This window comes from Anarrhichthys ocellatus, unplaced genomic scaffold (genome assembly GCF_004355925.1).
Source record: "Anarrhichthys ocellatus isolate YVR2014 unplaced genomic scaffold, GSC_Weel_1.0 scaffold45, whole genome shotgun sequence".
Classification (NCBI taxonomy): domain Eukaryota; kingdom Metazoa; phylum Chordata; class Actinopteri; order Perciformes; family Anarhichadidae; genus Anarrhichthys; species Anarrhichthys ocellatus.
Window position 1 is genome coordinate 1,736,080 of NW_022280075.1, and position 71,888 is coordinate 1,807,967.

Consider the following 71,888-nt stretch of genomic DNA (forward strand, 5'->3'; position numbering starts at 1 on the left):
AATTCTTCAGCAGGGTCATTGCAATGCCCTGTGAACACTAGAGGCTCTGTATTCACCATACACTGTGTACAAGAAGTGTCACCAGGACGTCACCCATTGGTTCATGGACTACGGTTCTGAAGCCTTGAGTTCTGCATTTTGGCCGTCGCCATCTTCTTTTTTTTTTTGCAACCAGAAGTGACACGATAGGGTGGAGCTAAGTACAACCAAAACGCAGAACAAGACATTTTTAGGCGACCAAAATGTTACAATTAGGTAGCCCCGCCCTTAAGCATACCCTGCTTTATGGTCTACTTTACTCAAAATGGATCATAATTAACAAAATGAACATCACGCTGTATTGAAGAAGACTTGAAACTAGCAATTGAGACCATAAACTCATGTTTACAATGTTTACTGAGAGTCATTTTCTCATAGACTTCTATACAATCCAACTTCTTTTTGCAACCAGAGGAGTCGCCCCCTGCTGGCCATTAGACGGAATGCAAGTTTAAGGCACGTCCTCATTGGCTTCACTTTTCAGCGAGTGCAATAAAGGTGTCGCTTTTCTGAAGAGATGACGCATCAATAAGAAAATAGGATCTATTGCGTCCGTCTGTGTTTGGCCTCTTAACTGAGGAAATAAGAAGTCTTTGTCGTACTTACTCCTGTTTCTTAAAAGTCGACGTTGTGGAAATCTGATCGTGGCTCATTTGGGATGCTGATGAGATGCCAAAGTGCTGATTGCTTGTTTTTTCAAGTCTGTTTCCTGTTTCCTGCCCTCAGCAGGGAAACCTGACTGCTCGGTATGGTGGAGGAAAGAAGCATTTTAAGGTCACGAGTCTCCGTCAAGTTCTCTTCTCAACTCTCAAACAAAAGCTTGATTCTTCTCCGTCGTCACAGCTTTTGGTGAAAGAATAAGTGGGCATATCAAAGTTTAAAAAAGCCCTTTACTGAAGTCTTGAGAAGGATTTGCTTTTGAATCACTTACAGGTTTCACATGTCGACAAACAATACCCAAACATGAAAGAGTGCTTGATAAAGATATCACACCTCTCTTAAACAACATCTGATTATTATAACCTCCATGAAGGCAGGATTTGTTGCAGGGCTGTTGTATTTGACGAAATTAGCTATTATTACTCCTTTCAACCTTGACGAAAGGCACAGTACCAGACCCACGACTTCTGTTCTTAGTTTCACAATAAAAGCCCTAGATATAGGGCTGTACATGTATAGCAGAGCAAGTTCAAGTTTCATGTTTTTTTTTGTCTCACCTTTACTATGAAGGTTTAGTCATTGTAATATCCCTTTTATTACCAATAAAATGAGTTCATTAAATCTCAACTGACTGTCAATTAGCAACAGTGTCCTTACGGTGTATTGAAGAGTGATGAAAAGTCTGTTTTTTAAGAATCCCCTGGAGATGATTACATTAATGCAGCCCGTTTCTCATGGGTAGTCACGACCAACAGGCTTTTCTCGCTTCCCATGAGGCTTTGCTGCAACTGCTGGGGGGGGGGGGGGGGCGGTGGGTCATTAGTGCTGGCACCAGGGGAGCATATGTATTGAACAAATACATCACTTAAAAACACACAAACATACTCGTCTCATCACAATTCTATATTTAGTATTTTGGCTTTAATGGATGTTTGGAGAAGTGACTGAACAAAAATTTGTCACATTTTGGCATCGAAAATTGAGCACTAGGGTTGTTTTACTATTTATTTCCTTTTTATTGTCTTTTAAATCTAATGATAAAAGAGGCAACCAAATGAAGGCCCTGTTCAGAAAACAGCAGTGCATCAAAAAACGCAGGCCTCTCATTATTTTCAACGTATGGAGTTCGGTAGGTGTCATTGAGAGAAGGAAATACAACTACACCTCTGGGCTCCGTATCTGGTAAAATCCCTTTTCGGACTGAAATCCCCAAAGGCACATTCGTGATGACTATTTCGCCTGTGTTTGTATGGCATGTAACAGAGTTGTTTATCTATTAGACTAAAAACTTCTGTTGATCATGAAAAGTCAGAGTTTTGGCATCCAAACAACACAAATGTTCAATCCCCCAACAAACACAGAATGGTAGTTCCCCCTCCAACTGAGATGATGAACGATGTAGTAACAGTTTATTTTTAGATTGACTGAGGATCTAAAAATGGAGCCGGTACTGAGCCGTTTGTGGATCCCAGTGGGTGGAAACTCCTCTAAATGTGGTTTACAGCTGATGCGGTTGCCACTGTTGGAGTCCACCCACGCTGAGTGTGAGTGTGAGCGAGAGCAAGTTGTGGGTTATGTGTGATGATCTGAGATGGCGAGAATCAAATTACAAACTGCCTGACTCACTTTCCGACCAACCAGAGGAGCTTCAAAAGCCACGCTAGCAGCATGTCGGTCAGTCGGTCCATCACTTTGGTCCGTACTGAAATATCTCAACGAGGATTGGATGGATTGACATCAATTTTCTTCAGACATTAATATCCGAAGACAGATGAATCCTACTGACTTTGGTGATCCCCTGACTTTTTCTGGTACATTTCCTTTCATCTTATCTGCTGGTGTCATGTGTGTTTGCCTGCATGTGGGTCCCATTTGTTGCTCTCTCAGCCAACATGACAAGTTTTGCTGGGGGGAAATCTCAGGGGATCACCAAAGTCATTAGAATACATCATCTCGGAAACGTGAATTTGGTGCCAATCTGTCTGTGGTTGAAAACTTTGTACATCATATCTGGATAATGAACGTGTGTACAAAATATCACTGCAATCAATAAAATAGATATTGAGAGATTTCAGTCCGGGCCAAAGCGGTGGACCACACCAACACTAGAGTTGTGTTAAATAAAAAGGGGCCTTTATAGAGAGGAGAACTGTTAAAGTCATACAAAGCTGAAATTGACCCCAAAGTGATGAGCCAAAATGTGAACTGGTCGACTCATCCAATCAGATGTGAGTGACTCAGTGAAACAAGAACCAAATAACAGAACAATGATACAACGATCAGCCAGAGTTGGAGCTGAGCGTGGGATATGGCATAGAGGAAGAGCTGGTGTGACGGAGAGAGAGGTCAATGAGCTGAAAAGAGGATCAAACAAAAACGATGGTCTGAGTGGGATCAGGGGGACGTCACAGCTCCAAGTCAGCGTCTGCGAGAGTGTGTTTGTGTTTAATTTGACACAGAATGGTGACAAATGTGTGTGTGTGTGGGCGAGCACTGTGTGAGAGAAAGAAAAGTGTGACTGCATGACGTCTGATCCAGAAGTGACACAGCGCCACACACACACACACACACACACACACAGTACACACAGTGGAGTTCTTTGTGCTGGGATGTCCGTTCAAAACTGTAGACATTGACTCTCTTTTATTTGTTCTTGTCATTCAAATTTGCTTTATTGGCATGTACACAACAAAGTACAGAATTGCAAAAGTAGATTGTACGAGTTTTATGATGTGTATATATATATTTCAGAAAATAAAGGAAACACTTTATACACTATACAACTACATTCATGTACTACATGGTATACGAAAAAGGTGTCGACCGACTACGCGACTGAGCACATCATGATGAGGGGTGGCTTTCTTCTTGCAAATTTTCATTGTTTAAAATGTACACATGTAAATAGTTTCAGAATGACATCAGGGATTTGTCAATTATCACTTAATTTAATCTAGTAACATCTAATTTGAGAATTCGTGCAGGCTTTAGCTTCTTTCCATTAAAAATAATTGTGAACACTTTATTAGCTTAGATATGAGATCTGCCAGCGACAGGTGAAATAAAGTAACAATTGTTCAAAAAATGTATGAATTTAACAATGTTGTGTCTTTTGTTTTGTGATGAGCCAAAAGGACCAGGGACATATAAAATAAATGGATATTGTTTTTTGAATTCACAAAATGATGGAGTCACTAGTGTTAAAAGCCTTTTAATAATTTTGGCACAGGCGGTCACAGTGAAATGAATCATGACATTTTTTTGTTTGGAAAGGATGAAAAAAAAAAGGTGTGAAGTAGAGGAAAGTGCTCTGTTCAATGGGTGGATCGGAGAGGTAGAGAATAAAAAAATAGCCTAATTACAGAAAGGAGAAGAGCAAAGAATTATTAGAGATTAAATACTAGAAAGCCTACGAAAGCAACAGAATATTGGACCGACACAAAAGCACAGACGAGCTCAAATAAAGCACTGAAATAAAATTGACTCCTTTGCTCCCTTTCTTTTAGAATGTTTTCATTCCCACTCTGGCACATCGACACACATTAAGTGCAGAGGGCTTGTTCTCCATACAATCAGTTTATTACAGTTAATTCTATTCACCTGGTGTGAGTCTGCCCTTAATTAAATGGTGAAATGAAAACCAAGCAAGACTTCTTGTCCCAAATAGAAATCTACGGCTGCACACCTAAAATGATTCACAGTCATTATTCCCAAAAAGAACAAGATGTTTGTCTTTGAATTGGTCGTCCTGTTTGGCAGAGATCAGCGTGTTTTGTAGAGCAGCATGGACGTCACAGAGGCTAGATAACAAGTATGAATCACGAGGTTAGGTGGCTGCTGATTAATGCTGCCTGATTTCTGACACCTGGGTCTGAATTTATCAAGCGTCACAGAGTAGAAAATCAGGCCAACCTAACCAGAGATTCTCAGAGTGATGCTTTTTGTGTGTGCTCATTTTAGGAAGTAAAATAATTTTATCAACTTCCTTTTCTTAGGAGACGCCTCCTCTCTCTGCTGATACTTAGGGGAGCTTCAGAGGCGTGAGAAACCCAACTAGACATCTAAATTGAAAGACAACATGCATTGTTTGTCCATGAACTCCAGAAAAACACTTTGTCTGTGCCTCCCCACACTTTCAAACTTTCGGATTTTACACTTCTATGTTTGAGGCATGGTTGGGTTAAGGCACAAAACAACCCTGTAGACAACCGAGTTAGGGAAAGATTATAGTTTGGGAAAGAGGAAATATCAACTGTCCAACGCTCTGTTGATCCATCCAACCTGGATGTGTGATGAAAGGTCCTCATCACCTCACATGTTTCTGCAACAGGGAAGATGTAGTTTTGTGTCAGTCATGATTTGGGTCCATCACACTCGACAGTTTTGTCAATAATAAATACAACTTTTTGTTGCTCCTAACAGCACCTCGGACAATGCACAGATTCATTAACTTTCCCAATACTCAGCATGAAAGTTCCAAGTGTGGACGCCACCCGCATGAAGCGGTGCATTTCCCAAGGTGACATTACCAAAATGAATCCTTCCACTTTGCAAATATCTTATATGTTTATTGTATATTTGCCAATGAAATTTTCAATTCAGACCCAACCAAGGGCATATCTAATCTTACCTTGCATGACAGCCGGATGCCAGTGACCAGACCAATCAGCATTTTGTGAGGAGCTTCGGGCGTGGTTTAGGTGTGTGAGGCGACTGTTGGTTCTAAACAACAATGGCAGCTCCTAAAGGAGTTTGTGTAGATGCTGCAACAGCATCAGCTATATCGCAACTGGAGAGTATTTCTTCAAACAACGACACTGACGCCTTTTCTCAATGAAAAATATGTTTTTTTTTCTCTTCTCACGACTTGCTTCGGTAAGAGTATGATTGACAGATGGTTCATCCAATCACCTGCCAAGTAATTTTTGAAAGTGCCCGCCCTTTTTCAAACAATTTCCAATGAGGGCTTCTCACCTGGTGCGTCAGGTTATATCTCATCTTCCTAAGAAGCATAGTAAACAGGACATATTGGAGGCGAACAAAGCAGTGTTTTGACATATCCTCTTCCAACTTGAGCTATATAAACATGTGAGAATTGTACCACTGAACTAAAATTGAAGGCTGTCTGAAAAAAATATGCAACAGCTGAGGATACAAGTTATATCACATCTGATGTTACTGTCAATCAACTCTTTTTTTCAGTCTGGTCTCAGCTGCGTGCTCGAGTATCATCAAAGTGGCATTTAGTTTGAGCCTGAATACATACAAGATTAGAAAGGTGCACTCAGTGGAGTGCACATCTCCGCCAGGTGTAGCAGCAGGCTGGGGGTCAGCGATGCACTCAGCTGTATGGATGTATGAAACATGAACAACGTCTCTGTGACGTCACTTTCTAAAGAGCCGTGCTGGAGCTCAAAGTGGAAGAGCAGTGGGTGCTGTGATGGGAAAATATATTATTGTATCATGCTTACTTTTAAAGAATGTACTACTCGTAGTCAGGCGATGTTTTTTAATTAGTTTTGTATCCAGGTGTCTTGTTATCTCTTCCCATGAAGGATGAGAAGTTAAGAGACACTGTGTCTTTGTCTTAGGAGAAAGACACAGAGAGACCTTGACTCCAGAAACTGAATTTCAGAAACAGACATCCTGTCTGAAATACTTTTACTCCCCTTTTGACACATTATCTGAATTTGTAAAGGCGTGAACCTTTTGTATGCATAAATGATTGAATGTTGCACCTTTTGGAAGCCTTCTCACAGTACACTGAGATAAGTGTCTTTGGGACTGCTCTCTCTTTATTGCAATAAAGACCAACAACTTTGATTCTTTCGAGACTGTTTATTGATCCAGATTGAAAACTTCCACCCTTCTCCCGATTAATCATAGAAATCTTCCATCACAGTGCGGAGTCAGCAGGCAGTCAATGGCATCATAAAACAGGCAATAAAAGGTGTTTTGAGAAAGTGTGATTCACCGCAACCACGAGAGGTCCTTGAGTATGCAGCCATAACTGGTCACCCAAAAATATTATGATGCAGTTTTCTGCGGCAGAATGTGAGATTAGCCGTGGACTCATGGATCATGGATCAACTAACATGGACACAGTGTCCAAATTCAGTCTGATTATCAGGCTACAACGAGGTTATCTTATCATGACCAGCCATAAGCAGCCCTTTGACCAAATGAGGACCAGACAAAATATCCTAAATGTCCAAATATGTCCTCACTGTGTTTCTTCATTTTAGACCAGAATGAACTCGGTGAATTTAATGTTAATATACAGATAAGAAGGATGAGACCCAACAAACAAGAATGAGACCCAAGTTGTAATGAAGTGGAATTATCCTTTAAGGCAGATTACAGTGCATCCTCAAGACAAAGGACAGAGACTATCTGACAGCAGAGAGACACACAGCACAGCAGTTGAGCCCTGATTCAAACGTCCATGGAGGCATGTTAGCGAGCTCTTCCGACTCTCTCAAAGTTCCTCTTTGACCTCTGTCTTTTGTTGAATCTCATCAGAGACTCCAGAGTTTGGAGAGTCGGGGCCAGCAGCAGTCTTTCAGTGCAGGGACTCTTTCAGGCGCATCGTCCTCGATCTCACAAAGAGACTTTGCGTCCAGGGTGGCAGGTTCTCAGACAAACACACGAGGTACCACAGACAGGAAGTGGACTGACGCTGACGCAGCAGCAAGTTTGCACGAGCGCATGGAGAGACATACAGAATGTATAAAAAGAGGAAACTACGGGCTTCAGAAAAGGCATGTTGGATGGGGAGGACTTTCATCTTTGATCTTCTCTGCATAACTGGTTTGGTTTCAATAAAAAACAATGAATCAGAGCTCTATGTCCGAAACAAAAAAGCAGATATCAGGAGGCAAATTTTGACAGGTTTAAAGACTAATTTATACAAAGAGACTTGAACAATGAATCCATTTCTGCATCTAAAGACCATTTTTGACATCAGAATTAATAAAAAAAACAGCTGATTATCTTTAAAAACAAACCTAAAAAGGTAAGTTATATTATCTAAAGAGCTGCAACGACTTGTTCATTAATCAATTAATCGTGTTAACATCTTTTTTTAAAGCAAACTTTTGCTTTTTTCATCCTTAAAACTTAAGAATTTCCTGCTTTTCTTTTTCTTTGTCACACATTTAGGGTTTTGAACCGTTGGTCAAACAAAACAAGACATTTGAGGATGACACAACAATTAGTTGATTGAGAAATAATAATTCTGTTAATGAAAATAATCATCAGTTGTAGCCAGGCTTTATTAAAGGATAAGCTCATTTACGTTACAACAAAACATACTTTTCTCATTTAACTGTACCGGCATCTGGTCATGTAGACAGTTTTGGTTTCATTTGGTCATTTTGGTTGATACAAAATGCATGCTGGGATACTTCTTTACCTCAAGTTTACACATAAGCCAGCTCCAGGGTGAATAGACAGACAATCGTCACACTCGTCTATATTTCAAAAACTGAGCAAATAAAATAAATCTGCAAATATGTAGTTTTCTTGTAAAGTGGTTGAACTCACCCTTTAAAATGTTGCTTGCCATCATTTATGATACAAAACTCGACCTCACTGGTACATGTAGCTGAAACTCGACTATTTGGTTTAATTTGGAGAGCAGAGAGAAGTTGACATTCAGGAATTCATGGTTGTGGTTCATATTCGAAAGCAAGAAAAAAAACAAAAAAACAAGATGTCTGGTTTATGTCGTCCATCTTCTCAAATATCAGAAATAACATAACAGCCGTTTCTACATTCAGAGGTATTTCATTTTTATAGCTTAAAATCAGAGGCCATCGACTGCAACAACAGTACCAGCTGAGGCATCTCACTGCAGTGACGAACAGACCGGCTTCAGTTACTCTCGTCTTGTTGTTCAGTGTGACTTTGATCACGTGATCAGCTCAGGATGTAGCCTGCGACACATCAGGACGTATCAAACCTTTGACTTTTTCTCTGGCATTGTTTTACGACCTCACATGAAGTTGTCCACCTTGCAGGGCGAACGCACGTAAACCTGCACGGCCCGGAAATCATCCGACCACCATCCGCTCATGAAGCAAAGCAAAAAGAGAGGAAGAGGTGATGAAATGCTGAAAAAGTAATAAATTCTATAGAAACCCTGAGAGACAAGTTTACAAAAACAAACCTGTGTGATTCACTTACAGACTTTATCAAATTGGGTTTAATAAGTAAGCGTAAATAAATGCAAGTTGCTACTGAATACTCTAATATTCTTAGTCTTGTTAACTTCATTTGTAACTTAAACATTGAGTTAAATAGGTTGTGCAGGTTGTCAGACCATGCAAAGACGTAACATTTTACAGACAAGCCTACAGTTTGATATGAAGGACAAATAAAGTCTCTAACAATAAGGAAACTATTAATTGACGTCTCCGAGGGTTTAAATGGAGCAGTTCTTTTAATAAAAGTCATCTGAAATTCAACAACTGTTTATCAACTGAACAAAACTAACTACACTCAAGAAACTGTCTTAGAATAGAACTCTATTTTCTCAATAATTAGTACCAGATACATTTCTTTTGTCGAAAAAAAGGCCCCTGTAAAACTAATTGTGACCATAATGTTTGCTGAATTTTATTCTGGTTCAAGCTCTGCAGTGTTAACATAATGTGTGAGTCGTTTATTTTGGATCAAAACTGGTAAAGCTTCAAAGAAAATGTGGTGAAATGGTGTTTCATCAAAAATAAGAGGATCTTTACAGAACTGACGAGAGTAACTGGAGCCGCACCGACACAACGAGTCGATTGTCTCAAGAAATCCATAATTGAAAAATAAAAATATCTTCAGATGTAGACAACTTCACGACTCTAGCATCAACGTTTCGAACCCATAATGTCCAAGCAAAAATTAAAAAAAAAAAAAAATCACACTTTTAAAAGAATTAAATAGAAGAAAAATAAGAGGTCAGAAGAGCAGTGTCGGCAGAATGAAGGGCGGAAGAAGAAAAGTGGTCACAGTTCACGAGCTGAAAGTCACTGGTTTGATTCCCTGGACAAAGTGGGGAAAAAAGTAAAGAGGTTCGAGGAATGCTCAGTCCTCCCTTAGTAATCACTGTCACAGTGCCCTCCAGCAAGGCACTTTTACAGCAGGCAATTGTTCCAGTGGAGCTGCTCAGCGTTCAGCAGCAGATCAGTTACATGGACATGTGTTGAGTGGATGAATGAATGAGAAAGCAAAGCCTTCCCTGGACAAATTTTTTGTTGTTGTTTTTATACAAAGTTCCCGTCTCCTCGTTTGGAACGCGGCGACAGCCAATATTTCACAACTTTTTAAATAACATTAAACGTTATGGCTATGCTGAAAATATACATTCTGACATTTAGAGAGAGTACTATGTTAAAAATACAAATGTGCAAAAGTTGTAAACAAATGAGATCGTGTGTGTGTGTGTGTGTGTGTGAGTGTGTGTGTGTCACAGCCTTGTGGGCTCCTCGTCACTGTCACTGCAGTTACCACAGCAGTCCTGCAGAGGGAAGCAGAGAGCAGACGGTCACCTTAAGATGTAATTAAACTGACATGTTTTAGGCCAAATATGATATATGAAATATAAATTGACCGGGATTCAACTTTCTACATCACAGAAGTTGCATACCGGACACTGATTGTCTCCAAATAAGTTGTGATGTCATGGAGGGGGACTTTTAAGTGTTTTTGGAATTTAAAAAGTGAAGAGATTAGATGAGGTGAGGGAGTCTACTAACTGACCTGTCTGCCGAACAGCCGCTGCATGAGTCCCTGTTTGGGCGGAGGAGACGGCTGTCCTCTCCAGTCCAGGTCAGGCGGGACAGTCCCGTCCTGGTGGAAAACATTCAGCTCTGTGAAACACTCCGTCTCGATCATCTGCAGGAGAGAAGACCAAACTTCATTCTTTGTATCACAAGCACAGAGAGACATATACTGTGTATACACATTTATAGACATATTTGTCTCTCTACTCTTTTGTCCCATTTTAGGTGTCATTAAAATGTTTATGGAAAGATAAAAATTAAGTGAAACTAAACCAAATAAATTAACCAGTGCCGAAAAACAGATTACAGAGCAGGATTTGACATATGTGTTGTTTTATGAAGGCACGTCTCTCACCTCATCCTGCCAGGGAATGGAGACGCAGCCTGTGGACACTTTGCTGTAGAAAGACTCGTCTTTTGGCTCCAGCTCCACTCCTTTCACTGTGGAGAACTGCTCGATGTCCAGCACGTCCTTACAGTAGATCGCCTGCGGCTGCAAACACACAAACCACTAACTTTTACACATTTTCATCTCAGCTGCTGGGCTACCAATCAGCGAGGACTGAAGAAGAGAAGAACCATAAGAAGCACAACTGATGACTTCCCCAAGTCTTTGTTAGAGATTGAGATTTGAACTCCCTCAGTTCTTACGTTACATGAAACCTGCTGCAAATCAACAGCGTGCTCTCTGTAGGGAATCCTTCCTGTTACAGACACTGTGCAGGTTAATTATGCCTCAGTGATCTTCTTATTAATTAGATTCATTAATTACACTTCCTCTGATGTAAATTGTGGATTGTATTTCCAGCTCTCTATACTAAATGAGAAAATGTAGACATGGTTTCATGAATGTTATTTACACCTACGCTGTTATTTATGTTATTAGTCACACATATATTACCATTCATATAACTAGTTACAACTATACCTACCTAAATTTATATCATAATATATATTTTCTGTACTATATTCCAAAAATTGTGGAGTCAACGCTCAGTAACATTCCAGTTTTTGGAGCACAAACCCTCCTGATGTTCAGAGAACTTGATGTCTGGTATGATATACTGTGGACTTACATCAGGAATGAAGGGCGCCGGCAGCATGCCGGCCTCCAGGCGTTTGAAGTTGATGGAGCGGAAGATGGTATGGGCTTTGACCTCAGAGGCTCCACCTCCCTCGCAGCCCATCCTCTCTGTGGGATCTTTGGCCAGAAGCTAGAGGATTTAAAAAAAAAAAACTGTTACAAACAACAAGAAAAGACAGAAAAGCAGCAAAAAACACAGAGGGTCAGAGGATAATGTTGGTGTTCAGACCAAAAATGGAACTGCATTTAAATTACAGCAGGCGCTGCTGTAAATGAATGAGACTGCGAATGACAAAATTCACCAAAATGTAACTTGAGGAGGGAGCTCTGCTATGTTATTATACATGATTTGGCTGAAAACCACTGATTCTGAAGCAGACAGACAGAGACATGGACAGACTAGGCAGAGATATGTGTTACAGTTTTGTAAACAAGCACTTCTTCTCAGGAAGTCTTTTGAAACAGCGAGGTAAACCACTAGAATATAGTAAAATATGGAGCTTGAGCAGATGGGAGCTGCAGAACGGAGCGAATAAGAGACGCTCGAACATCCACCCACCATTGTACAGAGGGACTTGGCGTCCTCGGAGAACTTGCTGGAATATTCCTCCTCCACGTCCCTCACCAGCCGCTCCACTTCCTCCCTCTTGATCTTCTTCTTCCTCTGCTGGAAGGGAGACTGGCCCTCGATCATCTCGTACAGCAAGCAGCCCAACGCCCACCAGTCGGGGCTGAAGGTGTAGCGCTCGTTTTTCACCACCTCCGGAGCTTGGAGGAGAGAAGAGACACAGCAGAGTGAGCATTTGTTTGAGCTGAACTTGGTTCAAAAACACGGACTACATTGCAAATGTCTCCATTAGTGGAGCTTGTTAAAGGTCAGAGGTTACTTACCCATGTATCCCACCGTTCCCACCCGTCCCTTGATGGTCTGTCCCTCTGGTACATGAACTGCTAAACCAAGGTCTGATATCCTGATGTGGCCTGGGGACATACACACAAACACATACATACAAACGTCTATAAGATGTGTGAAAAGGCATGGAATAGATATTGTTTTTTGAGCCTGAGCATACAATAAATAATGCAATAAAATGCAATAAAACTGGATTTTATTCCAACCAAACTCAAATGGCTATATTACTGTTTGTTATCACATCAGTCATTGAAGTCTTGCATCTTTTTGGGAGATTTTTAATTTATATATCTATATATCTATATATATCTATATCTATATCTATATCTATATCTATATATCTATATCTATATCTATATATATATATATATAATTAGGTCTAAATTACTTAGATTCAAATCTTCGGAGACGTTCTGCTGGAGTCAGAGCGCCCTCTGGTGATTCTTAGCAGAAAATGATCTCAAAAACTGCTGTCATACAAACACCAACTCTTAAAGCTTTACAGGATTAACAATACAGTTTGCCGTTCTGCATAAAACACAGAAGTGTTTTTGGATTATTTATATTGTGAACACAATGCTTTTCAAAAAGATAATGCATGAAATGTACAATATCATCAGAATAGGAAGGAAATGAGGACCAGACAAAATATCTAACCACAATGGAGGTCAGAAATAAATAAAAAGTGCAAGTCACACTAAATCTAAAAACTGTATCATGTCTGTGTATTCACATTTGACTGAGTTATGACTTCCAGAAGGAGGGTACTTTTTATGTTTTAAAGTACCTTTGCTGTTGTGTTAATAAGCAGGAAAAACAACAATAACTAACAAAAATAAACCAGCATGCACCTGTCCTTTTATTAAAATGAGCCAACAACCCACAGAGAGGTAACAGAAGTTATAATTGGTTGAATTTTGACCCATTTATTTATTTTCCTTGAACGCTGCTACTCACCGTGGTCGTCCAGCAGGATGTTCTCTGGCTTTAGGTCTCTGTGGGACGGAGAACGGGAGAGCAGATTGAGAACAAAGACGAGAGACAATGAGACCGGGGGGGAGAGAGGAAGGACAATGAGTCAAACGTCTCTGAGGTTGGAAGATGCTGACCTGTAGACGATGCGTTCTCGGTGCAGGTCCTCCAGCCCACAGCAGATCTCCGCAGAGTAGAAGATGGCTCTCTTCTCGTCGAAACCCGCCTCGCCCATGTGATAGATGTGAAACTTCAGGTCTCCTCCGTTCATGAGGGTCAACACGAGGCACAGAGCGTCCTTCGTCTCGTAGGCGTACGCTAAGCTCACCTGGAGACAGAGGAGTGTCGCGTGTTAATGATGCTGCATGCACAACTAATTGTTTGGATAAATCCAGCAAAAATAAACATTGCCTAGTTCCAGCTTCACAGTAAACTGAATATCTTTGTCAGTCGGACAAAATAAGACATTTACAGACGTCTGTATTGTGTTGTGAGAAATAGTGATGAATGTTTTTTATTGTTTGTTGTTTTTATAGATTTTATAGAACGATAAATGTATTCATTGTAAAACAAATCTACAGAATAATTTATCATAAATATAGTCCTCAATTGCAGCTCAAGTTTTCAGCTAAATATAGTGCAGTCCCAAGTCTAATTTGAGTTTAATTTAAACTTTATTTATAGATTTGGGGTACATTTTTCCTTTAATGTGAGATATTCAGGAAGCTGACAACGCTGTTGACTGCACGTCCCCCACAACTGCAAACACAACCTGCTGCCAAACTTCTTTAATTAAGTTGTTTGCGTGTTTTCACATTGAAGCCGTGTTGAACCCCGAGGGACTCCTCAGCCCTGGGAGACCGGAGCAGCCAACTGACTGGAGTCCAAATCAAATAAGCTGAACGGAGGTCGTCTGGCAGAGAATCAAACCAAACCAGAGACAAAACAAACCTCCTCATGTTGTCTTTTAATTACTGCAGTTGTTAATGTTGCAGAGATCTCGTGCGATCGACGCACACAGAGAGCAAACGTGCACAGTTTCGCTCTATAAATGTATTATTTTAGAAGAGAGAAATGTCTACCGATGGTTACTGTGAGACGTTAATGTTAAAGAATAAGTCTGGAGATATTCTTGCAGATAAGATGAGATGCTTACAACAAATCTGCTGTTGACTTTCTCCAGGATCTGTTTCTCATTGAGCGCCATGGACTCTCCTTTCCTCTTCTTTATCCTCTTCTTCTCCAGTTTTTTACAGGCGTACATTTTCCCTGTGGCCCGTACCTGACACGCACACACCTGCAGGGTAAAGGAAGAGGAGATGGACGGGGGGCAAGACAGAAGACAAGATAATTGTATTCCCATTTATACATGTTGCAACAAATAAAGATACAGTTCACTCTTAATAAAACAGAGAAGACTTCATTGCCGTCCATCATGTGACTTCACACATGAGCACCAGAACACCACACAAGACCGTGATTGTAAATAAAGTAATCATAAGGTAACACAGGATGGCAGCTTAGGACATAAAAAGAAGCGTACACACGGAGGGCTGTGTTCGTAGGAAAACTCCTTTTGTGGAGGATGTGGTGAAAATGAAATTCTACTGCTGCATTCGGGTGTAAGCACGTAGCTGTACATATGAAGGTGATACGTGAGGCTATAAACGAAAGAAGGAACTCAAAACAACACTCAACACAGATTGAATTGATGTCGATCTGAAATGAATTCATGTTTTTGTCACTGAAACTATTTTTACAAACTACCACATTTCCCCAAAATGTTAATGCTTGAAGCCAAGTTAAAGTGTTCGAGTTTGATGTCCACTGTTTGTTACAAAGAGCAGATATTGTATTGATTAATAATAGTTTTTTTTGCTTCTTATGAATCTATATTTCATGCACATTTACTGTCATCAACACAACCTTCCTTATGTGGTTCTGGTAACTCACAAATAGCGAGTTAAAACAAATAGAGAGAAGCTGTGTACCAGGTCTCCCGATTTAATAAAATATACCTTAACCTTTTGTTTTATCAACTTCATCCTTTATTAATAAACACTTCTCTCTAGCTTCTCTGTCAGCCTCTGATTTCTCTGTCCAGTGTGAGGTGCTATAAACCCAGCTGAACATGGAAACAATATCAGACTGTCCTCCATCCTTAAAGGTCAGGATTGTGACTCTAAATGGCCATAATGAATCTAATCATGCAACTTGTTACTGACTGGACCGGAGGGAGCATGCATCATTAACTGAGGATGAAATGTTCATGTGTGCTGCTTCTACACTTCCTATGAATCGTGTATTCAACTGGCCTGCCAAAGACTAGTAGGAGAACGTGTGTAAAAAATAGCATCTGAACTACAGAATACTGAACATTGAGAGAGTAAAATAAGTTATTATATCAAAGATTTCCTAAAACATGAATCCCCTGAAACAATTTGGATAAAAAGGAAAAAAGGGCAACTGGTTATTTTGTCCAGATGATAATTTTAATTATCCGTGAAGGATGTCGCTTTTAAGAGCAGTGGGCATCATTCACCAATATCTTCTTTTTCTCGTTAAATTTGTTCTTGAGAAAATTCCTCAACCGCAGAATTGTTCGTACCTTTGTTCCTATAACGAATCCCATTGTTCTCGTAAATTGCAGGCGTGTGACAGTTGATCCTAATCAGCAAAGGAAAACGCCCTGCCAACCCCCGTTCTTCCATTTATTTAATTATTTATTTCAACTTGCCAATAAGATTGTTTCTTCTGAGTTTGTGAGTTGTGTTTGACTATGTTGAGTAATTTAAAATGGAGTTTAAAAGAAACAAACTAACTGAATGTACTCACCTCTCCAAAGCCTCCTTTCCCTAAAACTCTGTACTGTCGAAATGTGTTTTTCGTCACCAGTTGCCTGTTGGACACAAAGAGAAATGCGTTTATAACTCAGACTGCAACACATATAAAGGTAAAATAACATGACATTCGTAACACTATCTGGCTGTCCTGGAGAATGATGAAAAAAAACACATATATACACACAGGTTAGTTAGAAGAGTGCAGTGATCTTAAAACCTGTTTTTGAGTCAGTCATCAGTGGATGGATTTATGACGAGCACAAACAGAGCCGCTATAATGATCGAAAGCACCAATTAACTGTTCCCTCTTGGTATCAGCCCTTATCTCCCTGTGGACAGTCTGACCATTCAAGCAGGTCAATTTAATAGACTCATTAAAACCGGGATGAGTCATTTGCTGCTTAATTAACCCGGTGACGGTGCCTCTCATGTTTGTTTGTTTTTTACCAATACTTGTTATTGGTTTTGTGTATTCTTGAATTTAGGCCCATATTGATCCTCTGACATCAGACTAAACTCATGCTGTGATGTTTAACGTGAGCAGTGGAGATTAAATGTCAGGGCTAAAGCTACGATAGCAGCTTTTAAGGCCTCAATGCAAAAAAACTAAACTGTTGGATCGGATGAAGAAAGAAAATGTAATCTTTGGGCTCATATTCTAATAAGTTAACTGCTGACCAGTACTTTTTGCAGACTTTTGGTCGGTAACACAAAAGTATTTGATACTGGTTTGATAATGAGCTGACGTTTTTAGAGAAATCTAAACTAAGCACCCTGGAATCACAGAGAGTATACAAGCTTTTGTTTTGTGTGTGTGCGTCAGATTCAACTTCTTTTTGCAGCACACTGATGGCATTACAGAGCAAACAGCTACCAACAGCATAGTAGAAAGTGAAATTGCCAAGTTCAGACCCACACTGATTCAAAACATTCACAATAAGTGATTGAGATCACATGAGAGAGCCTTGTTTGTGCCTGTCGGACGCACACAGTTGAACTGATTGAGACTAAATCAACAAAACAATGACGTTGGACAGGAAGCTAACACGATGAAAAAAAGTCTTGTTTAAGTCCTGGCTCATCTGTGAATGAGCCTTTCAACACTGGCCTCCAGAGGTCCCGAACTCTGGCGGCACTCCTGCATGTGCAGTGCAGCTGCCCCTCATGAGCCATTACTCAGCCCTCTTCAATCAGCCCATTAGTCTGTGGGTATATAAATCCCTTCTGTTGGTCAGTCGATGCTTTAGTGTAGAGACTATACTAGTGCTGAGCGGCCAGCCTTAATGTGTTTTGTTCCTGTCTGGCAGACGCTTTCAGTGACGCGCTGAAGTGTTAGTCCTGTCTGGTTATTGTAGATGGCTCTTCATTCTCTACGCACTCTAAATTTAAATAAAAGGGTTTGTTTTTGAGTTACATTTGTCAGTTAGGCTTTGTATTGTATCCTCCGTCTCTCTACGTTACAATATCTATTATTAGCCAAAGTGCAGCTACGTTTTACTCATAACTGTATTCAAAATAATGACCTGGCATTTTGGAGAACACAGTTGTTTGCCGTGAAGCTCAGTGTGTCAAAAGAACCCGCTGCTTCTCTGCAAAACCACCAGTTGGCCCGAGCCCAGGGTCAGGACAGGACAGAGTTCTCCTTTTTAGGTGTCATGTTTCATGATGTTGTGCTCTCACCAAAGGCAGTAAGACAATGTCTTGTACCCAGGTAAAATCCAGATGGGAGTTAATACACTTTCTTTTAAACTAGCCACATATATATGCGTCTCTTGTGACAATTTGTCTTGGGTTTTCCTACTCCAGTTCAGAGGGTGGTGGTAATGCACCTGAAGCTGTTTGGTAAAAACGCCATAAGAATAATTTGTGAACTTGAATTTTAGCTACATCATGAACAGCTGGTGATAACGGCTAGCTAGCACAACACAAACACATGAATTATATGTATGCAGTAAAGAGCATTGCAAAAGTTGTATTGCCTGCAAAGTCATCAATGTTTAGTGTTTTTTGCACTTTGATTAGATCTTTTTTTTTTACCTTTGGACCAACTGCCCTGTCATGCTAAGCTAAGCTAACCGCCTGGCTGTATATTCTCCGAGTTACAAATTATTCCTTTTAATGGGGTTGAACAGTGATAGGAAAGAGAATATTTCCCTTATTAATTTGTTGTTTTATTTGTTTTAATTGCGATAACATAAGCAGCTCACGGCTCTACTCTGCAGTTGTTTCCTCCTCTTCCTGACATGTCTTGCAACATCTCTTGACTGAACACCACTGCTTCAGGAAAACATTTTCACTCCAACTATGGTGGTGTTTTCTTTTTGTTTTCACTGCGGTTGAAGGATTAGAAATTCTCCTCGGTGGAGGGAATTCAATGACCCTGTGGTGTTTGAAAACTTCTCAAAGCCCCACTGGAAGAACAGAAGGATTCAAGGCTGTCAACCTTACACAGTTCCTGGAAAGCCTACATGAAGGACATACAGTTTTTTTAATTATCCAATAAGCAGCTTGTGGGGCTGGAATAAACAGTCCTCATTCTGTCTCCCCCTTCTCTTTGTTTTTGTTTTGTCTCCATCATTGTCTTGATCTTCTCCATGTCTTCCTCTCTGCTCTCGTCACCTTGTGGGTTCAGGCCTAATCTTTTGTATTCATACGTCACTACAACGAGGATGGCTGGGGATGGATTGGCCTCCGATGTGGGCTGTTTCACCTGATCCTTAAAGAACACCAGGTTTAACCATTGAACCTAAACACTCAGTCCACTGTGGGATAGCCGGCGTGTTTACAGCGTCACTGAAGTTTTCAAAGTAGAGTCTGGGAACCATCAGTACTCAGTGATGGGACACGGACCCAGACACACTTTCTCTGTCTGCAAACAAACCTGATGAAACTCATAATAACCATCATTGTGATGACAGATTCATTGTTCCAGCAACAAATTAACACTTATGTGTGAATTACGTCAGACAATACCAGAGAATGGAGAGCTCAGTATTTCCCATGTGCCAGTGATGTAAATGGATCAACTTTTCGGCTGCTGCAGCAACTGTAGCGTCGCTCACGTACGCTGTTCATAGTCTGTGATCACTGTGATCAATATCTATTCATTACGTTATCCCGTTAAATGGAAATGTAATGCGAGTGTGTCTTTAAACCATATTTATGCGTGATGCATGGGGTGACTGGGATTCATTGATATCACCCCCGCAAAACTAGACTCATGTGTTGTACATTTCATTATATTATTTCCCCACATTAACTGTGTTTACATTGTTTTCATTTGGTTATTTGAGCTGGGCTACGCCACATACTTTTCAGAGCTACAGTTACATCCAGGTACCCTTTTACACTGTTTTGCTTTATCTCATCTTTGAGAAGGAGACTAGCTGATGTGCAGTAGTCGTGTTTACGTTAACTCACGCATAGAGTGCAGTGAGCGGAAGGTTTGCAGGGGACATGGTCTTATATATGATCTTTAATAGTAACCACCAGGCTGAATGGCTCTTCTCTGTTCCTCGATGTTAAATAAGTTACAAATACCCTCTCTGTAAATTTATTCACCATATATGTGTGAACAGCATTGCTTTTAGTTGCCAACACTCATTGTTATTGAAAGTTAGCAAAGTCTGCACTAAACCAGGTAAAGGAGCTTTTATATACTGTATGCTGCTCCCTCAGCCTGGAACCTTCTGCTACTACAGCTCAAATTTCTATCTTAATGAGGGTTTCAAGGTAAAACTAAATCAATTAACATATATTAGAGGAAAAAGTAAGTAAGTTTCTATCTTAATAAATTATCTATATTGTGATTATTAGACCTGTATAGACACCAGAATTACCTGCTGTACCTCCCGCACCACTCTTCCCATAATTACAATAAACAAAACCTTCTCAAGTATTATCGGTAACGGTACAATCAGGTGCATCTAGCCTTTACAACAACAGCCTGCTCCAAGTCTATTCACTGCCAAAACTGAACTGTGAAACTTTGCAGTTGAGCAATTTCAAACTCCCGTCTTGAAATATGTACGGGTGATATCACTCTGATATTGCATTTGTTCTTACCCCAGTAACCCAAGAGAGGAAGGAATGAGGCAACTCGCTAAGCATGTTGTTACTGGTACTGTGGTGGAGCTTAAGGCCAATGTAGCCTCTAAATGAGCCCGAGTGAGCTCCTAAGTGGTACGTGTGTAATGAAAGTATGCATTATGTGTCCTCATGTACATAATAGGGAGAAACGGCAGTAGAAAGACGGACAAAGACGAAGAAGGACAGTTCGAGAAAGAAACAGAGATGAGAAAGGGAGGTTGATTTCACTCTGTCAACAAACTTTACCTCTCCAGCCACTTCCACTGGAGGAACCTGTTGTAGTACATGCTGTCGAGGTAGTCCGCGAAGGGCGCCACGCTCAGGTAATCGTGGATCAATCTGGGTAGAAAACACAACTCTCGATTAATAAATAATAAAAATGTTGCAGCCTGAGAAGAGTTGCTTTATACTGTCAATAGTGTTGCAAATAGCAGGTCTTTGCCATGTTTACATTTTTGGATCTATGACACGATGAAACGTAGTGCAACAGCAGCACAAGTAGGGTTAGCAAAGTTATTTGGAAGTGTGCTAACAGTAGCTAACATTAGTCACCATAAGCTACAGGTCATTCCAGGCCAAGTGAGACTGAATTGGTTGAAATCAAGCAAGGATGCATTTCTTTTTGCTTATGAATTCATTTGGGGACAAATGTGTTATTTTCTTCTTTCAAAAGCAAACATTTGGATTAATTTCAGATTTAACAACCTTCTGAGAAAGGAGCTTAACTCAGGCAATATGTTGCCTTTAGGAGCTACTGCAATGAGCTAACACAGGAAGGATTATGGTTTTAGTCAAATGAAAGAGTCACGCTCTAGGTCACTGTCTGAAACACTGACAAAAAAAAACTGAATGCCCCTCCCAGAGAAATATGGTGCCCGAAAAACAACAATTCCTAGTTTCAGAGGACTATACACAATAATGAAATCTTTTTTTATGAATGTTATATTCTATTTCTGCCTATAAATCCCCCTTTATCCTACACTCTGGTCCTTTAAGATAACTGCTTATACTAGAAATATGTTACTGGCAGAATCTTGCCACAATGTGAACAACCCAGAGAAGAATAGTTATATTTCTTTATATAAAATAAAAATACTTTTTCTTTGGCATCATTATTAAGTCAAAACTTATTTTGAAACAAATCGTGGCCCTGCTTTGAGTCATATTTTTGATTTCACAAAGTTAGTCCAAAGGGCAAAGAGGTAGTGCTTAAACGGGTTCATTCTTATTGGGACTCTTGGATTCCAACTCTAAGAGTTGTGACAGATTTCATAGTAAGGTGTTGAAAATACGGTAAGTGTAGAATATCACCAGACTTCTCCTTTTACCTTCCTACCAGACGAGTAAAGAGTGCAGAGTGTGTAGTGTTCACATTGTGTACAGCACCGTAGCTAATTACTCATGTCTTGTTCTTGATGTGGCTTGAAAAACCAACTGGCCTCTGCGCCGCCTCACGCCTACGCAACAAGCATGAACAGAGCCGTTAGAGGATGTTACACAATGTGTGAGTGTTTATGAAATGAACGATTAACTCGTCCTCATCACAAAATACGTTTGTATTGTAAGGTTTTCCTTTCCATGTATCTCTATTTAGTCTTTATATTGTTTAAGGTATTATGATTTCTTATTCCGTGTTCTTCTGAGTCGTGACTGCATCATGAATCATTTCATTTTCTTCTTCTTTTTCTCTGCATCACAGCTACATTTTCCAACCTTGATAAACAGCCAACATGCTCAGTAATCTCAACCGTTATGAACCCAACTTCCTCATTTGGGAAACACTGGAGTTACAAAAGCAAGACCTGAAGTTACAGACCGGAAGCTGCTCAGTCATGAGCTTTGAATTCTGTATTTGTGTGTTTTGTGCGACTTGTTTTTTCCGCTCTGAGTCGTGTCTGCAGGCCCAGCAGTCCTCGCACACAACCCCAACAGCCTTCACCAATAAGATAAGACAGCATGTATCTATCCTGAAAGGCAAAACCCAGGGTATCCAACTCTTTGTGTTCAGCTTGTTAAGGGGGACATGTTGGTAAAATGCATGCTGGGATACTTGTCTACTCCAAGTCAGCTCTCAAAGCATCCTCATTAAAATCTATGGAGGAAGAACATTTCTTTCTTCTTTAAACACGTTGCCTCCTCTCAACCTAATGCAGTCCTCCTCTGGACCAATCACATCCCAACACACATGGAGACTTGAGTCATGCCAAAATGGACTTAAATCAGACTCTTTTAACTCGTCGTCAAACAACAAGACAACGGCAGCGTCTCAGTCGACTTTAACACCACAGTGACTTGAGCCTTGTGACTTGAAAGACTTGAGACTTTGCCAGAAACCCGAAGCAGGAGACAGAGCCGACATTCAGGACAGTGTTCAGGCTGTCAGCTGTCTGCAGGGCCAACAGTACTTGTTTTGATGTGCTTTTGCATGATTGTAGCTGCACCGCAGGATTTCTTTTTCAATGCCTAGAGAACAGAAACCTCACAGAGAGAGAGCGAGGTGAGGGTGAGGTTGTTTTGGGATGGGCTAACACTGATCAACTTCACCCTTTGTGTGAGGGGATGTTTTATTTAATGCAAAATAGATTCAATCTGGCATGTTTTGAAAAGGTTTAATTCATTAAAACTTGCTTTGGTTTTCCCCCAAATTGTACTGTATCATGTATTTTCCAAAATATGCAACATAGTATATTCATACCACAGTCGAGCATTTTATCAGGTTAGTCCAATGCACAATATCTGTTCATTTGCAGCTAACTCTTTATCTGTGATCATAGTTGGGGTATTAAACCCAAGACGAATATTATAAATCACCCAACATATGTACTATGTGTTTAATCATGGGGTATAAATTCCTTTTAATGTCAAACCAAACTGACGGAAATAAGACCATGGACGTGACAGCTCGATTCCTTATGTTAAAGGGGGATAAACAAAATAATTGACCAAAATAAACAAGCCCAGATGAGACCCCCGTGATCTTACTTGGTACAGTCCTTGAAGAGCTCTTTACAGGCCTCCTGCTGCAGCCTCTCGCCACACTGAGCCATCATGGCCTCCTCCACCTCAGGCACACGGTCCTCCGACTGCACCGCAAAAAGAAACGCATTAGGTCCATGTAAACACGGTGACTCAACTCTGGCAGTAAAGTCACAGAGGAAAGCCGGATAAACTGGGTTTGAGACGGTGCAGATAGATTATTATCCTTGTCACACTGAAAGACTTCAGCGTGTTTCGACTTGTATGCACAGCGAGACAAACAGATGCAGGTGAGAAAACTGAAGCACACAGAGAGACAGAATTATCAGGAAAAACAAGCGGAAACTTGCAGACATGAAGAAGCAATTTTACCACTCTTATTCAACAAGACTCAAAATTACTGTTCATTGTCACCCTTCGCTTAAGGTGTTAAAATGGGCAAAATAATTTCCTGGACAAGTGTACCGTTGGTACGTGGTAAATGTGCAACAGGGGCAGTAATGTTTAAGGAACAAAACCACTTGGTGAGGGTTAGAAAAAACTTCAAATAAGTACGCTTGTAATATAACATAACGTATACAACGTCATGTGAATAAGTGGCGTAGCGTCACATGACATAACGTCGTCAGTAAAAATAGAAAAAGTCATCTTTGGGTTTCACACGGGACACCAACGACGCCGATAGGAGCTGCCCAAGCGTGGGTATCTGACGGCCTGGGAGTGAGACAGTTAGTGTCTGCCCGGGTAATCAATCTTAAAGATTGTTGAGTCTTTACCAAATCACATCAGTAATGCTCACAGTATACCCAGTTGGTAGTGAAGGGCTACCTGGAGGGAAACATAGAGAGTGACAGAGGACCATGAAAGCGGCTGCTACCTTTGGGTTGAAGTATTTGTCGACGAGTTCCTGACCGCACTCCTTCCTCTTCTCATCCGGAGTCACCTCGTACTCCGCCTGCAGGGAAACACATCAAGACTAAATGAGAGCGAGAACCAGAGGTGACCGACAGTCGCTACAGGAGCTCTGTCGCAATCGTCCCTCAGTTACCCAGATGTGGCAGATGTGGCAACGTCAGCTTCACTATATGAATATACATTTTTGTCCTGTATTTATTTGTACAAGTGTATGCAAACAAAAAGAAAACAAGGAAGCGTGTTCATAACAGATAATGCGTTACATCAGTAAAAGTTCTTCTGTGCAAAACAATCGAAACAAACTCAGACTAGTCATTCAGACTATTTGACATTTTGTACAGTGATCATAATCTGATCACCCTCATCAGACATAAAAGTCAATAAACAATAATATTGAAAGATTGTTCAGCTGCTCTACCAACTCTCTGTGTTTCCACTGAAGACCTCTGAAGGCCTTGATTACTGCCAAACCCAATTCAATACTTAATTGAAGGGATTTGGGAGGCCTGTTCCACACCCTGCAGTACATGAGCCGATCGTATCCTCTCCGCCTCACATCAACCATCCCTCTGAATCACTTGCAGTAAACTGAGCCTGACTGGAAAACTCCAAAGTGCTTCCTCCCCCATCTCACAGCGAGAGCCTGTAAAGTAATGCTAAGTGACAGCAGAGACGTTTCAAATCTCATTTTCCCTTTTCCATCTCGTTCTCTCGCAGAGTTCTCTGAGAAGAGACGGGAAGCGGTCGTGGGGGTACAAGAGAACATAATTGCTTCGTGCGCGAGTTGTATCCGCTGGACGACTGAAAGCTGTAAAGCAGTTTGGCTGAGCTGGTCAGTCAGACTGGAGCCTCGCTCTCTAGCGATGGCATCGTCAGTCTGAGTATAAGACAATGTTTCGTTTTCTGGATATTATGTTTGAAAAAGAAGAGGAGGTATTGTATTTGACAACAGCTGATTATTTTAGAATGAGAGAGCACCAATATAACATCGGAACCTACAGAGAGTGTTGCATTATGGGTTGTTTGTAGCATTAATGTTGCTAGGTTGACAAGTTTTTTTTTCATTGTGTTTATCATGCCTGTACTTGTACCAGGTACTATCCACAACTTTTTTTGGTATCAGCTTGGTCGAGGTTCTAAGCGAGCTGAGCCGATACTAAAAGTTGGAGCGGAATCGTCACTTGCTCGACTCAGGAAATCCTGTACAAACCCACCGTTTCTAAATACCCGATCGACCATCAAAAGTTCCTACACATTTTCCATTTGCAAAATTCCATACTATTTAGATTGTATTTGAATCTTGATGCAGAGAATGCTGTGAACTGACTTCAGTGCTTTCACAAAGTTTGCATCTAGCTTTCTTTTCCCATTTGGAATGCTTAGCCAAACAGTCTTTATATTTCGGATTGTAAAGCCAGAACTTGGAAAAAAAAAAACTTGCATTTACCCATTGCGGTCGTTCAGACCCCCCTCCACTGTCACCTTGCACTTGGGGTAATTTTTGTATTCATTTTACCCAGATTATTTTAAAAAATGGCAGCCCGCAAACCACAGCGTGTGGTCAATTGACAAAGTGCAAATGTTCCTCTGTTGGGTTGTTGATGAAAGGAACCAGCGAGAGAACACACTGTGTTTGAGAAATGTACCTGGTACCAAAAGCAAGTCAAGTCAAGCTCATGTAACATATTGTCTTTCCACAAAGGAATTTCCCTAAAACTTAGAATATCAACACCTTGACTGCAGAAACTGTGTTTCATGTTTTATTCTTACATGAACAAAGGCTTGAAGAATGAGGACTACCCTCTTCTTCGACCAACAATATCTCCGGACCTTTTTAAGTGTTTTCCATTTCTAACACGTCTTTTTCCAAAAATATCTGTTGAGAAACGGAGGGTAACTTGACAAATATTACGATCATGGTCTCCAGAGGATAAAGCCTAATGTTATGTTGGCAAATAAATGCCATGGAGTGGAATTATAAAGTAACATTGCATGGAAATACTCAAGTAGCGTACAGATAGTTCAAAATTGTACCGTACTTGAGTAAATGTACATAATACTGTTGTTACATTCCTCCACTAGTGAGTGCCCATAAGAGTGAAGGAGGAAACCACGGTTTATCATTTGTCAACTGCACACTCAAACAAGGCAAAACAGCATCAATGGGACCACACACACACACACACATAGTACACAGTACACACACACACATACACACAGTACACACACACACACACATACATACGCACACACTCCGGTTGAAATAAAACAAGAGTGCAACTGAAACATTCCTTTAGTGAGCAGAGCGAGCAGCGAGCCGTTCACCGTGACAGATAAGGTCAACAGAAAATGTGTGTGTGTGTGTCACGTTTACAACATGGAAGGTAGACGAGAGGGTCGACACTGTGACGCAGTTTCCTCTCCAGAAGTCAAAAGTTCACATTTTTCATAAAACAGATATTAAACTCAACTTCCTCCTCCTCCTCCCCCTCCTCCTCACTCTTAACGTCAAGTGTTGGAGGCACTTCCTGCAGCAAAGGTCCCACATGAGAACTAACTCACCATGTTACACTTGTTTAAAGGGACAGTTCACTCAAATCACAGAACAAAAACAATATCTCCATCTACATTACCATGCAGATAATATTGTTTTTTTTATTGGGCAGATTTACAGATATCTGTCTTTAAAGCTACTACAAGGAACATATATTTTGTGTTGATTTTGGAAGACCCTGTGGACAAAAGCGGTAGCATTTCTGAGTATCAGAGGGTCAGAAAGCCTGCCCCGTGCAGTCCTGCTTCTGGTTCTCTGGTGCCTCCCTTCCCTCCTGTGTGGGCCCAGCAATACGGATTGGACTTCCAGCAGCGCAGTGACGGTGTTCGCTCCCAGCGGGGACCGGCAGAGCAGCTGGGCAAAGCTCTGCTCATGGCTGGAGAAGGAGACGCTCTTGCCGGCCACTGAGCTCTCCACCTCCCGCCGGAGCTCCAGCTGCAGGTGAAAGGTCAGCAGTGAAGCCGGATCTGGGTTTGTCCGCGGCAGGATGGGCGCTGCCGGAGGCCCCGCTGGAGTCTGAGCTGTAGGAGTGTCTCGTCTATATGATTTTGTCTGATTTCGCCGTAATCCGACCCGGTGACACCGATGACAAGCATTAAGAATCATTTTTTAAGAAATAGCCGATGTTCTTGCTGATGGTCTTGTTTACTTATGCAGGTCATACAGAGGCATTCATTAATATACATTGAGACCGTTTCATAACCAGTTTAAAGTTCCTTGTAGTAACTTTAAGATTTCAATTCTTTAGACATTAATTGAAATTATTTGAAAATTACATTTAAAAACCTTTAGTAGCAGAAAAAGTGTCCTTGTTACTCTGGTTTTTATTAGAAGATAACGATGAAAACACACACATACCTCCCTCTCTTCATTAACAAGAATCGAGCAGCCTTTCGAGGAAGAAAGACACACAAGTCCTTGAGACCCCACCACCCTCCCTCATTCCCACACACACACACACACACACACACAATTCCATCCTTTTGTCTTCCCACACTAGTAGTCATGGAAAAGGGCATTTGAGACAAAACTTTCAATCTCTTCAACACAAGCGCACAGACTTCCAGGAACAAGACGAACATCTAAAAAGCTCATCACACACACACACACACACACACACTTCTTACCACAGCATCCAGGAACTTGACGCAGCGCCTCAGTTCGGGTCGAGTCTCACAGAACTGTCTGAACAGTAACCGTCCGATCGGCTGCCGCTCACAGAGGCTGCTGTAGTCCTTTTCTATAGAGACAAGGAGACACAATGTTGTTTAATGAGATGAAACAATAAAGTTATGATTCAATCAAAAAGTCTCAAACTAATTTCGTCAATCTAAGACATGAATGTGTGCGTCTTTCCATCAACTACGACTTAAGAATCTCGTTAAATTTTCTTAATCTTTTCCTTGCCCTGTTTCCTGTGTGATGTAACATCCACTTCAACACGAACATTTAACCGCCCAATTAGTAGGTTGAACAAATGCTCATGCAACCAGGGATATGAACAGCCATCATTTTAGTACTACACCTATAATTCATAGAGTTGTAAACAATGTAATGTGTCAGTGATTTGACTGACGGAGTGGAGTGTAACACAATACAACAATGAATGACGCTGACACATTTAATGGTCAAATATCGGCACACACAGCATGCGGGTGTTAACGCAAACTCCATGATAATATTTGCATAGATCAGCAGTCTCATTCACAGGAAAGTTTTTATTACAGGAGCAGTGGAAAACTTGACAATTATTGAGAAAAATTGCAGTAAAGACGGAAACAAAAAATAATAACATTTTTGATCACAGTACACCACATAAAAAAAGGGTGACATTAACTACATTTTTATATGTTTTCAAACATATTAAAAACAGAGGAAATAAACAATTAGTGTCCACATAATCATCTTATAACGGTTGTCATGATTAGGCAACACGCTTTAGCTGGACAGCAGTTAGAAGCAGCGACTGTCAGAACAAGCAATGGAAATGTTTAAAGCTTAAAAGTTTAGTCAATTCACTCACAGAAAATTGTTTATAAATATTTTGATAATTAATTTTTTTCAGCAAAAACTGCAAAACTTAGGAACTTGTATTTGACAGAGTTCACTGTTTGCTTACAATTTGTAGACAATAAATTGATTAATCTAAAAAAAGATTAAATAGATTAATTATTTCAAGTAGATGAATGAAAAATAATCCTTAGTTGCAGCCGTAAAATATTTGTCACAGTACATAGGACAGCCTACTTGATGGATGATAATGATGATAATGACAACTATTATATATCGCCAACTTTACATGCTAAGGGAGGTTTTAGATACATATTTTGGGCTGTTTGTGTTCATCTTCCCAGCTGAGCTTCAGGACAAAAAAAACAACACCCAGAACATTTTAATTTGCATCTATGACTCATGTGGATGCAAAGCGACTCATGATGCTTCATGATCAAACAAATGTGACTCAGGCAAGACAGAAATGTTGCATTTTGCATGCATGGTGTGTAATAATATTCAAGAGAGGCGGAGATAGAAGAAGAGAATAGAAAACCAAAAGAAGTGAGAAGAGAAGAGACGAAGAGAAGTTTCTGACAAACAAGGAAGTTGAAGGTTTCCTGAATGTCTTTCTGGAGACTCCCTCCCTCTCATCTCTTTCTTCTGGTTTCAGAAAGCTGTCACAAAGATTGTCAGGACTGAATCATTACTGAGCTCGTCTCTTTGTATCTCTTATCATTGTCTTTTTTTCCATTTCTCACTCTCACACTTTCTAATCCTCACATTTTACTTTCCTTTTCTTAACAATCACTCAGTGTTTCATCTCCTCTAATTAGCTTTTCACAACATTAGTTTTTTTGTGAACTTCCTGCCTCCGTGTGTCACACAGTCTGTGAGACACATGTCGGACGGAGTTCATTCAAATCAAAGCTACTTTGCATCGCACCTTTCAGGAAAGAAGCAGCTCTGTTGTGAAGGTTTCCCCCCGAAGAACAAAGCGTCTGCTGCTGATCAAGTGAGCATGCACTGCTTCAACCAAACTTCATTTAATATACAGGGTGTTTTAGCATCAGCAGGAACAGCCATTGCTCCGCTTGACCAAAGACTCCCAGTAGTTAAACAAGAATCAAAGCGTAAAGGTCTCTTTTTACAGTGACGTTCACTGACAACGGAATAAAACTTAATTTCAGCACACGCTGACGTAACAACACAGAGTTATAGTGCAGTTTTTGCTGTTGCATGACTGAGTGATATTTGAATACATGTTGGAAACGAGACGTGCAGAGGCGGACACGGAGAATGAAGACTCCACAGATAGACACCTGTCTGAAGAGTAGACGTATCTGCATTTAAACAGTTTAATCAAATTAAGTTTGTTCATCTTGCTTGCTATTGTCCTCAAAAGATTTCTCTCTTTTTTTAGACTATTTTGTAAGTTGGCTATGTAACTTTGTTTAAATGCTAATAACATTACAAGTCCTAATAAAGTTATGAGGTAAACTTATTTGTCATTTTACAACACAAGGTAGCACAGTGTTCATGTAAGTTGTAGCCCCTTCACGCGCCACACAAACAACATATCTACAAATATTTAAATTAGAATAAGATAAAATGAAATAACATAAAACAATATATACAACTACTTCTATACATATGTACCTAGAGAGACTGATGTATAGTGGGAATGAGGAGAGTGCAAAATGATTCTGGTCCTTTCTCACAGCCTGAATGATGCCGAACACATGTGGCAGCAGTCTGGAAGCTCAGACCTCATAAACCGTAACCTAGGGGTCCCAGGGTCAGGGGCCACATCCGGCCTGTGAGACAACTTCATAAAGCCCCTCACATGTTTACATGTTTGCGATCATTTTATGTTCTCGCAATGCTGCAAAATGTGAGTAAAAAAAATAGCTTTTTTATGTCAGATTCAACAATGTGCATGATGAGCCAGCACAAACATTTTAGCTATACTCATTATGCAGAAATTGCCCTTTTCTAACATTTATTTACTAGCACAAAACACAGAGTACAGATGAGGTTATGGGAATCTTATTAGCTTTGCACATGTTTGGGCATAACCTAAACAATTGTACAACTGAAGGATTTATGTCATACATCCTCTGGGGAGCATGAATGTCTAATTCAAATTCCATCTTAAACCATCCAAGTATAAATACCTCAAAATCATTATTAAGTACAGTCCACATCAGCTTTTAGGCACCAGGATATGAAAAATAAATATGGCCAGGTTTAAAATGAAAGAAGAAGAATTTCTTTCTTCTTTTGTTGCTAGATAAGTTCCTGCAGAGTAAAAGTGCACTTACTTAATGGGACCCGGAAAACCCCAACAAACACCTACTGTACATAGATTCATGCTTGTGGCTCCTACTTGTGATCTCCGGCCGCCTGGCTGTCACCACACACTGCACCTCAAGGCATTATATGTTTTATCACAGGTTGCCATAAGCTGGGCCTCAATGCTTCTTCTTCTTCATAAATTGATGTGGCCAACAATGTGGCCTGTGTGTTTACTCTGCACCGCCTGGATGCCATGTATGGATGTATACTAGCGGGCAGTGTGCAGTGACAGTGCCTCCATACAAAACCACACCGTCAATGGACGCTAACGGTGATATTTCACATCACACCGACATCACATGTCTCTATAGTTGACCTCGAAGGGAGATCAAACCCCTTGATTGCTTTTCATCAGAACACACACACACACACACACACACACACACACACACACACACACACACACACACACAGGGCTGAAAGATATAGAAATATTGAATAGTGATTTCTCTGACCTGTTTTGGTATTTATGTGATTATTTCTCAAAATGTAATTTTATTGGGAAACCAACACAAACCAGAAGTACACTAAAGCATGTGGACGAGGTGTTAACAACAAGAGAGTTGTTGTGTACCGTTGTCCACAAGGTTATCATCAGTACTGTTCTCAGCGCTCCGGGACACAGAAGGGAATTTTTGCTATAGTGTTGTCTCTCGAAAAAGACATCCTGACACTCACTTATATCACATGTATTGCGGTGCACCATCTCAGCCACCTTAACCAGCAGCAGTATTTGCTGAACATGATCCCTCACTGGCTTCCTAAAACAGTTTACATTTCTCATGCTTTCTGTCCTCTGTCTCGCTCTGAAGCTTCTTTTTCACTTCCTGGCCGTGGTGATATTAATCACAGTTTGTACAATAGAATAGGAGTAGAACGGACATTGTTTTCTGTGGTCTTTTGACTCGTGCATGTAACACCTCCTCAACTTCCCTGAGTTATGTTTTCCTTGTTTTCACAAGTCACGTCATTTTTGGGTTTCCTGTTTTATTTTGTCATTCCCCTCTCCCTCTCGTTTCAGATAACTTCACTTCCTGCCCTTGTGTGTGTTTCCTGCTAGTGTGCTTTAACTTTCCCCACCCTGATCAGCTTCACCTGTTCCCAATCATCCTAACGTCTATTCCTAACCACTTGTCCTTGACCTCTATGAAAAAATGGGGCCAAGGAAAGATGTGAAGGAGAATTCGTGAGGAGTTAGGAAAAGACAACCGTGGTGCTTAGAGAATCCGACTACACTTTCACTAAGCTATGTCATTATGATGGGATGGCGGATGTCACTGACGTAGGTCTGCCATGGAGAAACTACGACAAAGAGACTACAAAAAGCAGAACTAAAACATGACTCCATGAAATTTGTTATCCAGTTGCATGCAGGCTTTATAAACAGCTTCTTCTGTGAGAGGCTGCTTCACTCGTGGTGTGAAGGGGAGAAACCGGAGGTCCTTCCTTCCTGCTGCCGTCACACTTAACAATCAACACTGCTTCAGTAGAAAATGATAATTCACTCGTGCAATATCAATATTTCGTTTGTGCAATAATGTAAATTCAACGGTTAGGATCACCGTTTCCCCAAGTAAAATATTCTTGGCAGTTTTGCTTAAAAAATGGCTTAAACAATTGATTGATTATCAAAATAGTTGCAGATTAATTAACTAATTGTTTCAGCTCAATTTAATGTAGCATAACTTGCTTCTTACAGCCCATCCCCTCCTAAATGTATCATTATCACAATATAACATAAATACTATTCATTCATCATGAAAACTAAGCTACATGTCGAACATGAACTGTTCCCGGCTTTCCTCCATGTTGGAGCTCCATTTACACGTGCAGAAACAGTCCACCAAAAATAAAGTGTAAAGTTGTGCACACGGCATGAGGGTGGGACAATTCCTTTTGTGCTGCTCAACCCCAAAAACATGTTTACAGTATTTAATGACTTAAAACTAAATGCTTGATAACATATATAAAACATATTTCATTTTACAGTGCAGAGTAGGCGTAGATGGTATAAACAGTGGTCTGTGTATATCATCCCCTGCCCCCTCAAAGTCCTTGATTTTACAATCTTATTTTCAAAATTCAAGAAAATACAATGATTTAAATCACAAAAAACTTTTTTCCTGTCTTTCTCGTCTGGTCCCTGCACTTTCACTCCCATCCTCTTGTTGCCTGTATATCTGAGTTCTTCTGTCTGTTCTGGTATCAATAACTCTGTTAAAATGAAAGTACGCATACTGCTGGTTGAATGAGCAAAAACACCCGTCTGCTTCCTCTCTCTGCGCAGGCCACAGTTTCCTCTGTAGTACCACTTGAGCAACATTATGTTGTTTTTTTTCTTCTGCAGGCTGCACGCATTCAGAGTTCTCATATGCTTGACTTTTATGAACCGTATCAGTGATCTGCTTACTATGAACGTTTTGGAAGAATGTAAGCTTGAAATTTAGTTTTTATCTGATCGGCTCAGTGTACTCTCATGATTCTGAGGATTCTGACAATATCTTCAGGGCAAAATAGAAATTAAAGGAAAAAGCGAAAAGACAAAAAAAAACAGAAGTTACAACAGTGGACAGGAAGCCTCACGATTACAAAAGACAACACTCATCCGTCTTGATCAGTTGATGACAAAAGAAGCCCAATAAATCCTACAACTGAAAGCAACAGGAGCACCAACTGGCTATAAAATGTACTAATACATTGACGGATATATTTAAAAGGTGCAATGTGTAAGATACATTCAACTAACTAACATTAATGTGAAGGGTTTACTTAGCGTCCAGTCTGCCCTCGGGACAAGAAGTACAGCTTACGGGGGTCCGTGTATGTTTTGATCGTTCGTTCATTGGATTAAATCCAAAGTGGCAGAAATGAGAAAACTACTCTTACTGAGGACTGTAAGATTAGATTGTATGAACCCAGCAGTAGCTGCCCACTAACTGCTTGGAGCATGTGGCCAGATCTTACACATTGCATCTTTAAAACTTATATATATATTAACTAAAATTTTTGGTTTGGGGATTCCTGAGTTGTGCCATTTAACCGCAATGTCCCCAGTTTGTTTCCGGTCATGGGACCTTTGTTGGCATGTCATATTCCTAAAAATGACCCACAAAAGAGATTATCATAATAAAAAAAACTTAGTTAGATCCTGAAGGGGCTGCACATGTTTTTTACTACCTGTAAGCAGGTTTTCTGCTTCATTCTGCTTTTACGTGAATGTTCAATTTGGTCATTAAGATTTTCTTCTTTTCAACTACGGAAGTTTTGACAGGTGGTGATGTTGCTTTCCGAGCTGCTGTAAGGAAGGCCTTCCTTATTTTCCACATGTAATCTGTTTAAAGGGATAGCTTGACATCTTGGTAAATACGTTTATTTGTTTTCTTGAGTTAAATGAGAGGGTCGATACCACTTTAATGTCTGCACGCTGCTTATGAAGCTAGAGCCAGTCGAGTGTGTCAGAGTCTACCATCCATTTCCCCTTTTTTATAAGTAACCTGAGGTTTGCTGCTGAGAGAATGGATATCTAGCATGTGGATGAATGGATGTCTATTTTTGTAAAGTATAATTAGGCCCCCGCTGCTACAGAGAGGAAATGAAAAATCAACATCGATCACATAAACTCAGTGCGACGTAATACATTGATAAATACTGAAATATTACAGAATGATCAGATCGTGTTTCAGAATATCTGTGTATCCAATGTGTAATCTAATCTGATTTAAGTACACTGTGTGTTGTGGACTTGATTTGTTTTCTGAAGTGTTTTGAGCCTCAGGGCCACTGAGCCACAGCTGAAATCATGATCTTTAGTGCTGATTTGCTCTTATAATTACAGATGCATGCTGCGTATGCAGAGACACCAGTACAAGCGCAGCATTGTCTGCTAAACTGGGTGAAATAATGACAACCGATGCATAACACGAGCTATGACAAAGGGCTTTACATAGAGCCTTTAAGGTAAATTATAGGAGTAGTAACTTATACATTTATATCCCAGCCAGGAGGCTTTGACGCGATTTCCCCCGATACAAAGAAGAAGAAGGGAAAGTCTATCTTCGCTAGCTCAGATTTCATTCGTAAATTAGATACTGCTCTCTTCTTTTTTATGTAGCGAATAGTGATGACACACAGTCACTATCTAGGATTGAAAAAACATGTGTCAAAAATGTACAGAAAATCTGAATTTATACAAACAGAAAACAGTGGCACCAAAAGTTTCAATATTTTAGCGCTCTGGCCAACATGCCGTTTCCAAAGGGACTGTCACAGGATTTCAGAGGGTCTCTTCACCTTGACAATATATAGGTCTGGATGTTTCTGCTTGGCCTGTTTAGACAGAGCAACAACCAAGTAGCCCTGGATACAACAGGTTTGATCTGTTTCAAACACGTCAGACTCACTCGATACACAAGAGACCACAGAGACTTTCATGTCAAACAAGATAAGAGCACTACCTCATGACAATGTGAACAGACGTTATCTTACCTGTGGTTTGTCGCAGCTCTTCGCACAAACTTATGTGGGGAAACTGCAGCAGCTGCTTCCATTTCTTGCTTTTTCCTTTTCTGTTCCCGCCGCCTCCTGTAAAACAAACAGGTTTGGTTTAAAACTCAAATCCACGAAGGATGCACTGTGAAAAGATGTGTAAAATGTCCCCGTGTTGGCTTCTGCATCAATATATACGCCACTTGTTTTATTTCCTAGCATCACACCATGGATGTATAAAGAGAACTGGATACAGCGTTGAAGTTGGGGTCCTGTTCATTCTTATGAAAGTTGCTCAGTGGCACCTGAGGCCCAAAAAGCTTAACTAGCGGGTGTAAAATTACCTGGATCTTCTGCATTCCTAATGGGCCCCATAGAGCGAGCGCGCTGGTGTTCCCTTTAACCCGCCTCCCAGCTGCTCGGCTCTCGTCTCGCACACGAGGGATATTTAAGTGTTTGTACTGGGAGATTAATTCACCTTTAAAAAACAAATATCCGCAGAATTACCGATGTGTCTTTCCTAATTTAGGTCTATGTGTTACGGCCCAAAAAGTCTTCTTGGGCCCAAAGACATCCAGTGAGAAACCCGGAAATCGTCCTTCCACTGTTTGGCCACTATGAAAATTGGCTTCAAAGCCCGGCACTGTTCCTTGGGGTCTTCATCCACACTTGTCAGCTCTTCATAAAAGAAGCCATTTTGCTGCAATAACCTCCCTGGATAATCACAAACCACTTGTCCAGTGTGTGCAAGGCTACGTGACCCGGGGCGCTTTCTTGCATTTTAGTGTTAGTTCCTTTATTAAGTGCATCTTGCCATCTGGTTGGTAAAGTACTATACGTACGATTGCATTATGGGGACTGCAACCCGTTCACACAGTCACATTGTGAGGACTTATATCCAATCTGGGGATAATCAGGTCCCCACAGTGTTAATCATTCGCTTTGGGGTAACGACTTGATATGAGGTTTACGGTGACGTCTTTGGAAATTCAAAGAAAGGGTCAACAAAATGTCCTCACACAAGTATGCTAGAACATGTCTGCGTGTTTGGATGGGCGCAGCTACGCACAGCTTCTTTAGAAACTGCAGCAGAGTAAACACAAAAGAGCGAACATCACTCATGCAATCAGAACAAAGCAGAAAGAGAAAAATAGAGGAAGTTCCTGTCCTCTCTGCGTTGTTGCTCTCCGGCTGCTTTCAAAAGCCGGTGCTGCCTGTGACACGCTCCACGGAGATGTTCTCAATGTTCTGGATTAAAATCTCAGGATCCTGCTAACTGATTTTCTTCTCATTGAAGCATTATGTGCCGCAAAACAGAAAAAATAAAAGAATAAATCAACATTTTTGACAACCCAGTAATCACTGGCGTTGAGCAAAAATGCAAAACATTCTCTGGTTTGAGTTTCTCTAATTTGAGGATTGGATGCTTTTTCTCTTTTTTGACTTCATTGTGAACTGAACATCTTTTGGTTTGTCTGACAAAACAAGACATTTGAAAACACTGCCTTTAACTTGTGTGACATCTTTCACCATATTCTGGCATTTTATAGACTAAGCAATAGATCCATTAATGAAAATCATAATTGACAGAGTAATTGATAATGACAATAGTTGCATTCATCCTGCTACATGTCACTGTCTGTCTAGCGTGCGTTATTCGGTTTTAGTAGAAGCAAGGGACACAAAAAGGTCAGATATTTTTAATTCATTTTTTATTAAAAAATGAAGACAAAAGTGGGGTTATAAAAAGCCCTCGCTCTCCGTCAACCTCTTGCTGGGGGTCCTTCAGACCTCGTCCAAGGGCGACATCAGTTTTTAACAATTAAAGTTTAGCTATGCGATGACATTTTTGGGCTCAAACACATAGTCATGGTATATCCTGACAACAGAGGGACGCTGTGAATACAGCAGCAGCCTCCCTGTTTGTTCCGACGAAGAGAAACTCAAAACCACGCTTCAGGATTTGCTATTCAAATACTGCGAGGCAGCGGCTACTAAAATAATGAAGTGTCATAGCTCCAATGCAAACGAGATTGTTGTGTTTGTACACCGGGGAAACAGATGATAACATCAGCCACCGAATTGGCACCGAGCTGATTGATAATGATGTCCGTTGTGTGCATTAGTGGAAAATGTAAATCAAGACAAACAGCCAGTGAGACAGGAAGGCACCGAAACACAGATTCTCCACAAAATGATGAACATACATAATTAGACTGGAATGGGCACGATTAGCTTTGAGTCATAGAGGAGGAAATCAAATGTTTTGGACTTTTGATTAAAAATTGACTTATACGATTCATTTTTTTTGCAGTTTTGCAGGACGTAGCAGTCCGCGCTTTGGCCTTCAACCTGTGCTCTGAGTGCACGTTCATGAGTTACGAAATCAAAAGCACATTTTGATAGATTTTTGATTCACAAGGGAAGTGGTGACACCAAAGTGTTGACAACTTTCTCTATGGATTTGGCGACTTTCAAGAACAGTTTTTAAAAAAAAAAAGATGGAAACATATCTAGAAAGTTGTTGGGCAGACCTTAAAGGGACAGTTCCCCCCCAACATCAATAAAACATATTTTCCTCTTACCTCTAGTGCTCTTTATCAATCTAGATTGTTTTGGTGTGAGTTGTCTAGTTTTGGAGATATCGGCCATAGAGATGTCCGCCTTCTCTCAACTCTAATGGGACTATATACAGTAGAACTTGACTTTTGGTTTAATCTATTTACATCTGGCGACTTCTGAGGCAGGCTTTAATCACTTAGCATTGAAGATAGCTTTAAATATGGTCCCGCTGGATAAGTGGTGTAAAGCCTGCACCATGTAAATGTCCCATCTGCTGTTTGAACCCAGTCTTTGAGATCCATCACATGTCCCCCTTCTCCGTCCTCAGTAAGGAGAAAATTAAATGTTCTATGAATAGTATTTGTCTTTCCTGAAGCATAAGAAGACACATCGGTCACGATCAGGCTTTGCCCTGTGTGTTCTGTGTCTTTGTTTCTTTCTGTAGCTCCTCACTCACCTAATCAGTTCATTCAGTGCACCTGCCAGTCACACTCAGCTCATTACTCTCACCTGCTCACTCTGCCTCCTTCACTATTTAAACCCCTGCTGCACACACACCCACTGCCAGATCATTGTTTGTTTTCCGATCATTGTTTGTTCTACCTGCCAGTTTTGCTCGTCCTGTTCCCGGTTTTCCAGTCTGCCTGTTCTGCCTTTTCCTGCCGGATTTTCCCCCTCGTCTTTTGTCTTGTCCCTGGATTCCCTGTTTGTTTTTGGTTATCATTAAAACCTTTTTTCACTACACCTGACTGTCTGCGTTTGAGTCCTCACCATGCCCCGTGACAACATCAGCTGATTGTCGATCGTTAAAGAGTGAAACAAAGGCAGCAACTTATGATGTTAACTACGTATGGATCCATTGACGTTCTTAACAATTAACTGTTAGGTCATGAACAATTACAATTTAAAATGTCAAGACTAGAGAAGATGACAATGGTGATGTCTTCCAATGAAACCAACAGAGAAGTCCAAGAATACAATTCAGCTTTCCAGTATGAAAATTATAGAGTGACAGAAGTTTGCTACAGTTAAAGCAAGGTATCAAACATCAGTTGTTTTTGGTACCGAGTGTCGGGTCACATTTATAATCTTGTTTACTTGGTCAGATTCCTGATTGAAATGATAGTTTTGTCACTTTAGTTTGTATTTCGGCCAGTTCGTCGTACAGCTGCGTGTCTTCCTCTAACAAATGAAAGGATTCATTCATAGCAGAGTCTCATTCAATGTGATACACTCACTGAGTCGGATGTTGTATCAGCAGTAGTATCAAACAAACCTCAAACGATACCCAGCCCTATAAATAAGGTGCAGGATTTCTTGCTTTATTATTTTTTTTGTCTTTAATCAGCAAGTTTACGCCACTGCTTGTCCTGAGGTCTTGTAAACTTTCCACCCAAAAAATAAATGAACTTACAGAACAGTTTAGGAGACAGTCATACACCCGATTAGAAACAAGAATCACTGTAATCTGCATCGATCACAACAAAGTCAGCAGTTATACATTTGCTCCGACAAACAGAATTAGTCAAGAAGAAAAGATCGACGTTCATTTGACAGCTGCCTCGTTGTGTCCCACATGATGGAAACAAAACAGGAAAAATGCCTCGTTGTGTCCCACATGATGGAAACAAAACAGGAAAAAGACATACGGCAAGAGAAAATTACAAGCTAATAGATTTACCGGTTGGTATTTATAGGTCTATACTGAGCAGTATTGTACTTTTTTTTTCTGCCTGCCATGACGTTAAATGTATCTGACTTACTGTGTGAACTTAACGCTGGTGTTTTTCTACAAAACATTCAAGGGTGTCTGTTTGGTTTCAGAGGTGGGGGTCATATGATGTGCCTGATTTCAGAGGTTCCCAAATGAAGAAAGAAAATAAGTAGAAATGTGTTGTAAATGGTGGTGTACATAATACACTAATAGCACTTCAAATGACGTGTAGTAAGTCTGAAATAAAGACTCCTGTACAGAATAGAAAGATGGATTCTACAAATGGCACCTGTTGCCTCTTCAGTCGCTGTGCTTTCCTTCACATTAGTGAGCAACACTGGTGTCACACTGAGTGCTGTTCTGTTTCCTCTCTTCCTGCCATGAATGGGAAGTTGCCTAATGTTGCACGCTTTAAAGGAAAACTCCACCCTAAAACTTTAACAACATCCAAAAAACGCCTTTGTTCCAATTGTATAGGCCCATTTTTTCTTTTTGCAGACTTCCTTTTCTTCTTTCCACAAATAACTGTGAGAGGTATATGTAGCTACGTTTTTGGGAGTCAGGCCCTTAGATCCAAAACGTAAGTGTTTCTTTTTTAACGATTTGCACCTTAAAATGATCAATTTCAGAGAGAGAAATCCGTCAAAGAAGAGACAGAGAGGTCTTTGTCTTGTGATGAAGTATATTCAGAAGATGGCACATTTCCAAGCATCACTGAAATTAGCTTTGTTTGGAAAATGTCCAGCAGTAATGTGAAGTACAAGCAAATTGTAGTTGAAGGAGTGCTCCAGCGATTTAGTATTGCATTTCCATTCGGTTGTCGGACTCGCAGGAGACAAATTAAAAAAGAACGGTCAAAACAGGAGTTGAGATATTATGTTGAATATAAACACCAGCAAACAGACAAGAACTTTAGAGTAAAACACAGACTAAAACTTCTACTAGAATCAGATCAGGATCAAGTCTTTCCGAAAACCGTAATACATATATAACTATACAGGGGTGCTCCAATTTAATGAATTCTCCATCAAGTCAATTTCAAGGTTCAAAAAACAGGATCATTTGAGCACTGAATGTATTTGTCCTGACACTGAATGACAATTGATTGATGCAATTTGTTCTTTTATGTAAATGTTTCTATGTTTTTATGTTGTACCTAACTTTTTGCTGTGTTGTCTGTTATTTGTGTTTTTGTGTGAAACCTTTACGCTGCCATCTTGGCCAGGACCCCCTTGTAAATGAGTCTCAAAATCTCAATGGGCTGATCCTGGATAAATAAAGGTTACATTTACTGGAGTGTTTCCATTTTCCACTTTACTTTGCAGATTTAGATTGTATTACAAAATGTAAATCAACTAATAAAGATGCTACATTATCACAGGTTAGGCTGCCCAGCAGTCCATCACTTAATTAAAGTTAGCCTCTCTTTTACCAACAATAAAGTGATGAACACATTAATGTATCACTTACTAATTATAACCCAGCAATAAATTATATCCTATAAATGGGCTACGCTGCATAATGAAAACTTTGACTTATGTTACTTTAAGGAAAGTTGGATGCTAATACTTTTGTACTCTCTAAGACTTTGAATGCAGGACTTTTACTTGTAACAGAGTAGTTTTACGCTGTAGTATTGCTACATTTACTGAAGTAAAATGATTCTTCTACCACTGGATCCTATTTCAATAATGCAATGTAACAATGTCTTCCATTACACCTCTTAAACGCCCACTTCTTTCAAACCAAACACCAGCAGACTTTCAAATTTAAACATCTTAAAGACAAGCCAAACTTGATGACATACAGTAATCTGTTATTTTTGTAACTTTTGAAAGCTGTAAAGTTTGTGAGGTGCTTAAAAATACAGTACACTGCATAAGTATAAAAATACAGTATAGTACTTAAATTGAATGGAATCACCTCATCGTCTGAAGACTTCTGGTGGGTGTGTTTACACATCTGGCTGCATAACTCTGCATTGCCCTGGCATGTTGTTTAACTTCCGTGCAAGTTATATATCTTTGCATAATACCAGTGTGTCTTTTTATACCTTTATTAAACAAGGCCTAGTCAGTCTGCAAATTTGCCTATAAGGCAAAACAAATATGATCATATAAAACTTTTTGTTCCCCGGTGATAAAATAACGTCTCGGCTCCTGAGAAGAAAGAGGTGGTGCTTTGCTCGGGGGCACTTCAGCTGGGCAGATGGGTGCCAACACAGGCACCCATCCTCTACAGGCACAAAAGATAAACTGAAATTGAGCAGATAAGCTCGCAGTGACGGATCACGACACTCAATCTTCTCATGTCCCTCTGCAGACGGCGTGAGGATTATGTTGGCAACAAGTCGCCACAACCTTTGGAATAACATGAACAAGGAACTCTGATGATGGGTCCATTGTTCGCAAGAAGATGTCTGTTTGAAGTGTATACTGTCTCAAGATGGTTATCATGAACAGGAGCCGTACAACAAACTGTATCAGGGTTTGAATGATGTAATATTTGTTATTGTACATGTGCATTTCAGACATGTAACTGACCCACAAACCTGCAGTGACTTACAACCTACAGGTTTCCAAACAAAAATGCCTTAATCCAGACTGCCCATCAAATAAATGTCATTTCAACCAGAGAGCTAAAACACTAAAAATCATCAAATGCAATAATGTGCCCAAAGTACAAACCCCTGCGCAGCACATCTGCTTGCGCCTCAACATCCTGTTTCGCAAACGACAGGACGATGCTGCAACATCAGCAAGGGAAACCCGATGTGTCGCTGCAGTCTCGTTTTCACAGTTTCGACCCCTCCCGGACCTCAATGAGAGCCACGCCAAACTCTATTCAAGAAACAGGCGATTTAACAAGGCGTTTTACAAGTCCCCAGGAGCCACTCTGAAATGAGACACTGTTTATTACTGTATGCCGAATTAAAATCAATATTAAACTACCTGTTGCTGTCTACTTTAACCAAGCGGAGAAGGTGGTTGGCGTATTACAACAGTGCTATTGGCAGTTTATGACGCGCGACGTCACCCATAAAGGAAGAGATGGTATCGCAATGAAGTAATTTAACTAAACCATTTCCATCCCGAAATGGATATTGTTTGCTGAAGAGTTAGCCACAGTCTTCACATAGGACAAAGCTCGTATTCTACGTTCACGGATGCGCCAGAAAACTTTAAATTGCTGCATTTAATATGGAGTTCGGTGCGTCGTTGTATCCACTCGAGAGAACTGCGCGTAATATCCTGTTCGTGTTGAACTGCATCATCAAAATACAGGATCGCCGGCTTAGAGGAAGTGCAATAACAGTTTATAAAACCCATGTCTGGACCGGTAAGGTGTCAAACTCCCATCTCCATCCTTACCTTCCCGTGCTTTCAGTAGCACCGTGTTGGCCACGATATTCTCCAGCTCCATGTTGATGCTCGCTTAGGGTCCGGACCTTTTGAATCCGCCCACGTTGATGCTGTCTTCTGGGGTTACAGCAGCAGCAGCAGCGGCAGCAGACGGAGCTCCTGTTCCCCCATCTCCCCACCCTCCCACTCCGGCTTCAATCTCAGTTTATTCTCCTTTAAACACACCGTCCACCACCTCCTCCCAAGGAGGTACAAATCAAACCCTCCGGTAGTGCTTTGGCACAGCTCTGTACGGTAAGAACCCTCCTCACCTCTTTCTCCTCCTCCCTCCTCACCTCTTTCTCCTCCTCCCTCCTCACCTCTTTCTCCTCCTCCCTCCGTGTCCACGCCCCGAAGCTGTTGTCAGAGAAGAGGAAGAAAAACAGACTTCTCCCTCTGTTATAAAATTGCTGTTTAATAATAAAAAATAAAATAAAAAGATAACAGACAGACCTCTCACTCTGATTCATTGTGTTTTGCTAAAGGATTTCTGTCATCTTAATCAGAATCCGCTTTATTGGCCATGTATGCATACAAGGAATTTGACAGAATCCCAGTATGCTACTATTAATATGATTTGAGTTTCAGAGACACTGAATCACTCTCAATCATAATCATTTAAAATAGTGTTCTATCTGATCTTACTTTGAAGAAGGTTCCACAGTTATGGTAAATAGTAAATGAACTTGTATTGATGCAGCTATAATTTCCCGACCACTCAAAGTGCTTTACACGACATACCAACATTTACCACATTCACGCACACACTCAACCACTGATGGCCAAACAAACTCATCAGGATCTGATCTAATGCTCATTGTGTCACACAATGCAGGATCATTGTACACTACGACATGCAGCTGGGGATGTATCAATCAAAAGTGATGCACTGTTACAAATCCAGAAATCAATACATCGCTGGCTCCAGAGCTGCTGCTCTTTGTGGCTCATATCAGTCTGCAATAAAGTGGATTTCACTGATCAATGAAAGCTCAGCGGTGCATTAAAGGTGCATTAAGAAATACTCGCTGTTTTTGTTGTGCGGAATGACGACAGCAGCTCATATCAGGTAGATGGGTGATTAAGTTTGTAACTCGGTGATAGCCTCTCTTGGATCTGGCTTTTTAAAACCCACTCTCTGGACCAAACTTCCACGTATATCTTCGGCTGCTTGTTGATGAAGAGGAGGACAGCGTGACCTGAACAGTTCAGAGGCTATAAGGTCTCCTACTCAAGAAGACAACAACAGCAGCATGTTATTATCTAGAGGGAATGAGATCAGTAAACAGCAACATGACATCCTGACCTGAACAGTCTTAACAAAGGGTATATAATGTTATGAGTAAAGTTACTAAACTTACTAAATGTACATGCATACATGGACCATGATAAACATGGATCTTGATTGTGTATAAAGATAGAGAATTATCAGATCTGTCTGAGCTACATCAGGAACATTTTCATGACCTGAGGCCCTTCCAAAATGTGGCGGTTTGATTCCCACCTTACCTTAATATGACTCTTGTGCAAACTTCTGCATCAACCGCTTCAGCACCAACAGGTTAGTTTAGCTCCTTTGGTTCATTAACACACTGAAACACGGCTAGATAAACAGATAAAAAGTAGAAAAGGATCTTTCTAGGACTTGGTGCTCTGACACTGACCTTATTGGTTTCTCTTGTAACACTATTTCATGGGACCTCTGCCTCCTCCTAGTGGAGAGCTGATGAAAACACAGGGACTGTCTCAGCTGCAGCATTAATGTCCCGGAGAATTAACACCAACTGCAGCTTCCAGCTACAATATGTTTTATGCTGCTGCAGCTTAGATGCTGGGACGTCTGTCACTCAAAGGGGAAAACGGTATCTCCTTTCTTGTATGTAAAGGGAGAAACAGTGCCTTCCAAAATCGCGCTTGTGCCCAAAAACATGATAATAGCGATAAGAAGTACCATAAAAATGAATCGCAAAAGTTAAGAGTTAAGCCTTACTATGCACATATTGGCATTTGCTTTACATTAGCTTATAGGTGTTATCGTTATATTTTTGTATTTAAAAAAGGGAGTGTCAGAAGTGGGATTCGAACCCACGCCTCCATTCGGAGACCAGAAGTCCCAATTCTGCGGAAGGATTTCAGTCCTTGAGTCTGGCGCCTTAGACCACTCGGCCATCCTGACATGGTACATCTTGTCTGTCAACTAGGTATATATTTAATACCTAAATCCACTCAGGACCATTGTATCTGTGACATATAAAAACTACAAATTACTTCATGTATCATTTCGTTTGTTCTGTCTGACTAATATCTAAAAAATATATGTATTTTACTTCCGTTTCCACACTAAAATGTAGCTAGGTCGACGGATGCTCACACTGACTGTCGTCATTTCCGGTTGTGTCTACGTGCGGCGGCCATATCACAAATCACACTTCCGTTCTTCAAGGGTATTTGAAAGCACCAGGATAGACAACATGTACCGGTTTGCCAAAACTGCCGTCAACATCACCGGTAAAGAAACTAGTTTATTATGAATATATGTCGTCTGTATTCATTCATGACAGTTGGCTGTTTAATATCAGGTCACTAACAGTTCGCCCGGCCTGTCTTTGGTGGTCGACCGAGGTCAGCGTGCTAACGTTGCTAGCCAAGCTAACGTTAGCAACTCTCGCTAAAGTCCTAATATGTCTTCGTTAAAAACATGTATTTCTTCTCTAAATGACTACCCTGAATTATCACCCGAGATTAAAACACTATGCATATTAATATTGAGTATTGAGTAGTTTGAGTTAAACTACTAACGTTACACGAAGTAGCCTTTGTTATAAAGGCCATAAGTTAGCATAATAACAAGATATCCTACTTGTAATGTTTCTTTTCTTATTGAGGAACGTTAACGTTAGTTATGGAAATATGCATGTGCTTTAGTAACGTCATTATATGACGTCATATTATGAGGTCCATGAATTAGTCTGATTTTAGGAAGGGCAAATAAGTACAGCCTCATCTTTTGGCTAACTATTTACTTTTCCATTTGTGCATGAACCGAAATACATTCAAAACAAAGCAAAATTTAAAATAAACACGTGTTACAGTATAAAGTATAAACATGATAATGATACATCAATTTACAGTATCTTATCATAAGTGTATCTTTATCTTATCTTGTCTCTTTAGTAGTGATAATGACAGCATCTTATCGATTTAAAAAAAAACATTTGTGGTGTATTGAAAACTGTATTTTACAAAGTAAAATCATATTGTTGCCCTTGATTGATGTGATGTGCAGGAGGAGCTGTGGACTGAAAGACATGCAGATGACTCTTATTCGTTTCTGTCATACCTCCCTGAATTGTGTCTGTTTTACATGTGTATTTATATTCAATTATATATATATATATATATATATATATATATATATTCATTGAAGCCTTAGTTAATTACTCTCTGCAAAATGTGAAAGTTAGCAGTATAAACGCCACACTGTGTTTTGTTGCCTTCCAGGTCAGGCCGCAAGGCAGGTGAGGCACGGATCCACCGCTCCACCGGACTTTCACGTCAAGTACGGCAACGGCGTGATGGTCGGTGGAATGGTCTTCTGCACGGCCGTGTGGGCATACGTAAGTTGTGCTGTCCTGTTGGGCCACGTTACATTCATTCATATGCATGAGCTGAAAATGCAGCTTGCTCATAAAGTCGTGGATAAAGCATCACAAGTGCAGGTTAAACATGTCCCAAGTCAGGGCAAATTAATGCTACACACTTCACCGACAAATATACATTTCAGCTGTAGACTTTGATACAGATACTGTTTCTTAGTCTGTGGCTTAACTTGGGTGTGAACTTGGATTTGGAGTTGAATTTCTTTGCAATAACAAGGTCTGAAAGAGTCCAAAAAAGTGTTCCATTGCCCTTGAATAACTAGTTTTCTGTCTTTGGGCAGGTGCTGACTCAGACTGGCATCACCTGGAATTTGTCACCTGTTGGGAAGGTCATGCCCAAACCATGGAGAGAGCCCGAGGAGTGAAGATCCGCCATGACAGACCTGCGTCCCACCTTATAAACCTTCTGGTTGTACAGATGAATAACAATGAATGCCTGTGTTTATTCCAACAAGTTCCTTTGTCCAAATAAATTAAGAGTGATTCTACTCAACATGGTGTCTTTTCTTTTTTTAGCTTCGTGAATTATCTGCACACAGTAGCTAACGTATCTATCACAGCTGTAACCCTAAGCTCTTTGAGGTTTCTGGTTCAGTTGAAATGTTTGAAGTCATGGTATATAAATAAAAGCCCTGCATTCAGAACTTTACCTATTTTTTTCAAAAGTATTAGCAAAATGTACCTACGTTGTAAAAAGTAAAAGTACTCATTATGCAGAATGGCTCCTCTCACAGTGTTATATTTTGTAGAAGATATTGTTTTACTACTAAATAGTACATGTAAGAGTGTTTGTCAGCATGAAGCCAATTTTACATACTCTGTATACTGCTGGCTAGATTATTAGTGTATTGCCTCATATATATATATATATATATATATATATATATATATATATAAGCATTTTTTTGTGTAAAAATGAACTATTAAAGTCAAATGTGAAGTAAAAAGTACATTTGATTTCCCTCTGAAATGTAGCGGAGAACACAAAAACAAAGTACATATACATCAGAATTGTATTTTAATACAGTACTTAAGTAAATGTACATTCCACATATTTATTTACCTAAGTATTGTACTTAAATATAATTTAGAGTTACTTTCCACTGGAGTATTTAAAAGATGCAAGTACTTCTACCGCCACTGCTCAAAATTTTACGGAAGTACAGTACTTGAGTAAATGTTATGGAAGCCCATTTACGCAGCCAAAAAATGATTATTATTATTTATTTTTTTAAACTTTTTTTCTGCCAACAAAAAAAAAAAAAGTTCCAGTTGCTGTTTACCTCAGCCACATTGGTTTTATTCTTTATACTCCAGAGCTGCTTCATGCTTACAATTCTATTCAAGGGTGCGTTTGCGCAGTACAATCCATGTGAAACATCAAGCAATTTAAGTATTTCATCTGTTATAAAGCCACATCTAAAGAAGTCTTCAATGTACTCACAATCCATTTATATGTCAAATGTAGGGTAACCTATGAAGAGCTGCTTCTATGACTCATAATTTCGACTTTCTATCGCAACTGGAAACATCCGGTCAGTGTTATGGTTACAGATGGATGCATCAAAAGTGTTGGAGCATTTTTTTTTATCCTGGTGGAAGAAAAGTAAAAAAAAAAATCAGTTAGCAAAAATAAAATAATTAGAATTTTAATTTTTTTTGTGACCTTTTTTTACTTTTTTTGCAGCGGAAATGGGCTTCCATAAAATGTACCTTTAGTAGTGTTTTAGTGTTTATACTCTAATATCAATGAGGATGAGCTGATAGCGTCATCAGGGGGCGCTAGCTCACGTCAGATAAAAGACAGCAACAAGATCCAATCGAAAGCCTCGCTTGTCTTCCCGCTGTTAACCAATCAGAAGCCAGAGGGGGCGTGTCCAGTCACTGCCCTGCTGCTGTTCATCCGCGCCGCGCTAAGGTCACTGCTGTCACTCGGTAGCTAACCCCGGCCGAGAAGGAAGCGGAGGAGAACCAACGACAGAAGAAGGTAGCAGAGAAAGAACAACAAGCAACATGTCTCTGTCTAACAAACTCACCCTGGACAAGGTGGACGTCAAAGGCAAGCGGGCCATTATGAGGTGAGCGGTTAGCTAGCCCAAACAACGCGGTTAGCGGAAATGGGATATTTAGACACTACCTAAACTAGCTAAGCGCTACCTGATATTTTGGAGATGTTCTGCTCCACAAACATATAATTCATATGGTCTCAAACTGCTTGGTGCTCCCATAGTGACACTAAATGGATGGTTTACGTCGTTACTGTCGCGTTTTCCCCCCCATGTTGCAGTACGTGCCTGTAAGAAGATGCTGAATGGATGCATCCGACATGCAGCTAGTCAGGCCTTCAAAATAAAAGTACAGCAACATCACTGCAATAATGCAAATAATCAATCAGTGTATTTGTGACACACTGCACTGATAATCTGAGGAAATTCTGTAGTCATCTAGGTATTTTTTTTAGATATTTTTATTTAAATTTTGTGATCTGTATTTATATAATTAACAGTTTTGAGGTACTTTCACTCTACCTGAGTAATTTATTTGTTGTTTATATTTTGCGTGAATCTGCTATGCAACCAGTTAAAGTTATCAAATAAAAGTGATGAGGTAAAAAGTACAATATTTCCCTCTGAAATGTAGTGAAGAGTCAAAGTATAAAGTATCTTAAAATGTAAAGTAAATGTACCTTTTTCTAATTGTACTTAAGTGCAATACTTGAGTAAAAGTTACATTCCAGCTGATATTAATTACTCTATATACTGCTGACTAGCTTAACCTCTAATAATGCCTCATGATTCTCAATCAGAATCTGTAAAGTAATGTATTTATAAAGACTGCGATGGCCACTGTGGATGAATGTCAGAGGCCAAAGTCGGTTTGCTCAGCTCGGTGGTGCCATGAACGGCAGCACGGGACAAGGTTCAAGCCTCCAGCTAGCACTGCTCAGTGGTGAGAGGTTGAGTTAGTCTCTGTGTAGAGGCAAAACGTTACTTCATCTCACACCCCACAGCATGTGTGTGTTTAATGAACTTCTGGCTGCAGACGAGGAGGCCCTGTGTGAGCAGCTGGTCCAGAATTAAAAAAGGAAGGAAGGCGTGCCGTCGCTGTAGAGACCCGGTAGTGTCTGACAGAAATCTGTTCAGAAAGCCAAAATCCAGCAGTAGAGGCCATGAACTGCCTTCCAGAAATACTCTTTTTGGCTGAGTTAGCCTAATCTCTATAAATGTGTGAGTCGAGTGTGTACATGTTTAAACAACTCAACAAAACCTGCAGTGATATTCAGATCCACCCTCACAATGAAAGAGTGGAAAACTACTGCAGTTGTTTGATGGCACGAGAGCTGCTGAGCCGCTGAATTGCTGACTGTTGGGTTTCAAGCTTAGACAATGGATTGCTGTTATTATAGCATTGTGTGCGTGCGTGTGCAGGCTGATCATGTGTCTCGGTGCATCAGGTCCACAGACAGACAGACGGAGGGAGGTGGTGGTTATGTAACTGCCCGGAGTACGAGGGACTGCAGCATGTTCTCATGAGCTGCCAGCTTGTATCGCTGCACGGCTGCGTGTGCAACCAGCTCAGTGGTCAGAACAAAGAAAGCGTGTGTGTGTGTTGACTGTCTGTTGTTATCATACAGGTACCAGAATGCAATGCAGCAACAAATCAAGTTGTTTGTACTGTACGAGCTTGAAGGGGTGGGTATGGTGACAAAATGGATGTGTACGGTGGATGCACTCGCTCAGAAATGAACAGAAATATGTAAAAGAAATGCTCTTGAACGTGAAATAAAGTTGGCACTCATTTGGTGTTGATTTAAAAGTTAAATACATTTAATTTTTAAGTAGATTTTTCCAGTACAAAAACCCCTTCCTTGTCCCCTTCATCCGGTAAAAAAAAAGGTTTCCTGCGTATCTTTGGTATGTTAACTTATATGACGTGAACATGAACCTCGCCGTTTTGGAGTGAAATTTCTTGTCTAAAAGGCCTCGTTGTACTCTGATGATGGCACCACACATGAGCGCCGTAGAAAAAGGAAATATGGGAAATAACAAAGACGTCCATAATGCGTGGGACATCTCATTATTCATTATCACTATCATCATAGTTTTCTTCTCTTTCAGGGTCGACTTCAACGTTCCCATGAAGGACAAGCAGATCACAAACAACCAGAGGTAAAGGCCCATCTCATTTCTGAAGCATGGAGTGTGTTCTAAAACCAAAAGGTCTTAGTTTATCTTTACACAAACAAAACATAAAATCTAGAGTTATGTGAGGGTTAGTTCTTTAATCCATCAGATAAATAGAGGATAAAAAGATTTATATTGGAAGCAGCAGGTTTCTTAAAGAGAAGCGTTTGAATAGAAGTGTGTTGTGTTGATTTTCAGGATCAAGGCAGCGGTTCCAACCATCCAACACTGTCTGGACAACGGGGCCAAATCCGTCGTGTTGATGAGCCATCTGGGACGTCCTGACGGAAACCGTATGCCTGAGAAATACTCCCTGGAGCCGGTCGCCGCCGAGCTCAAGACCCTGCTGGGGAGGTTAGTGATGGACTGACTTATCTCTTACAGAAGGTATAAATGCATTCTGATAAGTTATTAAAGTAAATCACTATTGTCTTGCTTTGTAATCACCAGTCGAATGTTAACCTCTGCAACAAATACATTTACTGTGGCCTCTTCACAATTAAAGCCTCTGGTTCCTGGTTGCAGAAACTGTTCTGTGCATGAGTGTAACATTTAACGGCTTTTGCAGAAACTAACTTACAGATCTAAACTAAACAGAAGCTTGTGGTAAAATACAAACGTTTCCTCCAACTCTGCAGAGACGTCACCTTCCTGAAGGACTGTGTGGGTGCAGAGGTGGAAGCTGCCTGCGCCAGCCCGGCCACGGGATCCGTCATCCTGCTGGAGAACCTCCGCTTCCACGTCGCCGAGGAGGGAAAGGGCAAGGACGCCTCCGGGAACAAGGTGAGGCGTCGCCCTGCCTGTTCTCATCGAGGGGATCAGGTGTTCTCTCGCTCGTATCCTGTAAATATCACAACTTATTTCAGTCTCGGATCAAAAGATTATGATTTAAATTAAGATGGATGGAGCTGTAGCTCTTAAGTGCTGTCTGTGCTTTCTGCTGGGTCACCTGGAGGAAAAACGCAGAGTCACTCCAGCTGCAGCGTCCGCCTGAAACGGCTGAGTCACCGTCTGATAGTGTCATGGTCGGGAGAGGTGCAGAGACTCTGACAGTGTTAGAAACAACCTTTCATTTCCAACCTACTGCAGTGCATGTTTACTTAAAAATGCATTTGAATTGGAACGAAATGTGTAATTTAATATAATACAGCATCTGTCAATGAGGCGATTTCTCAGTGTCTGAAATCTTAATTTACTGCTCACGATGGAAGAAACTATTAAGTTCTTATTATACAGGAAATGATATGGTTTAGTGAACATTTTAGATTAAAACATTTCAGGGTTTTCATTCTCAAAACGATGTCTAGTGGTCCACTGAGATGTGCTGGACTTCTCCTCTCTGTGTGGCTGGAGGTCCGGCTCATGGCTGTCGGTCTGCGGTGGATCAGCAGCATTGACCTGCTGACATTTACCCTGAAGGTCCCGGCTGGACGTGTTGCTTTTCCTGTCCTGAAAGGCCTGCTTGGTATGCGGCCCGTGTGGGTTGGTTTTCTACTGTACTGCATCTGACTTTAGTTTCAGTTCATTAAACACACATTTCTCAGACGGAGGCTGGAATAATCTTGCAAGAAGAATCACAGAAGTGTGTCCCAACTCCTCATGATAACACTCTGAATTACATGTGCGACAAAGACCAGCGTGGCCTTTTCTAACAGAGCGTTTTGGGAGAAAGTAGAAGCTCAGCAGTACATTTGTTAATCTGAAGTTGGGACTGTAGGATCGGTAATGAAGCGTGCGGCTCTCGTGTGACATTTGAACGACACTGAAGAGCTCTCCTGACCTTTCTGCTGCCCTCCGGTCACACGGTCGTACCCTTCAACTGTGAAAGAGCAGCAGGAACCCGATCCACAATGAACTCTCTCTCTCTCTCTCTCTCTCTCACTCACTCACTCACTCACTCACAGACAACGTTGTCAGTGGTGAAGGAAGAAAAGTAGTGATACCACACTGTGGAAGTACTCCACGACAAGTAAAAAGTCCTGCGTTCAAAACCTTTTAAGTAAAAGTATGCAAGTTTTATAAGCAAAATGTATTTAAAGTTAAAGTACTGTGTGTGTGTGTCTCTCAGTCATAGTATAGCATGTCGTAGAAAGTAACTGATTCCATGTGAAGCACAAGCAGAGACCTGTTAGAAGAAACCTATTGAAGCCATTCCCTCTCTCTTTGTCCCTCAGACGAAGGCCTCTCAGGCGGACATTGACTCCTTCAGGGCGTCTCTGTCCAAACTGGGAGACATTTACATCAACGACGCCTTCGGCACGGCTCACAGAGCCCACAGGTGAGCAGCACGGGTGATCAATGGAGGACGGAAGCAGCAACGTCTGTGATCACGAGACGGTGATATCTCCTGCTCCTCTTCCTCCCTTCTCACAGCTCCATGGTGGGGGTGAATCTGCCTCAGAAGGCGGCCGGCTTCCTGATGAAGAAGGAGCTGGACTACTTTGCCATGGCGCTGGAGAAACCTCAGAGGCCCTTCCTGGCCATCCTCGGAGGGTGAGTGCAGTTCTTTGAATTCAAAGACTTATCAGAAGAACTAACAACTGCACAGAAGTTTATAATACTGTGATGCAGGATTCTTCCCAACCAGACCAGGCTAAAAACATAAAACATGACCAGTTTTTCCCTCAGTCAGCATTGTTCTCTCTCTCTCTTCTGTGATGTAGAGATCATCACTGCAGCCTCTTTTGTTTTTTTAAGACCCAGCTGGCCGTCCAGGAATAGAGACAATAAGCTCGTTATATAATCTGTGGTGTCGCGGTACAACTGCTTTCTTCAAGACACTCGGCAGAGATAATGGTATGATAATAAACTTTATTTTTATAGCACTTTATGATATGAAAGTTATACACAGTGTAGTATTTTAGTTTAATAGTTAACATCCCCGCTTGTTTCAGGAATAGTTTCAGTTTGTTTGAATAATTTCTAACTTAATAATAATTTTTCAGATATTTCTAACTGAAGTGCATTTGAACTTTATTTAGTGACAGTGGGGGTCAGTTTTAAAAAATACAAATATATGTACACGCATAAAACTACAGCCACAGTCGCCCAAACTTTCTGCTTTTAGCTAAAACCCTTTTTTTATCCGACGTTACACCGGTTCAGTGACAGAAACTACAATAAGTCTGTGTCCTGATCATTGATGCATCTGTAATCAATAATGAGAACGTCAGAGATAATCGTTACAAGGTGTTCAGACATTAACTGAGTACACTGTCTTTAGTTTTTAATATATAGAAATAAGACATTAAATCATTTTCGCATATAAGCACCTTGTTCATCAATTTTAAAAACCTCTTGATTTGTAAAATACAAAGCGTGTTATCAATACTTTGTCAGACGACGGAGGCTGGAAATATATACTGAAATTACAGCTGCAGAGCTGCAGGAATCAGATCTCACTCATCACGTGAGGAGAGTTGACCAGCAAGATGATTCTGGATGTTTTACGGCTTCCTGTGGTCCGATGTGTCTGTGCTGCTGCAGGTGGTTCTACATGTGTTCTGTGTTTTGGTGGTGAAGCCGCTGTTACAGTTGCTCAGTTTAACCGAGCTGCCGGTGGCCACATGTGAGTTTTGGCCTTGTGTCAGAGTCCATTTTAAACCGGAGTTCAGAGTGCAGCTGTCTCAACGTGGAGCAGCTCAGCCAATCACCTTCTCCCAGGTCACAAACGGAGGACATTGATCATCAGTGTGCAATGAGCAGCCAGTGAACGGCTGCTCATAAACAACAGACGTGTTTATGGGTTGTAATTGTGCCTGTGTGATCGAAGATGTTTTCATCAATGAGTTGTTGATGCACAGTTCGTTTTTTAGTACTGCATGTACGTATTAGTCTAACTACTCTCTCTATATATGTGTCTCTTATCTCTACTGATGTGTTCTCTCTCACTCACACTCACACACACAGAGCCAAGGTGAAAGATAAGATCCAGCTGATCAACAACATGCTGGATCAGGTCGATGAGATGATCATCGGCGGCGGCATGGCCTTCACCTTCCTCAAAGTCCTCAACAACATGGAGGTGAGGAGGACGGAACAATGCTTTTTATTTGATACAAACTCAACTTACAGCTTCTCATCCATACAACATGCAGTGGTAGCCCTCTGTGCATTAACTGGAACTGATAATAGCTGATTCTGCATACCTTTAGTGGTTTAGTAATAACTTAAAGAACTTTGAACAGTCAGATCTTCATTTTCTACAACATGTACAGATCACCTTCACTGTGTAGTGCTGGGGTATCCAAAGAAAATACTAAGTATGTAATCCATCATGCCTTCTTTTCAAAGCTTTTGAAACAAACTTAAAGACATCAAAAGTTAACAACCATCAATAGATTTTGATCATCCGAACACCTGATATATTTCAGGGTTTTAATGGGAAATTAACTTTCTTTAATCAGCATCAGTTCTACAATTCAAAGGAAAATGGGGAAAACATCTCAAACATTCTGTTTTGGCATATAGATCATTTTCATAAATTGAACTCTCTCCCTCTCTCTTTAGATCGGTACCTCCCTGTACGATGAGGAGGGAGCCGGCATCGTCAAGGACCTGATGGCCAAAGCAGAGAAGAACGGCGTTAAGATCACGCTGCCCGTCGACTTCATCACCGCTGACAAGTTTGACGAGAAAGCCACCGTCGGCACCGCAACCGTCGCTGCTGGCATCCCCGCTGGCTGGATGGTGAGAAGATCCATCTTATCTTGTTTTCACGTTAGCTTGTTTCTGTTGCCGTAATAATCTCCTCTGCAGGGTTTGGACTGTGGACCGGAGAGCTATAAGGCCTTCGGGGAGGCCGTGGGCAGGGCCAAGCAGATCGTCTGGAACGGCCCGGTCGGTGTGTTCGAGTGGGACAACTTTGCCAAAGGGACGAAAAACATGATGGACAAAGTGGTCGAGGTGACCAAAACAGGCTGCATCACAATCATCGGTAAGAAAGACCAAAGTTCACTGAAGTCTCCTGACTGCCTAATCAACCTCTGAGTCTCTTGTGCACAATGTTCTCAGTCGTCCGACACCAAATACTTCACACATCCATCTACGGATAACAAATACTCCATGAAATCCTTCACAAACTGCAGCAGCGCACACACGTTGTCTACCAGCTGAAATGTGCCCGTGGGCTGGTTTATGTTGGACAAACTCAAAGAAGACAAAAACATGGATTATGATATTGATGTGCACTATACACAGGCCCACCATCTCTGCAGCGTCGTTAAAGTTCTGGGGGAAATGTAGTTCTTATACAAAATTAAAGGCTGCAAATCACTCAGACGTTCTCCGTCTGCGAGCTCAAGGATCCCCGAGGTCTGAAGCAGAGGTCTAATTTTTAAGATGTTATAATAAACCTTTGAAACGTGTGATTTGTGTTTGTGTCCAGGCGGGGGCGACACCGCCACTTGCTGCGCCAAGTGGAACACGGAAGACAAAGTCAGCCATGTTAGCACAGGAGGCGGAGCCAGCCTGGAGCTGCTGGAGGGTGAGTGACTGAAACATGACGATCATTCACAAATATAATAAACACCAACATGATCAGTAAATCGTTCCAGTGTTTGTCATTGAAGCTTGGTGTTACTGACTGTGTGTTTGCTGTCTCTCTTTCAGGTAAAGTCCTGCCAGGTGTGGACGCACTGAGCAGCGCCTAAACTTCCATCAGCCCGCGTGTGTGTGTGTGTGTGTGTGTGTGTGTGTGTGTGTGTGTGTGTGTGTGCGTGGGTGCACATGGAGAGGTGGGTGTCTGCTCCTGTGTACTGCTGAAACATTTCAAAACAAAACACCTGCTTTAACAGCCATTTAATCTTCTATTCAATCTTTGTTTTTTAATTAAAACCAGAGATTAATTTCCTTTGCCTCAGATCTGTCAACGCTGTCTGTAACATTCTGAGGAAATGGATCATTCATTAGATCAAACGGCTTGTTAAAGTGGAAGTTGTCAAACGGCTGAAACGCATCAGATACGTTGTTACCGTCGCCTGAATCTGGGTTCAGTCCGGCCGTTCAGTCCCGAGATACTTAAGGACTGGCTCTGTGCGTGTGTGTTGCTGCGTCACTTTTGCATAACCACCCACTTGGAAACATCCCTGCAACACCCACAGTAAATATGATAACACGGTTCATGTGATGTACGTAGGAGTTCTGTCTTTAAAACCTGGTTGTTGGTTTCTGAGCGGCTTCAGACGGAGACGAGATGTCCGCTGATCTGTTCAGATTAATAAATCTGTCTCTGTGTGAAAAAACTTCTGTCACTGCTTCCTTCTTTTATTTTAACGATCTGTAGTAATCGGAGAGTAACTCACGATACAATGGTCTCATAACAGGTATTATAGAGACTCATCAACTCACAGAACACAGTGGGGGTATGCAAGGACATTTTCTGAAGCACAATTAGAGGAATGTACTTACTTTCTATTTCTACTCCTTCACATCTTAGAAGTACATATGTACTTTTTACTTCACTACATTTATCTGACAAAATTCAGATTTTTGCACACAACATATTGAATGGGCAATAATAAACTTCCCTGTTACGATCTACTTTGAACCAGCTTAAAAGACCTGCAGCTTTGAATCTAATCAGTATTTTTAAGTTACAAGTAATGGGATTTCAAAATGAATAATCACATCCTAAATGTCACCTAATAAAGTTCACATCATATTCGTCAACACCAGAAGCACCAACACATTGAAGAATACCAACGATGCGTTTGTTGTGTTCTGTATGTTTGAATGGTTTATCGCCACTAAACTAAAGCCTCAGTTTGAACACGTAATCGAGGTATGAGCATTTTATTCACATTTTATTCACATCATTAGCAAATGAAAAAACAACTTCAGTGCAGCTTCAGTTTGACAAAGTTCAGAGTGCAGGCCGATGTTTTCTGGCGGCGTCCACATCAGGTGCCGTCTTCATTCACATAATCCGGCTCATCTGCAATAACTAATTACAAAAAACAATTTTATTTTCAATCAAAATTCAATAATTTATTCTTCCTGTAAAACAAAATTATGAATTTTGCTATAATGTAAGCTAGTACCAACCAGCTCCAACCAATAATGCATAAATACTAGGGTTGTAACAATACACGTATTCGTATTGAACCGTTCGGTATGAGGCTCACGGTTCGGTAGGCATTACGAACCCAACAATACGTTTCAATAATTAAATACTATTGCATTTAGAAAATGCAGAAGCTTAAATTGTGGGAAATGTAATGTTCTCTCGTGGAGGCACTGCGCTCAACAAGATAAGACAACGTGCTGCCTGACACTTGGCTTAGCAGGAAAACCAACAGCAGCACACGCGCTACAAACTCCCGCAGTGTTCAAACGGGGCTAAAGGTATATGTATAGCCGCGGATATGAGACCCTACTCTGGAGTGGAAAACCAGGCTATACTGACATGCTTAATGTTATTAAGCCCCATGACACTACTCATTCACGAGCCCATTTAAAACAGAATCAAATGTCCGAACAGACGGCTGGACGTCACGGGCTACACAAAGCTAGCTGACTGTAACGACACAAATAGGCCGATGTCATTAATCTAGCGTCTTCAGAAAGCATCGGCAGTGCAGTGGATCTCTCGCCTCCTCCAAAGATCAGAGAGAGTGTGACCTTCTTTCACAGAAGCACAACAGCAGCCCACATGTTAAAGACAACAGGAGTTGCTGCAGCTTCCTGTACACAAATGAATCCAGCATTGTTCAAAGTAAACTAAGAACATTCTTTATGATGGCGTTTCTGCTTTTTTGCTGTATTGAACCGAACCGTGGCGCCACTGTCTATTAAACCGAACCGAGAATTTTGTGAACCTTTACACTCCTAATAAAGACAGGCATCCAAACTAAAAAAAAACAGGAAAGCATAAAATCTTCACATTTCAGAGGCTGCAATCAGAGAACCATTTGTATTTGTACCTCGCTAGAGACATATTTGGCTTTTTCATTCTTTGATTGTTTTGGTTGTATTGATGCTTATGGCCTAAATGGATGGGAGGTTTTTTATTTTTTATTTTGGAAGCACAATTTTGGCTCCTAGAGTAGCCTATGTCTATAATAATAATAATACATTATTCTGCTTGGGTATTTGGGATTTAGGTGTTCCCCAATTACAGATAAACACAAAACCATAGAATATACTGTTATTAATAAATAAATATTATTTATGACACTCACTGTCTTTTTGCTCCTGCACAACTTGGTCCAGAAACTCTGAGTTCTCGTAGTCGTCCTCGTCTGTTTGGTGAAACAGCAGTTTGAATGAGTCGGAACTTTAGCATCTGATTATTTGATTATTTGATTTTGTTTTTTATGTCATTGTTTTGGTTAAAGGATTGAACTAACCATCTTTACTTGATAATGAAGTGTGGATGTTAGCATAGACACCTGGAGTCTGATCAGCATCTATAAAAGCATATAATGAATGTTAAAGCAAAGACATAAACATATTTTCAAGTCTTTTAAAAGTACGTCAATGCATTTCACATTTTATTTCATGTAGTTTATAGGGTAAAGTGCAGATGCTCACCAGTTATTCTTGCGCTCTGTTCATTTTCATACACTGAGATTGCGAGTGGAGCTCTATAAGACGATACACAAATATGGCATGTGTTAACCGCTTGTTCTTTTTTTACATATATTAAAAACATATTTGGATACAACATGTTTTTAATGAGAAAATATACACAAAAACAGCTTCAAAACTTACACATATGTGTGTTCCTCGCTTTCTGTTTTGGATGCAGCACAGTAATGACACACGTGGGAAAAATTACAAACACTTAAAGATACCTGTATTTATTGTGTGTGTGTGTGTGTGTGTATTTACCATTTGAGATATTTTGATATATTTATCTGACTGTTCATCCATTACAGCTGGAGCACAAAGTCATTCAATTTAAACCTCTTGCAGATTAAAGTGTTGAGATCTTTGACATGAGAATGAACATGAGGATCTTACCTGTTGAAAAGTCCTCAAATTCCTCTCGTGTTTCACTGAAAAACAAATATATTTATAGTTTTATGTCAAGACAAACCTTTGAGTTTATTTTTGGATTATGTGTCATATTTTGAATCTCCCCACAGAGAAGAAGCGCCTCAATAAAAAAAGAAACTGTTCTCACGCTAAAATCACAAAGTGTTGTCTTTACATTTTTTTATTTGTGTACAGATCAAAACAAAAGAGATAAAACGAGTTAATTTGTGATATTTTATTAGTGTTTTCTTTTCTTTCTTTTTTTTTACTTTGAACAGAGTCAGGCTAGCTATTTCCCCCTGTTCCCAGTCTTTATGCTAAGCTAGGCTAGCCACGTCTCTCCAGCTCTGTACCGAATGTACAGACATGTGATTCATATCAATCTTCTCATCGCACGCTTGGACAGAAAGCATAAACGTATTCCCGTATAAAATACTGAACTGCTCCTTTAAAGATACATTAGTGGCTGCAAGATTAGCTGATGTGTGTCAGTATACATACGCTGTGGTTGAAGTGATCTGATTGGCTCTGGTGACTGAAAAATAAAACGGCAAAATGGTGTCAAAGTTCAGTTAAATACAGTTCTGGAAGTAGTCAGAAAAGTAACTTAAGCTGTCAGACAAATGTAGTGCAGGAAGAAGTACAATATGTCTCTAATAATAACGAAGTAAAGCAGAAGTATCTCAAATTTATACTTAAACACACGTACTGTAAAATTGAATGTGAATAATGAACAGAAATGAATCCTCACTTGCCTGTTTTTGATTGCGTCACAGCAAACACACTTCCCCCACGATGACTGTCGGGATATAGTTTAACATGGATGTATTAAGAAAACATCCCCTGTGTTACCTGTATAACATTCTATATGTTCTATACACTCAATACATTTTACATAACTGGGAGATGAAAACCTTTTCTTGAGTCCATATGGTGTCAATCATATATATCATCAGTAAGAAGCAGCTTCATTTTAATTATGATGAACGTTTACAACAGACTGGTAATAATTTCCCTTAAAGACTTGAGAATGTGAAACAAATACTCGACACTCACAACGTCTGCGGGTGGTATATTTGATGTTGATGCTCCTCGTGTATGATCTCTGCAAAGAATACAAAGCAGATGAAATGGTAGCGTGTGATACTTCTAACCCACAGTATTATTCATCACTTTGATCAAATCTGCCTATGAAGACAGACGTGTGTGCAGTATGTAAACAAACAGGACTGAGTGATTTATACAGGTTAGTAAGAGCTCATTTTAGAAAGTGGAAAATGTTTGTGGCGTTCCATTTGAAGCGCCTCGGGGCCTCTGTAGCTTATCAGAGCATCGGCTTTACGTGTGTTTCCATCCGTCTCTTCTTATGTGTTTCAAGTTGCATATAAATAAGAAACCTCAATAAAAATGCTTGAAATGAAATAGCGGACAAACAGTGTTTCCTCTTTGCTGAGGTGGAAAAGTTGGAACAGACTTAGCGAATAAATGATGACATACAGTTGAAGCCAGTGGAGGAATATGACTTAAGTACATTTACTCAAGTACTGTACTTAAGTACAAATATGGGGTTCTTGTACTTTACTTTTCTAATTTTGCGTCACTATGTTTATCTGACACATTTAGTTACTTTACAAATATAATATTTGCACACAAAACAAGTTATGCAAGTTTATAAAATAAGTTTTGTTATTAATTAAACTACCCAACAGTTAAGTACAGCTGAAATGATTAGTCGATGAATCAATTAACCAATTGACAGAAAGATAATCTACTTTTTTCATGTAAAAACATTTCGCGGTGTCTGCTTCACAAACACAAAATTTGCTTTTCATTTAATAATGTTAATAATTGTAATGTATTAGTGATAATGTTGAGCTTTGAACTGTTTGTTGGACAAAACAAATATTCAAATACTCAGGTTAAGTACAAGTATGTCTGTAAACTGTATTTAAAAAGGCACTCCATACGATTTAAATTCCAGTTGATTTAGAATTTCTATTGGAGTAAAAACAATAGAATTTTCTCAGAGTTTAGCCGTCTGGAGTCTTGGGCCGTGTCCGAAATAACATACTAACATATTGATTTTTCCAGGGAAGTCGCCACTGACACCCATTGTAATATTGCAAATATATTGGAACACTTTCATCAGTGGGCCGTTGGCTCATTCACCATTGTGGCACCTCCTTTAGCGATGGATATAGGAACTTAACAGACATTTATTTACATGAAAATCTTTGCAATTGCCACTTTAAACACAATACTTGAGTAAATATACTTAGTTTCATTCCACCGCTGGTAAAAAACTCTGTCGAGCATCTCTGCTTGCTTGCTCCATTTAAGGCGTAGGCATAATGATGATAATACTGAGGACACATACTAACTTGAGCCCAGATTAAACAGCCCACACTTGACTCAGATTGAGTAGTTCTGCCTGCAGCATGCACATGTCACACACTATCACACTGGTCCAGCCTCTGAGGTATAAATGTACTTACTGGATTTCTTCTTGCATCGCAGGCAGAGAACAGACAGCAGACTTAACCACATCACTGACACGACAGTCAGGGCTGCAGCCAGCAGACTGAAGTTTCCGATCATACCTAAAAGACACAGAAGCAGAAAGAAATTTAAAAAAATTTAAAACCCATGATGGGAGCTCAACGTGGACTGACTTTAGCTGCCGTCTACAGGTCAACTATCAACAGTTATTCTCTGTCATGGTTGAAGTGGCTGATGTTTTCCTGTTAACAAGGCCGAGTGGTCCACAGGATGTGGTTGTCCAAAACAAAACTGAAACCTGGTTTACCCCCTTTGTGTACGAGACTTACACTTCTACAGTGCAGTGCACTGCCATTTAAGAAGCATCAGTAGTGGAAAGTCAGTACAAGTTCAATGTACTTGTACTTTGCTTGCGTTTCCATTTTATGCAACTTTGCACTTCACGCTCCATGTTAGAGGTAAATATTGTACTTTTTACTCCACTACATTTGTCTGACAGCTTTAGTTACTTTTCATTGTACAGTTTCTCATTCCCTTCCTGTCCAGGGAAAACGATGTATCTCTAGACAGTAAACTGAAGGATGAAGTCACAGACGTTCAGTAGATGGGTACCAATGATGCTCTGGGGCGGTTGGGGCTCTCTCCTGCTCCTCTGTAAATCATACTTCTACTATATTTCAGATGGAAAGAGTGTACTGCTTACTCAGCTACATTTATTTGATAACTTAAGTTACTTTGCCGATTTAGATTATTAACCCAAAGCATAAACAACTAAGAAATAATAAAATAATAAAATACTCAATTACAAGTAAAAGTCTGGAATTCAAAATGTTACCCAGGTAAAAGTAAAGAAGTATTAGCAGCTAAATATACCTAATCAAAAGTAAAACGACTCATTAAGCAGGATGGCTCTTTTCACAGTGTTACATCATTATAGAATATTATATTATACAGAAGCCCCGAGAGGCTGATCTATTCTCTAATTCTGATCTATTTGTTTCCACTCCTGTGTACATGACTAAAGAACAGGCTGTGAATAAAAGTTTGGGTGGGATTCTTTAGTTGTCAAGATCATTTTTCAGTGTTTGTTGTTGTAATACTCATTTCGGGTGAGTTTTAATTTCTCCACGCACTCTAAACAAAAGCAACATATACTGTGTGTTAGGAAGCTACTTCAATTAAAACTTATCTGGAAGAAAACATGAATGCATTTCGTCCAATATAGAGCATTGGGTAGTGGTGAACACCAGCCTCTTGCGGCCGGAATGTAGAAAATAAATCACCTGCCAAAACTAGTTTTTTTCAACATGTTTTAAGGAACAATTTTAGGAAGTTAGATTCTCTTTTTTTCACCTGTCCTTAAGTCATAAGCAGTAAAGAAAACAGTTTAGATCAGACTCAGGGCTTCTATACCAACAAGTACATGTAGGAACATTTTAATGTTGTAGTTCGTCAATGTGGAGAAAATTTGATACCAGATAGAGATTCTAGATTAGTAGTATAGAACTAAATCATATCATACAAACATATCATGTGTTTATGTAGAAAAGTACCTAACAGTGCCATATGACTGTAATGGAGTATAAAGTACAACATTTCCCTCTGAAATGTAGTGAAGAAGAAATGGATCTACTCAAGAAAAGTACAAGTACCTCAAAATTGTTCTTAAGTACACTTGAGTTTTTGGTTTCAGTGAAATCAAACAAGTAGCCCAGAATTTAATGTATTTCCACTCCTTGAATGCTGGACGAAGTATTGAGAAATAGAAGCAGTATTTATCACACTATAAAAAAATACTACAGTATAAGTAAAAATCCTGCATTCATTATTTTACAGGTAAAAGTACACCAAGTGTTGGCATCAAAACGTACTTGAAGCACAAGTCATAAGGCAACAGAATGGTCCCTTTCATTCTGTAGTGTTATATCATCGGACTATTACTGCTAATGCATTAATTAAGAGCATGATAATGAGCTTGTGTTTGCTGGTTGAGGAGGAAATAAGTGTAACTATAAAAACTGTTAGTTCAATCTAAAATAATGTATTATTTTTATGAGCTCTTCATATGTTTTGTATGTAACTAATAAGTAGTATTGGTAGTAACATACCTCTGTGAAAATACAAATACTTCAAGTCAAAGATATGCTATTACTACAGGAGTAGAAGTATTCCGATCATTTAGTAAAAGCAGCAGTACCAGGCTATGAAAATACTCCATCCCAAGTAAAAGTATAGGCTATACTTTAGTTCAAGTATAGGAATTACAGGCATAAGTACTCAGGTCAAACATACACATTTTAAGATAATATTAGACATCGAATATGATGCTTTTACTCACTCAAATGACAGATTTCCGATAAGCTTTCAGTGGTTCGGCTGCCTTCATTCTTCAGACAATAGCAGCAGCGCAAACTGCTCTTCCTCATTCAACAACTCGCCACATCCGTCAAACTCGAGTCGGAGAAGATCTATACAATCTATGTGTGGTCAGAAGAGTGGGCAAGAAAATGTCACTCTGGTTCAACTGCTTGTACTGTTTTTTTCATCTGATTCATTCCGAGCTCTTTAGTGTTTTTAAAGGGACCAATGTTGCTCTGCAGATGTTGTTATTCGCAGTGGTGGACGAAATAGCAATACCTCTTTCTAAAAAATACTGTTACAAATATACATATAATGGAAAAATGTGCTTAAAGTATTGAAATAAATGTAAATATATATAAATCTTTTTAAATTGTACTGTAAAAACAGTTTGCTGCTAATCTAGTTAATTTATGAAAAATAATGTGAAACACAATAATCTGTAGGCTCTATAAAATGCTGTATGATTTGTTGAAGACATTGTCATGGACTCGAGCATTGCTCAACGAAACCGTCTAACCAATCAGCTACCATGACCCTCCACAGAGTAACTTTCACGTGAAAGTAGTATTCAGAAAAGTTACATTACAGAACTATTATGATCAAAATATACTTATAGTACTAAAATAAATAGTCTCCATTATGCAGAATGGCCCATTTCAGAATAATGTACATTAAATTCCTTGATTATAAATATTGATTCATTCATATGTTGATCAATTTAATGTTGAATCTGTTAAAGGTGGAGCTAATTTCAACTATACTGCTGGTTTAATCTATACTAACACATCATCATATATCATCATCATTCATTTATTTTTTTATTTCATCTCGTAGTGGATTTTAATCCCACGCGGCCCAAAAGCGCACTCTGACGTGATGACGTCCCGATACGTCACAGCACGTATGAGCGATGACAGTTGACAGCACGGGCACGTAGCACACCCACAACACGGATAGGCCCAGAAGAGTCCAGTTTAAACTGCGAACCCAAAAACACGATGGACCTTGTAGTTCTTTAATTTTCAATTACTGAAAGCGGAATGTCCGCTGTGAAGGCGGGGTTGTTTGGTTCCTGCAGCTGCTCGCGCTCCACCCTCTGGAGTTGTTGTTGTTGTTTTTATTATTAATATTATTAAAGAGTCGCAGCGCTGTGGCTCGTGCTGCTGTCATCCCTGCCCTGATTTTTTCGGTGCCGCCGCCCGACAGTTGGCTCGAACGCGCGCATGCAGCAGAATGGCTCGAGCGCTTCCAACGCTTCCAACGGTTCCAACGGCCGCCAGGCTCTGTCCTTCAGCCCGCTGCCTGCAGCCACCACTACGCGGGTGAGGCGGTTCATTCAGGAGAGACGGACGCTGCCTCTACCCAGAGTGATGGTGGTATTCTCGGCCGCGGGGGACACCGAGAAACCGGGCGATGCTGCCATGTCAAGCTCGGACTCCGCCGCGGAGGAGGACTTCCGAAAGCCGGCCTCCCCAGCGCCGAGCTTCGCCCTCAGCAAGAAGCCGCTCCGCTCCTCGCTCAACACGCCGGAGCAGGAGGTAGGACAGGCCGCTTTACCGGACTGTTATACCAGGGTAAAAATCACGTTCAACCGGGCACACAAACACGGTACTTAAACACCAGTGGAAGAAGTAGGAATTACTCTGATACAAATATATATATATATATATATATATATATATATATATATATATATATATATATATACTAGCTGGTAGCAAGGGAAACAATCAATCTTAATTATAATAATAGCCTACACCGTTTATTTATATATATATATATATATATATTTGTATTAATAACCTAAAACCTGTAATAAGTGCAGTAGAGTGTGACGTATCTGAGATGTACTGCAGTAGAAGTAACAGTATAATGTAGCAGTAAATGAAAATACTCAAATAAAGTACCTCAAAATTATACTTTTATTTCGTCAATAAAACAACAGCTGTTTTCCACAACACCACACAAATATTACAAATAGAGAAAGTACAAATACACTCTATTTAATTTTCCATATGACTGTTTTAACTATGTACAAAGCATAATTTCGCAGCCAGGTATTTACTGTCATATGGCTATTTATACAGGGGTCAGAGGTCGGGTGAGCCGGCTGGGCCCTGTCGTGATTGGCTGTCAGGTGTGTCACATGACTCGAGGTAACGAGCCACCACGTGATGCAGCGAAACAATCCTCTTACTTCTGTGGTCTGACAGTAAAGCTAAAGAGAGGGTAATCACAGATATTTGTATAATAATATATAAGTTAAATTGGTCTGATGATCAACTAGATACTACTTTAAACCTAGTGTAGGTCCTAGTAGACATATATCAATTAACTCCTATAATTCAGTACCAGTCAGTATACAAGGAGGAACCAAATATATAACATATATTTCAAGAACATGTTCTAAAAGTACACCTTTTACTTACTTGTATAGGTGAAATAGACAGACATTACCTAAAAAATACTAAGAAAAATGAAGCAAATCATTTTCTTACACTGTATATTTATTTTCATGTTTGTACATTTTATCTTTGAGTTGCTTTTATGGAGGCTATATACAGGCTAAGAATTAATACATTTAACCACCACAGCTCTGCACGTTTTAAAAGCATCAAGTCTTTAAAGTCCACTAAACATACACCAGTCTACTTTATAGGCAAATTTAAAGTCTTCATATCCTAACACAAAACAAATTAAAAAAACACAAAACTGTCCTCGGACCACACACCTTTCAAACTGTTTAAATATGTGTGGTGTGGTTGTATAACAGATCTGCGATATCACCTTAAATCACGATTAATCTTCACATTTACCTCGTTAACCATTAATAAAAGAATACTTTATTAAATACACCTGTGCACAAGATTCTCTGTCCTTACTAACATAGTCAGCAGTTAAGATCCTTCTTGTAAGTATTTGTTTGTTGTAAAATAGGCGTATTTTTCCCATAACTTCTCTAGCGAAATATGTAATATAATAAATTTGTTTGGGTTGCGCTTTTATGTCTTCTTGTTTTTTTATGGTGTGTAACAAACATTACAGTCTCACATTTATTTCCATATTTTCTCTAGTTTCCAGAGGTCATCTCTCTGAACGTTGGGGGCACGTACTTCACCACCCGCCTGTCCACGCTGCGGCGATACGAGGACACCATGTTGGCCGCCATGTTCAGCGGGCGTCACCACATCCCACGTGATGCCGAGGGACGCTACTTCATCGACCGGGACGGGACATATTTTGCGTGAGTCGCACTGCGTGTATATGAACAGTGGATTATGCTATTGATTCAATCGACATTACTGTACAGTCAGATGGATGACAGGACTTCTCTATATGTTCGAAAGGTCTTTCATGCTGTTGAGTTGTAGAAGGCCCTCTTTAAAAGTAGAAGCTGGAATATTAACAGGCAACGTGTTGCTTTAGCAAAACTCTTTCAATTTCCCAATACAAGTAGGTTAGTCCAGGGTTAGCACTGCTGGAATATCAGCTGACCATACTGACAAATCCCAGTTTAACCCTCTTCAATCTCACCACTAAGCAGACTGCAGGTGGCCCAAAGAAAAGCAGACGGACTCAATATTTAGAGCCCGATTGCACTGTTTTGGTTCAATAATCATCATGGGAAAAACATTCAAAACCCAATGTTTGAGACATTTAATTCTTCTTCTTTTCGGGCCCAAACTATTCCAAATAATACATTTGGTGTCTGAATTATACTGTTGTTATTTTTTTTTAATCTCTAGTAAAAATAGACATTATTAAAGAAAAGGAGAAAAAGATCAATATAATTGCTGATTCCAAACTTTTTCAACGGTAGTGTACACATGTATTTACCTGTTCATAATATTTTCTTATGAGTGTGTCAGAAAAACTTTGGAGATTGTGAAGTCATTAAATGGCAACCGAGAGAAAGCTGAGCATAATAAAAGCTCACTCTCAATCTGAAAGGGTTTCTTAAAGCCGTAGATGGCAGCTCATTATTTTCTGACAGGTATCCATGAGCCTCTCTGACTTCTGTTAGTGCTGTAAACTGATTTACATATCTAGTTCTGTGCTTGTTTGCTGATATGCCTGCATCGGATAGTTACAAAATGTGGTGTTATTCTGCATTGGTAAGGGGTTGGATAGCCAGCGGAAACTGGCAAACGAAAACAAAGGTGCAGCTAATTAATAGTATTGAGCCGTGTGCATTGTCTCCCTCAGCTACTGACAGTCTTCACACAGATTTGTACTTAAACTAAACTTTTTGTTCTAAACTTTTACCACTGAGACTCCAGCCTAAACAAATCCTATTTAACTGAGAGGAAACCTTATTTTTAATAACAGTAGATTTCCTCAGCCCACAAACTGCTACTGTTTACACACATTTGTATACACTCATTTGTATTTATACTTTTCTAATTTGCCTATTGCACCGCATGTTTGCATCTTGTTATTGTACTTTGCATCTGTTGTGTAGTTTGAATGTTGCATCGTTCCTTGTTTTTGTAGACCAGGAGAACCACTATGTGTACTTTACTGAATACAGATCGATGACACTCAAGTCTCTCTTATCTCATCGTAGACATAAAGCCTGCAACACAGAACAATTAACATGAAGTGCAGAGATGAACAGACAATAATGTATAATATGACATTTAATTGTACATTGACTGAAATTGACATCTGGCTGTAATGGCTGCGTAGATACAGGACTTCTTTTGTCAGAGCATTTGATTTATTGATTGCTGTCGGGATGTAACCAGAACAACATTTATTTTTAAAACCACTGCCCACCCTAGCTTTAAGAGATGTCCAAAGTGATTACAATTCATCCTGAGGGAACATGAACGTCTGGACGAAGTTTCATGGCAATGATCCATCCAATAGTTGTCGACGGTTCACTCAAAACCATCAAACGTCAAGCTCATGGTGGCGCTAGAGGAAAAGTCAGGATCACCACGGTCAGTAGGCGTCATCGTCTGTGCAGCATTTTATAAGATATTTAAGTCTGGACTAAAGTGGGCCACTAGTGTTGCTGAAAGGCAAAAGCAAATCGCTTTAAATATGAACGTGATAAGAAGCTGAGTCAAGGCGTATGACTTATGTAAGCAGGAAGTTGAGGTGAGGTCAGTTCTGTATGAATGTGTCTGAGCGAGGGGGGTTTGTATGAAAGATTTATACACAAGGAGCTAGCAGAATGAGAGAGGGGAGGTATGTAGCGATACAAAGTACTAAAACCCAGACACTCAGAAGAAGCCTTTTCATGTGGGACATAAACACCGGTCTTTAAAGCCAACCTTGTGTTTTTGTGGCTATTGTCTTTGCTGGAAAATAAATCTTCCAAGTTGCTGTTGTGTTAAACACTGCAGCAGCTTTTTTTTCTCCTCCAGGAGTTCTCTATTTTTCTGCATTCATTTTATCCTCAATGTTTACAAGCCCTCCAGGTTCTGCTGCAATGAAGCAGAACATCTGCTTCATTGGCCGAGTATGTTACTGCATTAACAGAGATACAAAAATTGTCAGTATGGTCATCTGATATTCCAGTCGTGCTAACCCTGAACTAACCTACTTTTATTGTGTTTTATAAGTTTAAAGACGAGTTTTGCTAAAGCGACACGTTGCCTGTTAATTACAGCATGCTACCGGCTGCATTATTGTGCACTTGAGCCTGAAACAGGAACCTGTTCTATATAAATCGGCACACATTTTGATGCCAAGTTTCCGATACCCGGCACTAACAGCGATCCATGAAAAAGGAAAAACTGGAAAGCCCCTGATACCAAAAGAGAGTTGAGTTGAGCCGAACCGTGCAGTGGAAATGAAGCATTCATCTCTCTGGTTGAACCATTGTACAGCGATCTGTTGTAAAGAGGACTTTCGACAACCTAAAAGCATGAAAGTTCATTCATCAATACAAAGTAGTCTTCTCAGACATCTGTCTGGACCCAATCAAGCTTTTGTGGCAGGAGATTACAAACGTTTCAACAGTAGTGTTTTGGTATAAACGACATCGGAGCAGAGTCGGATTCATCGGGTAGGAACATAGTCTGAACGGGATTTGTTTCCATTTAAAGGGACATCCTGAACTTCTTGCGAGAAGGCGAGCTTCCTCACAGGGACCGGGTGCGAGCGGTGCACAGAGAGGCTCAGTACTACGCCCTCGGCCCGCTGCTGGACAGCCTGGAGGACACGCAGCCGCTCACCGGGGAGAGAGTTCGGCAGGCTTTCCTCGACCTGATGCCCTACTACCGAGGTACCTGGAGTCTGTCTCCCTCACAGGATGAAAGATGATTGGTGTTAATGTTAAAGGCTGAGGATAATTATTTAACAGTATGGGATAGTGGAGTTAGCTTGAGCCCCATTTCTTTTGTTTACATTTTGGCAGATTTGGCACCATTTAAAAGTATGGAAGAATTAGCTATTTGCCATTTCTGTTTGCAGACTAACTATCACAGGACTTCTTTTTGAGATTCACCGATTGCAATTTTCTCGGCCGATACCGATATTTTAAAGTCTGCCCTAACAGCATACACAAACTATTTTCTAACATGTTTTGTAACATACATTTTGTAACATGAAACATTTCTCATGGAAAACAGAATTCAATTGTATGTTCATAACAAAACATTGATAACTTAGATTAAGTTTCAGGACCCTCTCACAGGACCACGGCTTATTTTGCACCTACAGTTGTTAAAAAATGTCGAGGTTTACGTTACACTGAATAACTTCCACACCGACGACGTGTGTGTGTGTGTGTGTGTGTGTGTGTGTGTGTGTGAGGGGGGTGGGGGGGGCTGTGACGTTACTGTCTGTGCCACTGTGTGTGTGACGTGAAACTACATTAAAATAAATCCTATATATGAGACTAATTGGCCGGTCAGCTGTCAC

The 71,888-nt window shown here is 40.3% G+C and overlaps 4 protein-coding genes and 1 non-coding gene across 6 annotated transcripts in view; 3 read left to right on the top strand and 2 right to left on the bottom strand.

The window, feature by feature from the left end:
* Positions 1 to 6,522: 6,522 nt before the first annotated feature.
* grk6 (G protein-coupled receptor kinase 6) lies at positions 6,523 to 43,626 on the bottom strand. Its single transcript, XM_031868949.1, has 16 exons — positions 43,301 to 43,626; positions 35,654 to 35,749; positions 27,946 to 28,058; positions 24,227 to 24,304; positions 23,356 to 23,456; positions 20,620 to 20,712; positions 16,277 to 16,340; positions 14,598 to 14,738; positions 13,579 to 13,769; positions 13,427 to 13,464; positions 12,448 to 12,537; positions 12,116 to 12,324; positions 11,549 to 11,686; positions 10,828 to 10,965; positions 10,450 to 10,584; positions 6,523 to 10,207 (listed from the first exon to the last, which is right to left on the bottom strand). Exons 1-16 carry the CDS (start codon positions 43,350 to 43,352, stop codon positions 10,157 to 10,159), a joined length of 1,728 nt encoding a protein of 575 aa, XP_031724809.1. The 5' UTR covers positions 43,353 to 43,626; the 3' UTR covers positions 6,523 to 10,156.
* A 1,768-nt stretch (positions 43,627 to 45,394) lies between these two features.
* trnal-caa (transfer RNA leucine (anticodon CAA)) lies at positions 45,395 to 45,506 on the bottom strand. Its single transcript has 2 exons — positions 45,469 to 45,506; positions 45,395 to 45,440 (listed from the first exon to the last, which is right to left on the bottom strand). It is a non-coding gene; the product is annotated as a tRNA-Leu (tRNA).
* A 226-nt stretch (positions 45,507 to 45,732) lies between these two features.
* On the top strand, positions 45,733 to 47,482 carry cox7b (cytochrome c oxidase subunit 7B). The gene is made up of 3 exons (XM_031869038.1): positions 45,733 to 45,838; positions 46,832 to 46,947; positions 47,271 to 47,482. The coding sequence occupies exons 1-3, from the start codon at positions 45,802 to 45,804 to the stop codon at positions 47,352 to 47,354; spliced, it is 237 nt and encodes a 78-aa protein (XP_031724898.1). The 5' UTR covers positions 45,733 to 45,801; the 3' UTR covers positions 47,355 to 47,482.
* A 1,378-nt stretch (positions 47,483 to 48,860) lies between these two features.
* Positions 48,861 to 57,415, top strand: pgk1 (phosphoglycerate kinase 1). Its single transcript, XM_031868989.1, has 11 exons — positions 48,861 to 49,067; positions 51,108 to 51,158; positions 51,372 to 51,527; positions 51,812 to 51,956; positions 53,348 to 53,451; positions 53,547 to 53,666; positions 55,083 to 55,197; positions 55,683 to 55,862; positions 55,932 to 56,109; positions 56,560 to 56,658; positions 56,784 to 57,415. The coding sequence occupies exons 1-11, from the start codon at positions 49,003 to 49,005 to the stop codon at positions 56,822 to 56,824; spliced, it is 1,254 nt and encodes a 417-aa protein (XP_031724849.1). The 5' UTR covers positions 48,861 to 49,002; the 3' UTR covers positions 56,825 to 57,415.
* An 8,494-nt stretch (positions 57,416 to 65,909) lies between these two features.
* The window catches only part of kctd7 (potassium channel tetramerization domain containing 7), a 9,567-nt gene continuing 3,588 nt past the window's right edge, over positions 65,910 to 71,888 (top strand). Inside the window, exons 1-3 of one of the 2 annotated variants that reach the window (XM_031868990.1) lie at positions 65,910 to 66,586; positions 68,087 to 68,256; positions 71,072 to 71,250. In XM_031868990.1, the coding sequence (XP_031724850.1) occupies positions 66,236 to 66,586; positions 68,087 to 68,256; positions 71,072 to 71,250 (700 nt within the window). In that variant the 5' untranslated portion in view covers positions 65,910 to 66,235. The remainder of the gene's footprint in view (positions 66,587 to 68,086; positions 68,257 to 71,071; positions 71,251 to 71,888) is intronic. The other variant, XM_031868991.1, reaches the window with a different exon arrangement.

Coding starts and splice junctions, on each gene's coding strand:
- grk6 (XM_031868949.1), bottom strand. CDS start 43,352: ATGGAGCTGGAGAATATCGTGGCCAACACGGTGCTACTGAAAGCACGG. Junction 13,770..14,597: donor AAGTCAACAGCAGATTTGTT/GTAAGCATCTCA, acceptor CTCTGTCTCCAG/GTGAGCTTAGCGTACGCCTA. Junction 10,966..11,548: donor CGGCGCCCTTCATTCCTGAT/GTAAGTCCACAG, acceptor GTGTGTTTGCAG/CCGCAGGCGATCTACTGTAA.
- cox7b (XM_031869038.1), top strand. CDS start 45,802: ATGTACCGGTTTGCCAAAACTGCCGTCAACATCACCG. Junction 45,839..46,831: donor AACTGCCGTCAACATCACCG/GTAAAGAAACTA, acceptor GTTGCCTTCCAG/GTCAGGCCGCAAGGCAGGTG. Junction 46,948..47,270: donor GCACGGCCGTGTGGGCATAC/GTAAGTTGTGCT, acceptor GTCTTTGGGCAG/GTGCTGACTCAGACTGGCAT.
- pgk1 (XM_031868989.1), top strand. CDS start 49,003: ATGTCTCTGTCTAACAAACTCACCCTGGACAAGGTGGACGTCAAAGGC. Junction 49,068..51,107: donor GGCAAGCGGGCCATTATGAG/GTGAGCGGTTAG, acceptor CTTCTCTTTCAG/GGTCGACTTCAACGTTCCCA. Junction 51,957..53,347: donor AGGACGCCTCCGGGAACAAG/GTGAGGCGTCGC, acceptor TTTGTCCCTCAG/ACGAAGGCCTCTCAGGCGGA.